This window comes from Aotus nancymaae, unplaced genomic scaffold, assembly GCF_030222135.1.
Source record: "Aotus nancymaae isolate 86718 unplaced genomic scaffold, 86718_ANA_hifiasm-v0.15.2.pri h1tg000002l, whole genome shotgun sequence".
NCBI lineage: Eukaryota > Metazoa > Chordata > Mammalia > Primates > Aotidae > Aotus > Aotus nancymaae.
In genome coordinates, this window is record NW_026988413.1 from 8902897 (window position 1) to 8974268 (window position 71372).

The window sequence follows — 71372 nt, forward strand, 5'->3', positions numbered from 1 at the left end:
TGTTAACTATTACTCTTATTTCCCTGGCATTCATCGATTATTCTTCCACATTGAAGGCTTGTTAGAGGCCTCCAGGCCTTAAGTCTGTAACTCCTGCCCCCACCCAGCCCCAGTCCATCCTTCATACTGACCCAGGGGGGCCTTTTTAACTGGGATTCTGTTCACTAGGCTCCCTGATCTAAAGTACTCCAGTGGCTCCTCATCATCTGCTGGCTAAAATCCCACTTCAGCACAGCACATCCAGCCCTCATGAGGGCACTCCTTCCTTGTTCACATCTCCTGCTCCTCTGCTTGTGTCTCACCCTCTACACAAACTGACTGCCAGCCTTTCCCTGACACCATGCTGCTCCCACTGCTTATCATGTCCTCCTTCCCCTCCTTCTCGGCCACTTGGTGTGCTCCCACTTTCCCCCAGGTCTTGGCCCAAAGCATCACCCAGCATTCCTGGATGTCTGCAGGTGAACTGATACCTCCCCTGTTTTTCCACAGACCCCTGCTCAGACTCCCTCTGTCACCTTATGAGACCATCTCTTGCTTTGTGTGTAAACGTGTTTGTTTAAAAATGAGGCAGGCTGGGCACGGTGGCTCATGCCTGTAATTCTAGCACTTTGGGAGGCCAAAGCGGGAGAATCTCCTGAGGTTGAGAGTTTGAGACCAGCCTGATCAACATGGAGAAACCCTGTCTCTACTGAAAATACAAAATTAGCCCAGTGTGGTGGTGCATACCTGTAATCCCAACTACTCAGGAGGCTGAGGCAGGAGAATCCCTTGAATCCGGGAGGCGGAGGCTACAGTGAGCCAAGAAGGCGCCATTGCCTTCCAGCCTGGGCAACAAGAGTGAAACTCTGTCTCAAAAAATAAAAATTTAAAAAATTAAATTTAAAAATGAGTCAAGAAACTTAGAAGAAATAAGGAGGCCTTTATTCCCTGACAACTATAAAATGAAGTTTCTAATTTTGTTATAATTGTCAGGTTTCTTTTAACCCAGAGTTGTACAATTTGTACCTGATTATTTAGAAACATTAATAACACAGTTTAGACATGAAATATATAACTTAAATAATTTATGTTTTAAAAAAATGTGGTCAAAGAGTAATAAATGCAAATATTGTGGATCGTATGACCCAAATACACTGAAGTTATAAACATCTGGAAGTTCCAGATAGGACCTAATAAATATAACTTTAAATATAGATCTAAGATAGAATGAAATAAAAGGAAACTCCAGTATGCCCCAAATGAAGGCAAAACTATACCCAAGTTGTCAGCACGTGGGTCGCTGCTGGGCCTACCTGGAGTGGGGTGAAGAGAAGGATATGTAGGCACCTCCACATGAAGCCCCTTGAAGACCTCATTTTCAAGGGCCTCATCTTCATCAAATACATGATTCAGAAAAAAATGCATCCCAACACCAAAGGATGATGTGTTAGTTGGATCTCTGGGAAGCAGACACCGAGACATGGTTTGGAGTTCAGGAAGTCTACTGGAGAATAATGCCCATAGAAAATAAACGGAGGAGGAAGCAGGGTCTTTCAGGCAAGTCGCAGCCCACAAGGCAGGGCAAACACCTGTGAAAGCAAAGAGGCAAGGAAGCAGGAACTGAGCGGGATGTGGATCTGACTTTCAGCCAATCTGATGATGGGCTCTAGAGCAAATATTGCCTATCAGAGGAATCCTGTGTTGGGCAGAAATAACCAGGCCCTAGGACCCTACCTGCTCAGGCATGGGCTGGGACTGCCTAAGAAAAGCATGAAAACCAAGGCATTTCCTGAAGGGGTTCACTACTTGAGCTGTCAGTTAGCAGGGCTGCTTGTGGCTGAATGGAGATGTGAGTGGCATAGCTCCACAGCTGTCACAGATGACAGAGAGCTTATCTGTTTCAGGTTGGACTTTGGGTTATAGCACCAGAGCGGGGGCTGTATCTTCCTTGAGAATTCAAAACCACAGCTAGTACCTCATACAGGTTTGTGATTCAAATGTACATTATCCACTGGGCTGATAAATTAACGTAAAAATTGGCCCTAGCCCAATGATAGCACTTGAGGTTTCTGGCTGAAGCAAAATCAAAAACAGGAGGAACCATCCCATGATCCAGACCACAATCCCTGCTCAGTGTAAGCACATAGTCACATGTTGCAAAGACCACAAGGAAACAATCCACCATCAGTGAGTACACAAGCAGTGGATTAAAATCCAAGAGCTTGAATTCATGTAAAGATAATCCAGAAGAGAATATAACATGAGTATTTTTGTAATATATAAGACTAATAGAGGGCACAAAGTAGAAAAAGCAGAGTAGGAAAAGCATAGAAATAGAAATCACCAAACCCTAAGATAAATCAAGATACTAGGAGTGTAAAAGTCTCTAATTTTTTAAAAAATCAAGATATTATAAAAAAGAAATATTTGAAAAAGAAACCAACAGAATTTTTAGAAATAAATATATATGCATTGAAAGTGTTTAAATGAACTGGTGAACCTGCAGAATTAGATACAGCTGAAAAGAATTAGTTAAATCAAAGATAGACGAGAAAAGTACCCAGAATGAATGACACAGAGAGAAAATGGACAGAAACATGATATGTTAAGAACATAGGCTAGGAATATTTACCATACTTCTATCTAATCAGATGCTCTCATCTAAAAAGCAATTATTAGGACATTTGGAGAAAAGAAACTTTTTTAAAAAATAGCTAACAATTTTTAAAAACTGATGAAAGAAATCCTCAAATTTAAGAGGCATAAGTCCTAAATAAGGTACATAAAATGTAAATCAAAAATAAAGTTCTAAGCTCCCGAACTGACTGATGGACCCTTCTCTCGGCCAAGGGCATTCCAAAGCTAACCTGAAAAACTAGTTCAGGCCATGATGGGAAATGGGGGTTACACATGCCTCATTATACCCTCCTCCCTTTGGAATTCAGGCACAGCTGACCAGCATTAACATTAAAACAGAGATCTTAAGACTGCCAGAAAAGACTTTTTATAGCAATAAGTCACCAAATTCTAGCCTGACTCTAGTATTTTATCCCAAAACATATTTCTCTGACATATTTTGAAATGGTCCTGCCAAGCTATCTCTTCGGGGGAATATCTACATTCTATAGAAAATCCATGTTTCTTTCCAGGTCTTTTCCCTGACTCCAGAAGACAATTAACTAAGAGTCTGGCATCTTTTTAGGTCTGATAAGAGCTCTGAAGCCTGCTACCTGGAGGTTTCATCTGCATGACAAAACCTTGGTCTCCACAACCCCTTATCTTAACCCAGACATTCCTTCTTATTGAGTCCAGGTCTTTAGATAATAACTCTTTCAGCGAATTGCCAATCAGAAAATCTTTGAATCCACCTATGTCCTGGAAGGACCTGCTTCCAGTTTTCCTGCCTTTCCAGACCAAACCAATGTATATCTTACATGTATTGATTGATTTCTTGTGTCTCCCTATATAAAAAACCAAGCTGTAGCCCAGCCACTTTGAATTCCCTGGGGCTGTGTTATGGGCCCCTGGTCACTTTTTTTTTTCTTGGTCACTCATATTTGGCTTAGAAAAAAATCTCTTCAAATATTTTATAGTTTGACTATTTTCATCAACAAAAGGTAAAGTCGCATGTAAAAATATTGTGATAAAACTATCAAACACCAAAAACAAAGAGGAAATCCTGAAAACAACCAGAGGGAAAAACCAGATTGGCTTCCAAGGAAAACTATTAGATTGACAATAGACTATTCTATTGTAAAAATGGAAGTCAGAAGACAATGGACTAACTCTATAAAGCGGTAAGGGAAAATAACTGTCAATGAAGATTTTATACCCTGATCAACTATCATACAACAGCAAAACCAAATAAAGATGTTTTCAGAAAATAAAAACTGAGATATTCCATTCATATTCCCTCACTGAAGAAAAAAAAACTATTAAGGACTATCTTTTGGGAAGAAGAAACTTGAACCCCGTAGGTAAATTCAGTAAGAGAAGGATATAAGAAGAAACAATGGTGAGAAAAAAGCATCAGTAAATGTGGGTAAATCTTAACATGAATTGACTTTATAAAACAAGACAAATTTGAGGGATACAAAAACAATTTATAGGAACTAAACTACTAGAAAACAATCACATGTAAGGTGGATGGAGTATGATTAAAATGAAAGCATTCTATGGTCCTTGTGATTTCAAGAAAAAGGCAGAGATATCAATTACATATAGACTTTGTGAGTCAAACATACATGTTTAAAATGTTCATTAAAACTGCTAGGTGAATAGAAGTAGAATGGTGCCTAGCAGAGGGAGAAGATTTTGATGAAGAGAGCCTTATTAATCTAATAGAAAGTAAGGAAAGGGGGAAAGAAGTGATGAAAAGGTCACAAAATAAAATGATGAAAAAAATCCAAATATATCTACATTCACTACAAATGTAAACAAAATAAACTTTCTAGTTTAAAAATAAGTTGTCAAATGATAAAAGAAAACAGAAGTCCAGCTCTATGCTTTTAAGTTTTATTAGAAGTATTAATTCATCAGAGCATAACCATAAAATAGTTTTCCTTTTTCCAATGACTACCCTGTAATTGTGCTACATCAACCCTTCCTTGCTTTCCAGCTATTTGGTACCATATCACATCTTGTCGAAATTCTAATACTATATTTCATCACTTTCTGTTATAGGAAAAGTCTCATTTCAGTCTTAGTGTGAGGCACATTTGAACTTCGAGTGAAACTCAACACAGAACTCAGGTCCCCTCAACTCCAGTTCAGGCTAAATCTACCTGGAGCACTAACAGCTTGGGGTGAAAAGAACATGTGGCCCACTCTTCAGATCCTGTCATGCTTCCTTCACACAGACACCAGCCTAGGCCTTCACAAAGCTTCACTTTTGGCTTTATGAGGTCAAAAAAGAGGTAGAGGAGAACGTGCTTACATCTGTTGATGGAGAACCTTCATTCAGCTTGGTTCCACCTGTGACTGCAGGCATCTGCTGGTATAGTGGTGTCCAGGTAAGTGGGGTCATGCTCAATTTCACCCTCACCCCCTCTGACACTGAGAACCACTCCCAAGAGAGGGATCTGGAAACTATTTCCCCTAACTCTCAGGGGCAGGCATCTCATCCTGTGGCCTGTGGCTCACAGCAGTGCAGAATCCCTGCCTCTCACAATCATCTCTGTGCTCTGTCCCAGTGGGGCAAGGAAGCTGATAAGGTCTCATCACACCATCGGGTTAAGAGGAACTGGGATGGACTGGGAGTAGCCCCACCTGTCCTCTATGATGCTTTAAGCCCTACTCTGATGAGTTACTTCTTCAGAAATCAACGTAAAATACTATTTCCATGATTCAGTACATCTACACGCTTCAGGATACATATACCAAAGGCCTCCTCTTCTTCCCTATGGTGGAAGATGGAGACTGAAAAGTATCATGAGTCAAGTCCTGGGGTCCCACAAAAGGAGACCGAGACTCTTTCATGTGGTGGAAAAGGGAAGGAACAGACAAGAATTTCCCTCTCGTGAAGTGTTCTTTTTCTGTGTATTCGGGGAGGGGTGTCAAGTTGTGGGCCAATCCTGAGGTGGTACCTCCTGGTCAGCTCTGTAAGTGACTGTCTCAACTCCTTTTGGCCACATGAAGTTAGAATATGGGGTCCCTTACATCTTTTGTCCTTAGTTCTGAGCCTTACCCTCAATCCCCAGGCACAGGCAAAATGATGCTTGACATCCTGTCACATGATGTTTGCAAGCCATATACCTAAAACATAAGGACACAAAATAGTTCAAAGTAACTCACTGGACAGAAAAAGACATATCAGCCAACAGTAACCCCAAAAAAGCTGGAGAATTAATATTACTGGACAAAACAGACTTTAATGCAAAAGCATTACTAGGATAAATAAGATCACAGTATTATGAAAAAGACATAAGGTTCAATGTTCCTAATGACATGGCCTCAAAATACATAAATCAAAAAATGACAGAATTACAACGAAAAATGGAAAAATCACAATGGGAGATTTCTACATACCTCTCTGTAATTGATAAACAAAAATTAGTAAGGATATAGAAAATTTGAAAAGCATATTCAACTAGTCTTATCCAAACAATTAGAGATTTTGTTCTTTTCAAGTATACATGGATTATTTACAAAAATAGGTTGCAAAGCAAATCACAACAAATTCCAAATAACCTATTTTATTCAGGCTACTCTTTAAAACCACAATGCAGTAAATAGAAAGAAATAATAAAATAATATACAAAATGTTTTTTAAAAAGAAGAACCATTTACTGAAGAAAATACAAAACATGTTTTGCTAACAATTTAATACTGTTTTTGAAACAATTCCTTTTGTGAAAAATTCATAAAAATTTGCAGCTGATGATACAATATTTATTATCAATGTGCAAATATACAGCTGGTAATCGTTGGGGGAAATAAACCAAGAGTAAACACAATTATAGGAATCAATTCACATTAAGTATGTCATCTTAAGAAATGAAATATGTACTACTGAGAAACACAAAGGACTGAACTACAGAAAATGTGTAACAGTATGACTGAATCTCAAAGAGTATGCTGACTAAAGGAACTCACACACGGAAGAGTGTATATGTATGATTCCATTTATGTGAACAGGCAAAAGTAATCTACCATGGCAGAACACAGACGCATGGATTCATCAGAACTCAAAGACTGGAAAAGAACATGAGGGAACTTTCTTCAGTAATGAAATTATATGTGTAGAGTTTTTGCTCTGTTGCCCAGGCCAGAGTGCAGTGGTGAGATCTCAGCTCACTGCAACCTCCGCCTCCTGGAATCAAGTGATTCTCCTGCCTCAGCCTCCCAAGTAGCTGGGACTATAGGCACACACCACCATGCCCTGCTAATTTTTGTATTTTTAGTAAGATAGGGTTTCATCATGTTGACCAGTCTGGTCTCGAACTCCTGACCTCAGGTGATCCACCTGCCTCAGCCTCCCAAAGTGCTAGGATTACAGGCGTGAGCCACCATGCCTGGCTGAAATGTTTTACATCTTGATGGGAGGTATGGAGTACATAAGTCTTTGTATTTGTCAAAGTCAGACAAACCATAAATTTGAAATCTGTGCATTACACTGCATATAAATAATACTTTAAAATTTTTTAATGTTTGTGCAACACTTACCATGAAACATGTTAAAAGACAGGCTGGGAGAAGTTATTTGCCATCTGCACATCTAACAAGGTATCGTGGAGATTATAACATACATAAACATGAAATGTATGCTAACAACAGTATGAAAGATGGTAGGGATAACCTGTTGTAAGGTTATCGCACCATATGTGAAGTGGTATAATGTATGTTGACTGTTAAAAAGTTAAAGATGTGTATTGTGAAACTGAGGACAACCATTTAAAATGATGTGTAACTAGTAAGAAAATGGTGGAAAATAGAAATTACTAAAAAATAGAATACTAATACAAAAATGGAATTTAACAAAAAACCTCAACCCCAAAGCTGGCAAAAACACACACACACACACACACACACACACACACACACACACACAGAGAGAGAGAGAGAGAGAGAGAGAGAGAGAGAGGGGTATCACTGAACACCTGGAGCACATAGAAAATAACTAGTAAGATGGTAGATTTAAATGCAATCGTATTAGTAATTATATTAAATGGTGATATGATTAGGATCCAGAATAGATTTTTAATGAAATATCATAAGCCAATAAGAAAAAGACCTCACAACAAAAACATTGGGAAAGGATATGAAGAGGAAATTCATAGAGAAAGAAACCAAATGTCTAGTAAACATCAAAAGATGCCCAACTTCATTAATCAGGGAAATACAAATACAAATTAAAATAATGAGCTGCCATTTCACACTCATCATGTCAGCAAATGTTCTGAGTCCATTATCAGTAAGTATGAGCCAGGATGGGGAAAGAGAAAATTACACGATGGTGGGTAAGTGGGCACCATCTCTTTGGTGAGCAGTTCAGGAAGCCAGGGAAAGATGAAGGTGCTCTTGCCATCCAGTGTCCCATGTCCAGGCGTCTCTACAGACGCACTTTAGCAGTGCACAATGAGACACTCATGCAGATGTCACTGGCAGCAGGTTTGTTCTCATTCCTCTAGGAGGAATGGAACGTTAAACAGGAGTTTATGTATTCAACGAAATACTATATTGTGGGTAAAATGAATGAACCAGATATTCTTGTTTAAACATGTCTGTATCTCAAAAACGTAATGGCCCATGGAAAAAAGCAAGTGGCAACAGGATCGGGACTGGATAACATCATTTGCATAAAATGTAAAAATGCCAAAACCAGTAGTGTGCATTGTTTACGAATGCAGGCAGGGTAGGAAATAAAGACCTGGGTGAGAACTCTAGCCTCCGGGAAGGGAGGGGACAGGATGCATAGCTCTGGCCTTACCTCTATCCATAACTTTCCATTTTTAAAGAGAGATTGGAGCTGCCAGCATACTGAGTCCTGCTGCCTTCCAAGACCAGCTCCACTCCTTGGGGTTCCATTAGGTGAACACAATGTCCTCTGCTCCCCTCCCCCCTTAAGTTAGTTCCAGTTGGGCTTCATCGCTAGTAACCAGGACGCCTGCCTCTAATTTCTTCTTTTTTTCCTTTCCAATTGATCCCCAGTTCTCGCCACCTCGTAGGTATCGAGTTAATACATGTTTAAGTGGACCTGCCCAGGAAGGGGAGTCCTCAACTCTAGGCTCCCGCATTTCTTTTGGGATTTCTCCTGGTTACAAAGAGCATTCATTCATACTGTGACTGAGGGTAAACAAGTCGCTGCCCACTCGGCCTCAGTTTCCTCCTAAATGACCGGTCTGGCCCCTTCCAGCCCCAGCAGGGTCTGATTCCAGGAATTCTGTCCTTTCATGTCGAAAACAACACTCGGGCATTTCACAAAAGCACCCAACCCCCTGGCTCCCCTTGGAAGCACAGCCCGCGTCCCTGGAACCCGGACTGCACTGAGCTGGTCACATGAACTCCGGGCTTTCTCTGGTGTGACGGGTTTCTTAGATCCCTTTGTGAGCGCAGGTTTTGAAAGGGAACGACCCCGGGTTCTGGGTGTGAGAGGCGCAGGGGATCGGCGGGAGGAAGGCTGTCGGAGCCAATCAAGCCGCCTCCAGACCCCAGCACGTCGCCTGGGCTGCGCGCTCCGACTTCGCCTCCGCCCGCGCGCCTCCCGGCCTCGCCCGAGGGTGCCCGGGCAGGCGAGGACCCCAGGTGAGAGGCCGGAGGGTCCCGGAGGGTGGGAGGCCCCGGCGGTTCGGCCCGGGCTCCACGACGGGCTGGCCCGGGCTCAGGGCGTGTCCGTCGCCGCCGGGCGGCTCGCTCGACACTGTTCGCTCCTACCGGCTGTAGATGGAGCTGTCTGGGTTCCGGCAGCCTCCGACGAGCCTCGGAGTGTTTCTCTTTAAACGGCCTGAGAGGGACATGCCTCCCAGGATGCAGTTTGTAGCAACATGGCAGCTGCTGTGCAGCTCCCCTGCTGAAGAGGCGCCGGGACGGCAGCGCAGCTCGCAGCCCGGGCCGGGGCCGGAGCCGGGGTCCCAGCCGCGGCCGCAGAGGGGCGGCGCGCGGGCCGGGGGCCGCCGTTGAGGGCCGGGGCCCAGCTCGCGGCCGGGACGCAGCCGGCCGGGCCGCCCGCACAGCCGCGCGCCCCGCTCCGACGCCGCCGCCCGGGCTCCGCGGCCCCGCGCCCGCTCCCCCCGCGCGCCCCGAGCAGGCCGGGGCCCGACGGCCGCGCGCGAGCCCCGGCGGGGGAGACAGGGCCGGGCCGGCGCCGCCTGCGGAGAGCGCCGGGCGGCCGGGCCTGCGTGGGGAGGCGCGCAGCGGCGGCGGCGGCGGCGGCGACTCCGGGGGCGCGGGCCGGACAGCGCAGGGCCATGGCCGAGGCGGCCCCGGCTCCGGTGAGGGCGGCCCGCGCGCGCACGGACGCGCGGCCTCGGGGCCCCGGGGACGGCCTGCGTGTCCCGGGCTCGGCGGCCCGGCCTGGGATCTCGGTAAGGGACAGAAACGCTGCGACGTTGGCGCGGGGGGTGGGGGCGCCCTGAAGGTGTTCGCGCGCCTGGACCGTGGCGGTGTGGGGGGGGGTGGCTGCGGGCCCCGCCGCCGTCCGTGCGAGGCTGCGCGGACGCCCGGCCCGGCACACACGCGGCCCCGAGGTGGGGCGCCCGGAGGCGCGCTCTCTCTCTGCGGGGCCCGCGCTGCGTCCGTCGGGGTGGCCGCCGGCACGTTTTCCGCAGAGCTCGGCCCCGCGGAGCCTTCCCCGGCCCGGGCGCGGCGCTGACGCGGCTCTCCCATTTCGCAGAGCGGAGACACTGAGGCACAGACACCTGGCGGTGATCCACCCTGCCGGCCCCAAGGTCACGTAGCGAGGCATCCGTGGCACGGTGCGGCGGCCACAGAAAGGCCTGTCCAGCGGGCTGCGGCCCTGGACGGGGAGGGGGTGGCTCTGGCGGCGGCCACCCCTGGGTGAGGGGCCTGGGCTGGCAGGGCGGCAGACGCGGCCCGTCGGGGGCGGCGGGGGAGGCCGGGCATCGCCCAGCCGGGCGTCTCCGCGATGGGAGCAGGTGACCCTCTGGGCTCCAGCCTCGGCCTCCGGCCTCTGCGTTTGGAAGGCCGCGGGCTAAACTTTGGGTGTCCTGACAGATGGTGTCTGGGGAGTGAGCTTCTCGGGGATTGGAGGCTGATGTTCCTCTTCCGGGAGCCACTCTGAAAAATCAGCCCTCAGAGCCCCCCGCAGTCCTGCTCTTTGAGACGCCCTGGCCATGCTAGTGAGAGGATTACTGCATGGGAGTCAGTGCCTTTGAGCCTCAGTTTCCTATTGTGTACACAGGAAGGAGGCAGGATATATGGCTTTCTAAAAAGCCCCCCAATTCTTTAATTAAAAAAAAAAAACTCCTGAGAAAATAAAATAAAATGAAGATTTTTTCATGCCTTTCTCTGGGCTCAGGCCTTCGGGGCCCTTGAATGGCATATACTGCTGGGTGAACCACACTGGGTCATTCAAAAAAATGGCACGACTTTCTTAATAAGTCAGATACTGTGGTTATGGATGCTTCTGCTAATGTGGCATGAATCCTGGAGACTCAGTCCACTCCTGATCCTCGGGGGAGGGAGGGACGGTTAAATCCTATGAATGTGGTTTAGAAGAATTCTCCCTCTAACCCCCTACCAGCCTTTTGAGAATTTGAACTTATTACTTTTAGATATATTTACAGTTCCTCTCTCTCTTTGGCCATTTCTTTCTGCTTAGGGTAAGATAAGCAGGTTTACCTGGATGGATGAAATTATAGCAAAGGGCTTTTATTTGGGGGTCGAGGGAGGGAAAGCGCTCCTGTGGCCCCTCTACAGTCCTCTAAATCCGGAAATGGAGAGAGACAGTCTATTAATAGGAAAGAAATAGTATTTTCCTTTGAGCTCTGATTTGTCTAGCTGGTAAAGATGCCTTGGTCTGCTGGCTCTGTTTGATATACTGGAGGGTTTTTTTTTTTTTTTTTTCATTGTTTCAGTTAAACCCCTGCCTTACTCAGAGAGACTGACTTGCCCCCCAGGGATTTTTTTCCCTTCTTTCTAGTGCTAGGCAGATACCCTAATCTCCCTCTGAGGCAATGGCTGGAATGTGCCTATTGTGTTGCGTTAGGAAGCCGCTTTTCCTGAGAGCCGGGTGCCTAGCCTAGAGGGCCCCCTGCCCTGCCTTCCCCCTAGTGAAGAGTTGAGAGTTGGCTTAGCTGTTGATGAGCCTGCAGGGGTCTGTGAGTTCCTTGGAGACGTTTGCTTTTGCCCTTGTGTCTGTTTTGAGGACAAGAACCCAAAACTTTCATTAGATTTTCAAAGAGGTCCCTGACCCCAACTTAAATGATAATATCTTTAAAAGCAAAGCCTTCCTCCCCACCCCTCCCCACCCTATCAAACCTCCCACAGGTCTTTGTGTATTAATAATATCCAGGCCTCGGGATTTTCGAGGTAAAAAGATTCAGAGCACGCACCTGCCTGGCCAGCTGCTTCAGTTGACAGTGAAGGCCTCGAGGTCACCTGCAGGCTGTGGAACCAGACCACTGTGGGACCTGGGGCAGCTTGCTCAGCCTCTCCTGTCCCCAGTGTCTTCCTGTACTAAGTATGGATAGTAACTCTAGTACCTGTTTCATAGATTTTGTGAGGATTAAATGAGATAATCCTTTAAAATGTTTAACACAGCTCATGGCACATAATAAATGCTGGATAATTGTTAGCCATTCCCAGCTGATTAGTGCTCATATCTGGTTAGTGGCAGAGGCTGTTAAACGATGCTACCTCAAAAACCTTTTGTGAATAGGGTCTTGAATCTTCAATCCTTGGCTTAAAAGTGCGATGCTGTCATAGTTGTCACCTATGAATGAACCAATAAAAGAAAAAAAGCTGTAGAAGATATGGAATAGCTTTAGATAAGTCTCTGATGGGTGACTAAAGGAACTTCATGATTTATCCTAATAATTCTTTCGTAACTTCAGCAGGCATTTATTGAACACATACTATATGTCAGACTGAACACTGGGGATATGCTAATTTTCAAATGAAGAAAATTGAAATTTTAATTAAAGGCCACTTGGATATAGAGCACAGTTGAGCAGATTCACTGGAGGAAGAGGATGAGGGAGTGGACAAAAATTGTTACAGGAGAAATTGTGTTCGGTTCCAATAAGGATATTGATGATCTAGGTAGGTAAGTACAGAACTAGGCACTCACAGAAGATTGTGGCTTCACCTCCCCAGTGATTCAAGAATTCTCTCAATGTGAGTATGGCAGGGTGGGGAACAAGGAGAGCGTGGGTCATGGAAATCCCAGAAGTACTCCAAGTCTTTATGGTGGTCTGGTCCTCCCAAATCTGGCTACAGGTCACCAGTCCGGCTGACTTCTGCTCTGCTTTCCGTCCTTCCAGGCCTTACTGCTTATTCACTCCCCACCTCGGAAACCCCAGGGTGGAACCCAGACCACCTGAGCACACCTACTGCAGTGAACGGCTGCCCACTCCTAGGAGTGGCTGAATTGCCTGCCTTGATGTCTCTCTCTGCTTATAGCAGAAGCCAGGCCAGAATGCCCAGAAGCCCATTCAGCCTCTACAGCAGGGGCTGGGCACGTAAAAGGTGTTTCCAAGTCAAACATATACCATACTGACTCATTGAGATGAATCTGCAGTGCAACTGGTATCAAAGAGTAAGAGTCTGGGAAACGTCAGATAATGTTGTGTCCTTACTCTTGGACCGAGCGAAGGAAGGAACCCAGGGCACCACACAGGCCTAATGCTGGTAGAAGTGGTGGGGGCTGGATGCCAAGTCCGCCTTTGAGTCAAGAATGTTAACAGTACCGGCCCCTGCTGGTGAGCTCCCACCCCCACCCCCACTGGGAGACGTGGGATAGTAGGTGCTTGGCTTTTACAAAATTCTGCTCTTTTGTTTCTTCAAGTTTTATGTGCAGTGCTCCAACAACTCGGTGAGTGAGTGTGTGCGTCAGATATTGTTATCCTTGTTTTATGGATGACGACACAGGACACTAAGAACAGCGAGGTCAAATGACCGATCCAGAGTGACACAGGTGGGAGTAGGTGTAGACAGGGCCAAAATCCAAGTGTTCTCACAGGAGTCCAGCAGCCTTTCCCCTCTCCCACACTGCTGCTCATAAGGTACCTGTGCCAGGTCTGTTGTGTAAAAGGAGATGCTCTGTAAGAAACAAAAGGTGGTATAATCATCTTTTATTTGCTGTTCATAATAGTGTCATAATTGATATCCAAATTGGTGCTATGGTCTCCAGAAGAGAGTCACATTTGAGGGGTACATGTCATTGCTCCCCAAATGGAAGCACTTTGTATGTGTATGCTTGTCTTTGGGATTTATTTTGCTAGCTGGAGATGGTGGCCTTCAATCCTCTTCTCCTTCCTTCCCTGAACACAGGTTCAGCAGCTGGACATGGAGAACCAACGCTCATCACCTCTGTCGTTCCCCAGTGTTCCGCAAGAAGAAACCTTACGTCAGGCCCCTGCTGGACTCCCCCGAGAAACTCTGCTCCAATCCCGCGTTCTTCCTCCCAAAGAAATTCCTTCTTTGTCTCCCACCATTCCCCGACAAGGCTCCCTGCCCCAAACTTCCAGTGCTCCCAAGCAAGAGACTTCTGGCCGGATGCCTCATGTACTCCAGAAGGGACCCTCACTCCTGTGTTCTGCCGCTTCTGAGCAAGAGACTCCTCTCCAGGGCCCCCTGGCTTCCCAGGAAGGGACCCAGTATCCACTCCCAGCTGCTGCTGAACAAGAAATCTCCCTTCTCTCCCACTCTCCCCACCACCAAGAAGCCCCCGTTCACTCCCCTGAAGCTCCTGAGAAAGACTCTTTGACCCTTTCCCCAACAGTTCCTGAGACCGACATGGACCCCCTGCTCCAGAGCCCAGTTTCCCAAAAGGACACCCCCTTCCAGATCTCTTCTGCAGTCCAGAAGGAACAGCCGCTCCCCACGGCGGAGATCACCCGCTTGGCCGTGTGGGCTGCTGTCCAGGCAGTGGAAAGGAAGCTGGAGGCCCAGGCCATGAGGCTACTGACCCTGGAAGGCAGGACCGGGACAAATGAAAAGAAGATAGCCGACTGCGAGAAGACAGCCGTGGAGTTCGCGAACCATCTGGAGAGCAAGTGGGTCGTGCTGGGAACCCTGCTGCAGGAGTACGGGCTGCTGCAAAGGCGGCTGGAGAACATGGAGAACCTGCTGAAAAACAGAAATTTCTGGATCCTGCGGCTGCCCCCTGGCAGCAACGGAGAAGTTCCCAAGGTAAGCACATCCCAACTGGGGCTTCCCAAGGAAGGGATCCGAATTGGAGTGTGGTTTAGGAATGTGGTGTAATATGAAAGAAAGGGTGGTTGAGAGGAGGAAAAAAATACAGTGATCCCAGTTGCCAGGATGTGCCAAAATCAAATTATTTCTCCTGTTGATGAGGGTATAGGCTAGTACAGAAATGCCCCTGGGATCGGGGGTTGTCAGTTTAGAAGGGTGTTCAGCAGAGCTGTCCATCGTGTGAGAGGATAAGAAGGCAAAGCAAAGGCCGGTGAGAGCCATGGAGAGGCTTTACCATCAGTCACTGAGGGTGCGTTCGCTTCACAATCGCAGCAGAGGAAGGAACTTGGGTTAAACATCACAAGGATCTGTCCTGCTCCACATTTTTATCAGTTCATTTATAAGCCATGTTAGTGCCAGGAAAACTGATTTCAAGAGGTTTCCTTTAAAAAGCTAGAGAAGTTAGGATTGTATATTATTTTCCAGAAGGTTCTGAAAGAGCTTCGGTGTGGACTGACTTGCTTTGTCTTCTTCAGTGCTGCTGCCCCCTTTCACAGCCATATGTAGAGAGAAAACAGACTCAGTTCTCTAGGCCAGCATGCCTCAAAGTTTACTGTGCACGTGGATCTTCTGGGGATCTTACTGAATGCAAAAGCTGATTTAGTAGGTCTAAGGTGAGGTCTGAGGGTCCGAATTTCTAGCAAGTTTCCTGGTAGCACCATTGGTGCTGGTCCACAGACCATACTTTAGAGCTGCAAGAATTATATCCTGAAGTGGAAGAAAAGCATCAAACAAGACAGGCCCCTCACTCTGGGGCCAGGACAGTGGCCAGACTTCTAGAGAAGTCCTAGGTGAGGACCCAGAGCCAGGGGTTTGGGACTTGGGATTGGCCAGCCATGGGCCTGTGACTGCTTCCGGTGGGTCCGAGCCGAGTCTGTTGTGTGGTTTCAGGTCCCTGTCACGTTTGATGATGTCGCTGTCCACTTCTCGGAGCAGGAGTGGGGAAACCTGTCTGAGTGGCAGAAGGAGCTCTACAAGAATGTGATGAGAGGCAACTACGAGTCCCTGGTTTCCATGGGTAAGGAGAAGGCTTCACCCATGGGGGGCTGCCTGGACGCAAGCTCGAGGTGCACTCATAACCTTAAGGAGTTCCGAACCCCAGCAGAGCCAATAGTCGCAAGCAAGAAAAATGGAATTTTAGAGAGTGCAACAGATTAAAACCAACGCCCTCATATACCCACACACATCAGTGCGGCCCAGGCCAGAACAGTTTGTAGATTGAGACACCACTTGGAGAAGCTGCTGGGCAAGAAGGAGGAGAAAGATCTAGGTATCAATGGTCTCTCACCGTCATCATATTTTACCCCACAGACTCCTTTTTTAATAAATTAAGTTGTCCAGCAAACTATAATTAAGGAAAAAAGAATGAAAGAAGTGTGCTGAGTGCCTACTGTGTACCAGCCACATTTGAAGTGCTGTACAAGAATCACCTCTTTGGACCCCCACAGCCAAGCTGTTGGGGTGGCAACACAGGTGTTCACACTCCTGCTTGATGAGTCAAGTGCCTGAACACTGAGGCTGTGATCAGGGAGGTTAAATGCTTGTTTCATGGAGATCTATCTTACCCCAGAGTCTGTGGATTCTTATGATTTTCATTAAAACTATTTAAGGATGAAAACCTGGCAAAATGTACTTTAATTTTATATATCTGTTTCTGTGATATGGAGAATTCCTTGGGCATATACAAAAAACGTTATCTTAAAAGAAATATTTAAATGTGTTGTCACATAGAAACTTTGATTTCAGCCAGAATTGATAATTTTATACATACCTTCCCATGGGATATATTCTCTTGCTTTTAATTTTTTGGCTGGGTGGGGTGGCTCATGCCTGTAATCCCAGCATTTTGGGAGACCGAGGCAGGCAGATCACAAGGTCAGGAGTTTGAGACCAGCCTGGGCAACATGGTGAAACCCCTTCTCTACTAAAATACAAAAAATTAGCTGTTCATGGTGGTGGACGCCTGTAATCCCAGCTGCTCAGGAGGCTGAGGCAGGAGAATCTATTGAACCTGGGAGGCAGAGGTGGCAGTGAACCGAGATCATGCCACTGTACTCCAGCCTGGGTGACAGAGCGAGACTCCATCTCCAAAAAAAAAAAAAAATTCTTCTTTTTTTAATTGTGAAAATTCAACACTTTAAATAATTTCTACAATTAAAAGCAACGACCACCCATTCACCAGCCCCACTCCCCAGAGGTAACCACCGTGAACCCTTTGGTCCATGTTTTCTCTCATCTTTTTTTACATGTGCAGATATAAGCATGATACATTCACTGATGCACATGCAGTTTGGGGTTTGCACGGAGGGGCCTGTTCGCTGATTTTACCTGATGTGGGGATGTAGAGAGTGTTCCACATAGGCCTCCTTGGAAAGACGGTGCAGTGTTCCAGGTGAACGTCTAGGGCTTTTGACCTTTCTGCTGTTGCTGAACAGTAGGTTGATTCTGTTTTTCTCACTGTTACAAAGTGTTGTGATAAACATCTGTGTATTTGTGCACTTCTGTGTGTTTCAGTAGGACAGATACTAAGAATTGGGATTGTCAAGTAAACAGGATGCATGTTTACAGTTTTATGGCTACTGCCTGGTGCTCTCCAGCAGGCTGAGCCACTTGATATTTCTGCAAGGGTGTGTGGAAATGCCATTTCATACCCTGGCCTGAGCTGATGTTCTTCTATTTTAAATATTAGCCTTTTTTACAGGTAAAAAATGATACCTAATTTATCTAAATATGTATTCTTTGATGATTAGTTAACTTGTGCATCTTTTTATATATTTATTGACCATTCATACTTTTTCTATGAATTACCTATTTATAGCTTTGCAATTTTACTAGTTATAAAAGTTCTTTATGTGATAAATAAAGTTTTATTGGAACACACACACACACAAATAAAAAATAAAACTTCTTTATGTATAACTATGGATAGTAACCCTTTGCCATATGACAAACATATATATATATGTATATATATATATGTATGTATATAATATTTCCTCCAAGTTTCTTTTTTCTTTTTTTTGAGACAGAGTTTCGCTCTTATTGCCCAGGCTGGAGTGCAATGGCATGATCTCAGCTCACTGCAACCTCCGCCTCCTGGGTTCAAGCAATTCTCCTGCCTCAGCCTCCCAAGTAGCTGGGACTACAGGCATGCACCACCACGCCCAGCTAATTTTTGTATTTTTAGTAGAGATGGGGTTTCACCATGTTGACCAGGATGGTCTCGATCTCTTGACCTTGTGATCCACCCGCCTTGGCCTCCCAAAGTGCTGGGATTATAGGCGTGAGCCACCGCGCCCTGCTTCCTCCAAGTTTCTTAATCTTTTAACTTTATTTCCAAAGAACTGTGAACTTATTTTATATAAGAAAATCTATCAGTATTTTATTTTATGTCTTTTAGATTTTAATCAGGATTAGTTTTTTGTTTTTTTCTTTTTTGAGATGGAGTTTCACTCTTACTGTCCAGGCTGGAGTGCAGTGGCGTGATCTCGGCTCACTGCAACCTCTACCTCCCAGGTTCAAGAGATTCTCCTGCCTCAGCCTCCCAAGTAGCTGGGATTACAGGCATCCACCATCACGCCTGGCTAGTTTTTTATATTTTTAGTAGAGATGGGGTTTCACCATGTTGGCCAGGCTGGTCTCGAACTCCTGACCTCAGGTGATCCACCCACCTTGGCCTCCCAGTGTGCTGGAGTTACAGGTGTGAGCCACTGCGCACAGCCAGAATTACTATTTTACTTTACAAAATTTCAAATACCTTCTGCCTTTGTCATGAAAACCTGGGCAGGTTTTGAGCACCTCTGAACAACATGATCCCCCTACACCCCTGCGCCACACGCACACTCACACACAGACACACACCCACAGTGGACTCTCAGGAAAAGGGGAGGAGGCTTGGCGGTTTTCTGTTACTGGCCCCCAGTGGAGGAGCCGCTCCTGGAATCACGTGCCCACAGATGATACCTTAACAGCATCCAGTGCAACCTCATCCCAGAGCATATTTTTTTCCTTTCTTCTGCCCAGACTATGCAATTTCCAAACCAGACCTCATGTCACAGATGGAGCGCGGGGAGCGGCCCACCATGCAGGAGCAGGAAGACTCTGAGGAGGGCGAGACGCCGACAGATCCCAGTGCTGGTGAGTGGTTGAGGGTGGTCCGCAGCTCTGCATCCTAGATCATTCAGTACTCAGGAAGCCCGAGCATGAAGCAGCACAATCCAAGGTAGGCCCTGCCAGGAGATGTCAGCAGGAAGGAGGCCTGCAGGTGCTAGGACCGGCTGTGGAGTGCCATGATCACCAGCGACCCAACTTGTTGATTAATGAGAATCACGTTGGGTTCACTGTCTCAGGAATTTTTTGACATGGCCAAGTGTCACCTCACTTGCTGTAGGAAATAAAGCAAGAAACTCAAAAAAAGGCAATCGCTTGTCCAGCAGTCACTAGTGCTTGAAATTCCTGGAGCTTTCGAGAGAAGGGCCACACCCTGAGTCCTGCAGGTGGTCGGTGGAGGAATAAGGGGCAGACATGGACGTTACTGGGAATAGGCTATACGCACAACTTCAGCAGGACAGCGTGTAGGTGGACTCTGCAGATACGCGCCCAGTGAGGCCGACCAGAGGCCATGTGGTTCACGTGCAGATTCTGGTGTGAGAAGGCCTAAATCTGAGGACAGTTTTTCTGCTTACTGGTGGTGGGATTTCAGTTGCTTGATCGTTTTAGAATCTCAGTTTCCTCATCTGTAAAATAGAACTGGCACTAATATTTAACTGTAGGGCCTTGCATGGTGATTGGCACGTAGCAGTGGCTCAGTAAACGCCAGCTGCAATCAGTGTGCCCGGAGGGTCACCCCATTCACAGCGGCCGGGTCAGTGGCCCACACACTCACACTGCAGGTGCTCCCGTGGTGTGTGGTTGCTCTTTGAAGCCCCTTCTTTGGAACTGCCCTTGGACTTGCATCACTTACCTCGATGGTCATCATCGGAAGCTGATCCTTGAACTTTGTGGGCAGGCATGGCGTGTGAACATAGCTGAGTGTCACTGGCGATCATGTCTGCTGAAAGAGGGTGATCTACCTGGAGAACTCTGTTTGGAGCAACAGCCAGGTCTTGTTAGGAATTAATGTCATTGATTTGGGGACCTATCAGCTGGCTCCAAACAGATATTCTAGGAACATGAAGTAATGTCAGCTCCATGTACTGAGTGAGAAGGTGACTTCTGGGAGAGGCAGATCCTGTGAAAATACAAGTGCTGGCATGTCCCAGAGAAATCCAGCAGCACCACTTTCTACACATTTGACTAAAATTTAACTTGAGGGGAAGGGCTAACCCTGAGTTCATTCTGGAAGACAGAAAAGAGGAATTTAAAAGTCGATGAGGATGAGAGGTTGGTGACAGTGTGGCACATGGCAGGGTGAACTGTTGGTTGAGAAAAATCAGAGATCCAAAGATGATGCAGATGTCAACCCTCCAAATACGCAGAAAAGAGGCTCCCATTCATTCGTGGCTGTGGAGAAGCCAGGCACCATCTTCACCTAGCAAATTAGCAAAGAGTAAAGCAAGCCAGAAAGCATGGCTGAAATCTGTGTGCTCAGACATTGCCACTCAGAGGGCTCATCATTTCAGTCTCTCAAGACAGCAATTTGAGGCTTTCTAGTCTTAAAATATATATGAAGTTTTTATTTTTTAATTATATGTGTGTGTGTGTATGTGTATACATATACATATATATATATATGACATGATCCCAGCTCACTCGTGTATATATTTTGTTTTCTTTTGTTTTATTTTTGAGATGGAGTCTTACTTTGTTACCCAGGCTGGAGTGCAGTGGCATGATCTCGGCTCACTGCAACCTCCACCTCCCGGTTCAAATGATTCTCTTGCCTCAGCCTCCTGAGTAACTGGGATTACGGGCATGCACCACCACACCCAGCTTATTTTTGTGTTTTTAGTAGAGACAGGGTTTCACCATGTTGGCCAGGCTAGTCTCGAACTCCTAACCTCAAGTAAGCCACCCACCTCAGCCTCCCAAAGTGTTGGGATTACAGGGGTGAGCCACCACACCTGGCTTATTTTTAAATATATTTTAAATATTTTAAATGTTCATACATTGGACCTAATAATTTACTTCCTGAGAGTCTAACATGAAAAAGAAACCAAAATATAGATTAAGATGTATAAATACAAATCACAGTATGATAGACTGTTACACACTAAAATCACATTTAGGGAACGTTTTGAAACCATAAGTTTCACTCGTATGTTTATTTAGTTCATCAGATCTCTTTGGTAGCAGGTACTATGTCAAGAACTACATTAACCCTGAGGCCGTTGCCCTCAGACTTAACTCCCGTGGAGAGACTGACGTTAACAACCAAAACACCTCACATGGGTGAAAGCACAGGCACCAGCTGTGACAGAGCTGGGAGGCAGAGCATCCAGGACTGCGAGACACACGACAGGAAAGGTGCCCTTGAGTCTGGGAGGTCGGAAAGGCCTCTTTGAGGACGTGGAATTTCTAGTGGAAACCTGAAGACCGAGTAGGGTTCTGGCTGCTCCGTGGAGAACTAACTGGAGTGAGGAAGGTCTGGGAGCTAAGAGACCACTTGGAGGTTCTTTTTGTTTTCCAGGTGGGAGACCTTGGCATCGCCCTGAGAGAGAAGTGGCTGTTGGCAAGATATATTTTGGCCAAGGGCTAGGAAGGACTTAGGGATTGGTGGGAGCTAAGGATGGCTCCCAGGCTTCTGGCTTAAGTAAGAGTAGAGGGAGGGCAATGTGAGGTTCAGATTTGGAGAAACACTGAGAATTCCATTTTGAACACATTAGGTTTGAGATCCCTATGAGACATCAAAGAGAAGGTGTTGAGAAAGCAGCTGAATAAAGGAGTCTGGAGTTGAGAACAGAGGTCTGAGGTAGAGATATCTGGCCTTGGCACATTTGGACAGTTGGGTGTCGGCAGCAGAGACAGGTTGCTCAGTCTGTAGAGCAGGAGGAGAGGAGAGCACCGGCCATGCCCTGCAAAACCCTGGCTTTTGGGGCAGTTTCAGGGATTTGGAATGTGTTGTTCATCATGGGGCCCAAGTGTTAGTATTTTTTATCTTCCAAGGTGATTTTCATATGCAGCCAGGATTGAAAACCAGTCGCAGGATTTGGAAAAAGAAGGAGGAGCCAGAGGAATCAAAGGAAACAGAAAGAGTGGCCAGAAAGGTAGCAGGAAAATTAGGATAGTGCCTTGTTGGGTATTTCTAGAGAAGAATGCTTCCAGAAGGAGGGAGTATGCCCAATAGTGTTGTATTCTGCCGTGGCGTTTAGGAACAGGAAGACTGAAAAGTGTCCATTGGATTGCAAGCTGAAAATCATCAGTGACCCTAGGAAGACAAACAGTGGTAGCTTAGTGGAGGTGGCAGCCTGATAGTCAGTGGGTGAGGAGCGGATGGGAGGCAAAGAAGTAGAGATGGCACGTGCTGACAGTCATTTCAAGAAGTTTAGCTGTGGGGGAGTGGAAATACGGGGCAGTTGGGGGAATTCTTGTTTACCTGAGATGGGGATTGCTAAAGCCTGTTTGAAATGTTGATGGAATGATCCAATTGATAGGAGGATTAAGGGTGTAGAAGCGGGAAATGTAAGTATAGTGAGGTCAATGATGTAAGAAAAGGAGATAGAAAAAAACTGGGTGGAAACATTCCAAAGCCATATTTTTCTGTTTTATAAAATGTTCTGATGTGAGCATATATTACTTCTTATTCAGTAAAAAGATATTTTTTAAAACAGTGCATAGTAAAAGACTTTGAGTTGAGCAGGGCAGATTGAACATGTATTTATTTCTACCACCCCGAATCCTTCTAAAACAAGAGTGAAGGATCTTTTTTTTTTTTTTTTTTTTTTTTTTTTTTTTTTTTGAGACGGAGTTTCACTCTCGTTACCCAGGCTGGAGTGCAATGGCACGATCTCGGCTCACCGCAACCTCCGCCTCCTGGGTTCAGGCGATTCTCCTACCTCAGCTTCCTGAGTAGCTGGGATTACAGGCACGCGCCACCATGCCCAGCTAATTTTTTTGTATTAGTAGAGACGGGGTTTCACAATGTTGACCAGGATGGTCTCGATCTCTTGACCTCGTGATCCACCCGCCTCGGCCTCCCAAAGTGCTGGGATTACAGGCTTGAGCCACCGCGCCCGGCCTGAAGGATCTTTTAAAAGGAAAGGAGAAACAGCAACAAAGTTTTTCAGCCCTGAAGCAGGTGATAGATGCGGTGAGCTGAATCTGAAATTGGTACTGGGGAAAGCTGAGAAGGAACCCAGTTTGCACCCCGACACCTGCTCGGGACTCAAGAGTTAATAGTACCAGAGACTCTAGGGCTCCCTGGAAATAGGGATGAAGTGAGGCTAAACACAGAGAACTGGCTGAACATCTTTTAAGGAGGCCACTTAACACTCCCTCAGCTCCCACTGCCTCCCTCAGTCCCGTCTGCAGGCATCTGCCTCTCCCTAGCACTGGTATGTGACAGGCTTATTCTCTAGAGAGGGTGAAAAGGAGGCTCTCTGGACGTAGGCACCAGGCACAGTCGAGGGTGGGGCACCATGTTGAAAACGGGAAGAAGGAGACTTGAAGTGCAGATACTGAGATCTCCAGACTTCCTCCCTAACTCGACTCCCAAAATGTTGCCGATACCCAAGATTAAACCCTTTGGGCAGGATATTGGGAGAGTCTTATCTGGATGCTTTTGGGACCAACCCAAGAGCTTTCTGAGTAAAATGACTTGGGCAAAGCACCCTGCTGGGAAACAGAGACCCATAGTTAGCAAGCCCCACCCTAATGCACTCAGCTTTCTGTTCTCTTGAGTGTCCACTTTTAAGACTCTGTGGACAACCAAGAACCAGGAGACATTTGGAAAAAGCCTGTGGTATACAGAGACAAATAAGTAAGGAAATCAGAAAAATATATTTAGAGGAGCAGAGACCATGCGGAGAGGAAAAAGTATATATACAAATGCTTACATATAAAATCCTTAGATAAAATAAGTGAATGCATTCATGACACAAAAGTGTAATTAAAAGAAAAGAATAGAAAGGAACTCTCGGAAATTAAAAATGTAATCGTACAAATTAAAGACTCAGTAGCAGTGTTGGAAGATAAGCACACATCCCAGAAAATAAAGCTAAAAGAAAATAAAATAGGGAAATGGAAGGAAATAGGGAAAGAATTAGAAAACCGAAGGATGGAAGTCCAACATCCAGATAATAGGAATATCTAGAAAAAAAGAGTAGCAAAAACCGGTGGGAATTGTCAACAAAATAGTTCAAGAAAAATTCCCACCAATTAAAGACATAATTTTCCAGATTGAAAGAGCCCACCAACTGCCCAGAGGCTGGAAGAAAATAGACCTACACTTTCAGCATGAAATTTCAGAGCAACTGAGAGCAAAGGAAACCCTACAAGCTTCCAGAGAAGAGAAGCAGATTCATGCACAGAAACAAGAATTAGAATGGCCTCAGACGTTTTTAACCACATTGGGAGCTAGAAGACAATAGAGCAATGCCTTTCAAATTCCAAAGGAAAATATTTTCCAACTTACAATTTAATATCTAGCCAAACTATTTTGATTAAATATGACTGAAACTGAGACATTTTGAGATGTTCAAGTCTCCACAAATCCTTTACCTCCCCAAATCCTTTATCAAACTGGGGGAGGTGCTTTGCCGAAATGAGGAAGTAAACCAAGAAGGAGGCATTAGAAACCCCAGCTTGAGAGAGAGGCGGATGCTCTCCCAGGGGCATGGCACAGGGGCATTCTGAGAGGTCAGCAGTGCACCTAGGGGCAGCCAGTCGAGTAGGGCACCTCCGCAGGTCCCAGAAATTTGTCTTCAAGTAGATGAAATGGATAAATACCCAACATATTTGAATGTTTTGAGAGGAAAGTTACACACAAGGTTGGGGGACTTTGGAGCTGAGTTCATGATAATTAGTAGTAAGCTGGGCAAAAGAAAAAAGTGTCAGATCTAGGGAAGGCAAGAAGGTTTACAGGCACAGGAAGCACTCAGTGTATATTACAGAGTTTAGTATGAATAACATTGATATAATCTAGTGATGGAAACACCCAGTATTGATCCAACTAAAATTTTAACAAAACTATATTGGCAGGATCAATTCAGACGAGATGGTCCTGACCTTTATCTCTTGGAAGTCAATGGATGATACTTAAAACTGAAAACTCAAGGAGTAGCAATATAATCGTTACTTAGAGTTATGGAGGTAAACGCCAAAAGAGTCAGCTGAAATCATTGACGTGATTCCCAAGGGGGAGCAGAAAATGGGGCAGAGGAGTGGAAAATAACTTTTGAAAAATAAGTTTTGGGCTGGGTGTGGTGGCTCAGGCCTCTAATCTCAACACTTTGGGAGGCCGAGGCAGGTGGATCACTTGAGGTCAAGAGTTCTAGACCAGCCTGGCCAACATGGTGAAACTCCATCTCTACTAAAAATACAAAAAAAAAAAAAAAAATTAGTTGGTTATAGTGGAGCATGCCTGTAATCCCAGCTACTCAGGAGGCTAAGGCAGGAGAATCACTTGAACCCAAGAGACGGAGGTTGCAGCCCTGTCTCAAAAAAAAAACAACAAAGTTGTGAAGAACTGTTTACACTGTGTAACTTAAAAAAAAAACACCTTTTAAAATCACATATCAAATTTTTAAAAACCTAACAGAAAGTATAGCCATGAGAAGATCGGAAAGTCAGTGTCAACCAATATTTACTTGCTTTGAGCTAGTAGAGAAAGTTAATGTGACAATACTGGTTTTTAATTTCAAAAAGAAAAAATACAGAGAGAAAGTCCCCCATAATTTTATCTCAAGAGTCAGCACTTTATTCCTTCAAATTTTATGTGCATATGATTACATACACACACATAGCCTTAATCATATAAGCAATACATAGACACGCTATCATTGTAAAAAATTCAGACAATATAGAAGTATTGGCAAGTTTCTTTTTCAATAATATATCATTGACATTTTTACGTGTCAGAATATATAAAGTTGCCATGTTCTTTTTCATAGAGAGTAGCATTCTGTGTATTGATTTCATAATTTATTGGAATACTCTCCCATTGATGTGCATTTAGGCTGTTCACAAGTTTCAGTGCTTCAGTAAAGATGATTATAAATAGATCTTCATGCGCTTGTCTGGAACTTATTTAGAAATGGATTTTCTGGGTCAAAGGATACACCCACTTAAAAGTTTAATGGATCCTGGCAAATCCTTCACATCACTTGTGCCAGTTTACACGCCTTCGTTCGTCTAAGCATGAAAATGTTTGTTTCTACACACTGTTGCCAGTAGTAGGTATTATTTATCTTTTTCTCGTTTGCCAAAGTAATGGGTAGAAAAAACAGAGTATCTTGATGTTTTTATTTGACTTTCTATAAGGGTGATGTTGAGCATATTTTCATAGCTTTATGATTACTAGTATGTCTTACTACTCTGGGAATAATCTTTTTTGTTATTCTTTTGGATTACTCATCTTTTTATTATTGATTAGTAAAAAGCTTTTAAAATAATTAAGGATATTAGCTCTTGTCTAGCAGCATGTATGTGAATACTTCTCCCGGTTTGTGGTTTACTTTTTTTTTTTTAAGACAGAGTCTCACTCTGTTGCCCAGGTTGGAGTGCAGTGGCGCTATCTCAGCGCACTGCAACCTCCGCCTCCTGGGTTCAAGTGATTCTCTTGCCTCAGCCTCCTGAGTAGTGGGGATTACAGGCGCCTGCCACCATGTAGGGCTAATTTTTTTGTATTTTTAGTAGAGACTGGGTTTCACCATGTTGACCAGGCTGGTTTCAAAACTCCACCTACCTTGGCCTCCCAAAGTGCTAGGATTACAGGCATGAGCCACCATGCCTGGCTTGTGGTTTACTTTTATATTGTGTGTGTGCGTGTGTGTGTGTGTGTGTGTGTGTATGTGTGTATGTGTAGTAGCAGTTTTTAACTTTTTTGTGTTCAAATTTATCAGTAATTTTCTTTTTTTTTTTGAAACAGAGTCTCACTCTGTTGCCCAGACTGGAGTGTAGTGGCACATCTCAGCTCACAATCTCTGCAACCTCCACCTCCTGGGTTCAAGTGATTCTCTTGCCTCAGCCTCCCGAGTAGCTGGGATTACAGGCATGTGCTACAACACCAGCTAATTTTTGTATTTTTAGTAGAGAGAGATGGAGTTTCACCATGTCGGCCAGGCTGGTCTCGAACTCTTGACCTCAAGTGACCCACCTGCCTCGGCCTCCCAAAGTGCTGGGATTACAGGGGTGAACCACCATGCATGGGCCTCACTTATTTTCTTTATGGTATCTGGGTTTTATATCAAGTGCAGAAATATTTACTCAAGCTATTTTATTCAGTAAACACTATGATCACAGATCTTAGGTCTGTTAGGATCTCAAAAAAACCTATAAAAATATTTGAAACCCAAAATTTTTCTCCCTAGAAAACAAAAAGAAAATTGCTAAGTAATTAAATGCTTATTTTAAAAAGCGTCTTAAAATATAGCATTATATCAGTTCCATTAACTAATAAATTAGGTCTTCACAAATGTTTAATACATTTGAAAACAATTTATAGGATTTACCTCACCTCATAGGAGTTCTTATGAACATGCATGATTACAAAGATTAAAAACCAATCACAGATTAAATGTTTCTTATAGCCAAAGCTACAAAAATCCTTTCAAAATAATTTATAGCAAAATTTATAGTTGATATGAGTTGGGCACATTTCATATGTTTGGCATGAATAGCCAAACATCCTCCAGAATGAGTATCTGAAGTCTCATATGGCTACGAATAGCCTGTTCCTCAGCTTCAAGTTGTAAACTTAGGTACCTGGGCTTTTTTCTAATACTAGTATGAATTCATTATTTATACATAAATGTTTTGTTCATCAGGAGTTCGATGTGAACTATGTGAAGGTAGCTTTTTTCCCCTTCTAGTCAGGAAGCCAGTTGCCCCCATTCCTTTTAAACTTTTCCCCACTGGATTGAAATGTTACCTTTTTCATAAACTATATCTTCACAATGTATGTGTCTTTGATTACTTTTTTAAATGGAAGAACGAATTCCTGCTTATAAATAAATGCAGCTTGGTTGTCAGTACTCTCAAAAGTTGTTTGGGGTCGGGAGATGTTTTTGGTGGAAAACACTGGCGTTCCCTGCTCTCTAGCAAGTGGAGGGGAGGGTGAAAGTGCATACATACTGCTTGTTTCGAGAGAGAGATCGAGTACATGCCACAGAGAGGAGCAGGCAAGTGCCTGGAGCTCAGGGAGGAGCACAGCTACGTCCAGCTGAGAGCACTGAAGAGGCTTGATGGAGTGGTAGACACTCGAGTTGAGTCTTGAAGTAGGGACAGGTGTTGGAGGCATTTGTCTTCAAGCTGCAGAAGTGTTGTGAGTGAGCTGCAGTGAGCCATGATCTCACCACCGCACTGCAGTCTGGGCAACAGAGCAAGACCCCATCTCTTAAAAAATAAAATAAAACAGGGACTTCCTGCCCATCTCTGTCTTACTATAAAGCATTTCTCAGAGGCACAAAGCCCCCAGGTCACCAAAGAGAGAGAATATTCAGAACTTTGGGATACATGTCCTGAAGCACATCACTCTGGGGCCTGGATGGGAAGTTCTCTTGCAGCTTAGGTTCTTTGCAATATTTTGGCTTTAACAAAATTGAAAAAGAACCTAACCAAGTTTTGAGCTGATAGGTCATTAGAAACAATTTTTCATGATATGTTGGCCATGTGATCTTTGTCACTTATAATTCAGAAGTTCAGAATTGACAGTTCCATAAAAAAGCTTCTTCCAGCTCATCTACATATTTATGTAAATGAGAATTTCCAATGTAAATGAGGTTTCATTTATAAAAATGAAAAACAGACTAAAATTGATTCTGAACTGTGCGTTCTACAATAAGAATATTTATTTCCAGATAAGTAAACTAATTGGAAAAAATTTATATTCATCCTTATAAGAGACACGTTTCCCAAAGTTTCTTTATTTTCTGTCTTGGATAATTATTTATCATTTTATAGTGATAATCACTGAGGATAACTTAAGCCAGGAAAAAAAAAATGAACACTTTAAGACCTGTGGTTATTGGAAACGAAAGCAAAATTAAACTTTCAATTTACATACACATTTCTGTGGCAGAATGGTAGATGAAGTGATGAGTAAAAGGCTTCTAAGCATACAAATATGTTCTATTAGGATAAAATTCTGTGGACAAAGTGGGAATAGAAATAGAAGTTCAAGGTGAAAAGGAATGATATAAAAATTCCAACTATCAAAGAAGAACTTGTTCATGATTTTTTAAGTGAATAATGGTGGGTTTAAAATTGCTGGGGTTCTTAGATTCCATTGGCAACATTAAAGGGTGATGGAAGAATTTATTTCAAAGTATCAATATTTACAATACTCCAGAAATTACATATTTTGCAGTTACTGATGCACTTCATATATTTATTCAAAAGGGTGCAAAGGAGTACATAGTTTTAAAAATTATTTTAAGGTGTTAGCAAGCAAAATAGATATATATATTTTTGAGACAGAGTCTTGCTCTGTCTCCCAAACTGGAGTGCAGTGGTGTGATCTTGGCTCACTGCAAACTGAGTAGCTGTGATTACAGGCGTGAGCCACCACGCCTGGCTAATTATTGTATTTTTTAGTAGAGACAAGGTTTCACCATGTTGGTCAGGCTGGTCTTGAACTCGTGACCTCGTGATCCACCCACCTCGGCCTCCCAAAATGTTGGGATTACAGGCATAAGCCACCGCACCTGGCCTAGCAAGCAAATATTTTAAGTAGTTTGTGAAGTCAGGGAGGAAGTTTTCCTGATGTGAGAGTCATGGTCATGTGTGTGGAGGGATCATAACGATTTAGCACAGAGACAAGGACTGAAGACAGAGGAGAAAAGGCCCACAAAAAAATGCAGCAAAACTCCAGGGAGAAAGAAATGGGCAGGGCTGAGGAAACAAGCCGAGGATTTCAGTGACAGGAGGAAGGAAGAGAGACATGACTTTCCCCGAGATTGGAGAGAAAAGGGAGGTGAAGATGGTGACATTCAGCCACTGCAGGAAGAAGTCGGGGATGGAAGTATGGATGACTTTTTCTTTTCCTTTTTTTTTTTTAAGACAAGGTTTCACCATGTTGGTCAGGCTGGTCTTGAACTCCCAACCTCAGATGATCCGCCCGCCTTGGCCTCCAAAATGCTTGGATGACAGGCGTGAGCCACCACGCCTGGCCTCCTTTTCCTTTTAATAGAGAATAGGACACAGACATCTTTGGAGAGAGTGGGAGCTCCCACAGTTCTGAGGGAGTGTAGCAGAGGTCTTCATTTAAGGCTGTGAGGGGTAAATGAGAACATTAGAGCTGCTGTATATTCCATCTGCTCCCAAACCAGTTGAGCTGGTGAATCAGAGAGGCATTAAAGGAGTGCCACGCATTCGAAGAAATCCAGCGTAGGTCGTTTAGCACCCATTTTTAACCTGATGAGTTTGATTTCTTAGTAAGGGAATGAGTGGATTTGGGAGAGGAGCACGAGAGCCTCAGAAGGGCACGACTGAGGCTGCTTGGTTCATTTGTCTCCTCGTTTCTTTTCTCTTCTTCTCACAGCACTTGTCACCTTCTAACATACAATGTAACTTATTTATTGCATCTGCCACCTTATGTAAGGTCTGTTTCTTTCACTGATACATCAAAAGCCATTAGACCACATGAGATGTAGTTGGTGCTCAGTAAATATCTGCTAGTAAACATTGAATGAATGAATGAATATGTTTGTATATGACATATTCTACTGTTACTGCAGTAAACATTTGTTCACCACAGCAAAAGTCTGGGAACAAAAAGTGAACGTTCTTCCTTAAGGAAAAAATGAATAAGCTAGGGTTTTATCCTGAGCAAGGAATATATACAGCATTGTTAACAATGTGTTAGCACTATAGACATTGGTTTGAGGCCGGGTGTGGTAGTTCATGCCTGTAATTCCAGCACTTTAGGAGGCTGAGGCGGGCAGATTACTTGAGGCCAGGAATTTAAGACCAGCCTGGCTAACATAGTGAAACCCTGTCACTACTAAAAATACAAAATATTAGCTGGGTGTGGTGGTGCATGCCTGTAATCCCAGCTATTCAGGAGGCTGAGGCACAAGAATCACCTGAATCTGGGAGGCAGAGGTTACAGTGAGCTGAGATTGCACCACTGCACTTTAGCCTGGGCAATAGAGGGAAACTGTCTCACAAAAAAAAAAAAAAAAAAAAAAAAAGCTGGGCTCAGTGACTCACCTGTAATCCCAGTGCTTTGGGAGGCTGAAGCAGGTGGATCATAAGGTCAGGAGTTCAAGACCAGCCTGGCCAACATGGTGAAACCCTGTCTCTACTAAAAACACAAAAAATTAGGCAGGCATGGTGGCAGGTACCTGTAATCACAGCTACTCAGGAGGCTGAGGCAGGAGAATCACTTGAACCTGGGAGGCGGAGGTTGCAGTGAGCCGAGACCACACCACTGCACTCCAGCCTGGGCAACAGAGTAAGATTCCATCTCAAAAAGAAAGAGAGAAAAAAAAGAAGAAAGAAATTGGTTTGAAGGGATTTCTACAAGATATTTCAGTAGAGGAACACAGAGGAGGACCACAAGGCAATTTTCCTTTTTAACACCAATAGTGATCAAAAAAACCATATAAATGTATATTTATATGTGTTGTTAAGAATAACAACATAAACACAGAGAAAAAGCCAAGCTAATTAAAGGAGTTACCTGGGAAGTCATTGGTGAAATGGGAAGTGAGAGAAGGGGAAGGCAAATTAGAAGGAAAAAAATACTGTACTTAAAAAACAAAAATGTGTTATGATCCCATTTATGTAAAATGACACCTAATGTATCTAATGATACATTTGAAATTAGTCTACAGACCTATAGGCAAGTTTAAAAACATAAATTTCAGGGCAGTGTGTAATAGGATACTGTTTAACTAAAAACAAACTCAAATGCCTGTTGTACATGCATACATGCTGAGGAATGTGAATCTGTCTTTTGAGCACCTGAGGGTATGGGGCTGAAGGGTGGGAGTGGTCAGGAGGTGGTTGGCCTTTTCTTCATCACCCTGATTGGGAGGGAGTAGATGAGAGAAACTGTGGTAACTGTACCCCTTGGCTGGTCTGAGAAAGGGAATGAGCATCTCTTTAAAATAAACCCGGCTGGGCACAGTGGCCCATTCATGCCTGTCATCCCAGCATTTTAGGAGGCTGAGGTGGGAGGATCACTTGAGCCCAGGAGTTCAAGGCTGCAGTGAGCTATGATCACACCACTGCTCTTGAGCTTGGGTGATAGAGTGAGACCTTTCTCTATTGAAAAAATAAGAGTAATAATAAACCCTGACAATGCCGAATATATTTTTTAATTATGGAGTTCATGGAAAATAAACTTTGAATCTATTTTAACTTGACTACAGTTTGTATTGGTATTCAAAGCTACAAGGTCTCCAGAAAATTCCGTGTCTACTCATTTCCAACTCAATATTACATTTTTTTCATGGTCTCCAAGATAAGACTTAGTGAGATGTAAATCGTAGGGCTGCAGAAACCTGGGCAGCTGGCATGAATGTGTTCTGGGTTCTTTTCTCCTCCTCCCCTCTCTCAGCACATGACGGGATCGTGATTAAGATCGAGGTACAGACCAACGACGAGGGCTCAGAAAGTTTGGAGACACCAGAGCCCCTGATGGGACAGGTGGAAGAGCACGGCTTTCAGGACTCAGAGCTGGGTGACCCCTGTGGGGAACAGCCAGACCTGGACATGCAGGAGCCAGAGAACACGCTGGAGGAGTCCACGGAAGGCTCCAGTGAGTTCAGCGAACTGAAGCAGATGCTGGTGCAGCAGAGGAACTGCACGGGTGAGTGCTGGACGGGGAGAGCTGGGGAGGTGTTGCCATGAGGCCTCCCCGAGGGCCCCTGCCCCCTGGGAAAGCTGTGGTTTCTCCAGAGAGGTAGCTCAACACTGATGGGTCAGCAGGTGTGAAAGAATTACCAAGCACAGCCTCAGGTATAGGCTTCCTGACTCGGGACTTAATAAGAATCCATCTCCGACCTAGGAAAGAAGTGGTTACATCTAAAGACTGGTTCAGGCAAGGAATGAAAGGGATCTCAGAGATCACCTATCCCACCTCTCATTTTACAGGCAGAGGTCAAATAGATGGGCAGGGCCACACAGAGAGTGGCAAAGCTAGACCTCTCCCAACATGTCCTTGATCGTCTTATGCCACCCTAGAAGCCTCAACTACCTTGAAGATTGCAGCCTTGGAGAGCATGGTTTTAAAATAACGATGGCACTGGCATTCTCTGGTCAAACCTAGTCTTCATTTTGTTTAATTGTAAAACAAAATGAGCATCATCACTGTGCTGCTCACTCTTGCTCCTTGTGAGTTCACGAACAGTAAGGTGCTGGGGCTCACGGTGGCCTGATCCTAGGATGTCTTTCGTGATGGGTTTTCTGATGCTGAGCCATCCTGGCGGGCCCGGGAAAAGCCCTACTTGATCATCATGATGTATTTTTTGAATTCACTATTGGACTTAGGTAATTAATATTTTACTCAAGTTAGACAACTGTATTCATAAAGGAAATGAACCTTTTCTTGAATCATTCTTATCTAGTTTTGGAAACAGTATTCTACTGGATGTATCAGATGAACCGGGCAGCTTTTGCCCTTGTTCTGTATTCTTAAACAAAATAGGAATTGTGTTCCTTGAAAAACTGGTAGAACCCACATGGACCTTTGTTTTTGTTTGGATGTTTTGTTTTTGTGAGTCATTCACCATTACATGTTCGTATAATAATTTTATATTTAGAAATATATCCACATCCATTTATTTATGTTTTTAAAAGTATTATATTGATTTAAAATGTTTAAAAATTATCTGTTGATAATTCCTCTATAATTTGCCTTTTTGCATCTAATAAAACACCATGGACATCCCTCTTGGTCAAAAGATATGAATCTAGGCTGAGAGCAGTGGCTCATACCTGTAACCCCAGCACTTCGGGAAACAAAAGCAAGAGGACTGCTTGAGCCCAGGAGTTCACGGCCAGCGCAGGCAACGTAGGGGGATGTGATCTCTACAAGAAATTAGAAAATTAGCCAGGCATGGTGGCGCATGCCTGTAGTCCCACCTCTTCAGGAGGCTGAGGTGGGAGGATTGGTTGAAGCTGGGAGGCTGAGGTGGGAGGATTGGTTGAAGCTGGGAGGCTGAGGTGGGAGGATTGGTTGAAGCTGGGAGGCTGAGGTGAGAGGATTGGTTGAAGCTGGGAGGCTGAGGCTGCAGTGAGCCATGATTGCATTACTGCACTCCAGACTGGGAGACAGAGCAAGACCCTGTCTCAAAAATATGGACACATATGGATCTAACACCTTATTTTTAAGTAACTGCATGGTATTTCAGAAATATTTTTGACATAACTATGTTGTCTTTTATAAAAGAATAGTGAAAAGATATAAGGCAAATTCTGAGTTTGTGCTAAATTGGGACCGTCATTGTATAAACTTGATTTCCTTTTTCACAGCCCCCATTAATTCTAGTAGAACTTTAGAAAACTACTAAACAGTAGTTTGTGGAATTTTGAGTCTTGAGTTTTAGGGTCAAATGTTTGGTGTTTATCATTCCATTAAGAAAAAAGCACCTTTGGCCAGGCGCAGTGGCTCACATCTATAATCCAAGCACTTTGGGAGGCTGAGGTGGGTGGATCACTTGGTCAGGAATTCAAGACCAGCCTGGCCAACATAGTGAAACCCCATCTCTACTAAAAATACACAAATTTGCTGGGCATGGTGGCGGATGCCTAATCCCAGCTACTCAGGAGGCTGAGACACAAGAATCACTTGAACCTGGGAGGCAGAGGTTGCAGTGAGCCAAGATTGCACCACTGCACTCCAGCCTGGGCAATAGATCCAGACTCTGTCTCAAAAATAAATAAATAAAAAAGAAGAAAATAGAAAAAAGCACTTCTGATGCTCAAGGGGAGTTTAGCTCTTCTCAGGATCTATTTTCTCCTCTGCCTTTCAGACATACTCTATATTTTCGGGATAAACACCAGGGCAACTAGTTACCACACGCTGCAGCTGCCTGCTCCTTGATCTTTACGGCATTGTGCTCCAAGGGTGTTCTGGGTCGCTTCCTGCTGAGAATCCTAACACTACTGAGGCAGCCTTGACTTAGCACACCTGTGTCCTAATTGTCCCACTGTAGTTCACTGGCTGTAGAGGAGGCCAAGGAAGTGCTAAGGACAAGGAGTCACTAGTAACCTTACAAGACGTTGGCTGGGCTATGAACATTGCTAGCTTCAGTCCATGTCACTTGAGGCGGTGGACCAGGTGGGTCCCAACCTGCAAGCTCTGGAGAGGACTAGGACTTCATTTTCTGTTTGGAAACATCACTTGATATCTGGGCTTGGATGACCCATCTGTGAAATGGGGAGAATTCTTGCTTGACTCGCCCTATAGTAAGATACTGCGCTCATGAAAAGAGACGGCAGGTATGAGTGCTCTGAAAAGATCTTTTTGGTTTGTTTTTAACTATTCTGCCTTCTGTGTCTTCTGTCACAGATGGGTCCAGAGAAGTGAGTGACTTTCTCATATCACACAAAGTTGGTGACCAAAAATAGAACTCCCCAGTTAGTGCCAAATAAATACAAGGACACTTGAGAAAACTCAAACAGGAGTCAGGGGCCACTTCTTTTCTCTAAAACTTACATTCTCAAAAAGGGCCAGGCTAGAGAGTCGAGGGGGCATCTCCGGGTGGGGCACGCATTGCCTGCACCTGATCCAGTTTCAAGGGTGGTGGAGTCTTCTGACTGTGCTGGTACATCTTCCTCCCATGAGAGGCTGCAGAAGGCTGGGTTCCTGATTCCTGGGGTGGGTACCAGTGAGTACAATGGGTTCCGAGGAGGGGTGGAGTGCTGTAGGTTGTGAAAACAGATGTGGAGAGGAGAGGAAAATTTCTGGAGGAAGGTGAGGAAAGGCACCAAGAGGAGAAATCTCCAAGTGGGCTCAGGAAAGAAGTGGGTCGATTTGAGCAGTGTTCAGGCAGAGATGTCCTCAGAGGGGCAAGATGTCCTGAGACGTCTCAGATGTCCTGAGAACCTTAGGAGTGGAGACCCTTTGGTACAGCTGGTAGAAACCCAACCTTTAAGCAGCCTAAGGGAAAAAGGGGCATGTATCACTCATATAATTAGAGAATTGTAAGTAGGCCCGCATCAGGCATGGCTGGATCCAGGTGCTCCCACACCGCCTCTGTGTACTGGTTTACGTCTTTCCTGCCAGGTCCAGCTCTGCCAGCAGTTTCCCATCATGACCAACAGGAAGCAATCTCCCCTGCATCCTCCCTATAAAATCCCAAGAGGACTCTGATTAGCCCATTTTAAGTCCTGACTCATTTCTGAACCAAACAGCAAGGCCAGCCTGGGTTACTCATCCACCCCGTTGGGAGAAGGGAGTGGACCAGGGGCCGCAGGGAGAGGAGAATTTTCTCAAAAGAAGGAATTTGAGCCAATAATGCAATGTTTTGGTTAGGGCGAAGCGATGCTGTACCTCCATCCAGGTAGGTTAGGGGCACCAGGCAACAGCTAATGACTTTCTGTCTCTCTCTGTCCCTGGAGCAGAGGGGATCGTGATCAAGACAGAGGAACAAGATGAGGAGGAAGAGGAGGAGGAGGAGGATGAGCTGCCACAGCACTTGCAGTCCCTCGGACAGCTGTCCGGGAGATACGAGGCCAGTATGTACCAGACCCCGCTGCCCGGGGAGATGTCCCCCGAAGGCGAAGAGAGCCCCCCGCCCCTGCAGCTGGGAAACCCCGTGGTGAAGAGGCTGGCGCCCTCTGTGCATGGTGAGCGGCACCTGAGCGAGAACCGTGGGTCCTCGAGCCAGCAGCAGCGGAACCGGCGCGGCGAGCGGCCCTTTACCTGCATGGAGTGCGGCAAGAGCTTCCGCCTGAAGATCAACCTCATCATCCACCAGCGCAACCACATCAAGGAGGGGCCCTACGAGTGCGCCGAGTGCGAGATCAGCTTCCGGCACAAGCAGCAGCTCACGCTGCACCAGCGCATCCACCGCGTGCGCGGCGGCTGCGTCTCCCCCGAACGCGGGCCCGCGTTCAACCCCAAACATGCGCTCAAGCCGCGCCCCAAGTCACCCAGCTCGGGCAGCGGTGGCGGCGGCCCCAAGCCCTACAAGTGCCCCGAGTGCGACAGTAGCTTCAGCCACAAGTCCAGCCTGACCAAGCACCAGATCACGCACACGGGCGAGCGGCCCTACACGTGCCCCGAGTGCAAGAAGAGCTTCCGCCTGCACATCAGCCTGGTGATCCACCAGCGCGTGCACGCGGGCAAGCATGAGGTCTCCTTCATCTGCAGCCTGTGCGGCAAGAGCTTCAGCCGCCCCTCGCACCTGCTGCGCCACCAGCGGACTCACACCGGCGAGCGGCCCTTCAAGTGCCCCGAATGCGAGAAGAGCTTCAGTGAGAAGTCCAAGCTCACCAACCACTGCCGCGTGCACTCGCGCGAGCGGCCGCACGCCTGCCCCGAGTGCGGCAAGAGCTTTATCCGCAAACACCACCTCCTGGAGCACCGGCGCATCCACACCGGCGAGCGGCCCTACCACTGCGCAGAGTGCGGCAAGCGCTTCACGCAGAAGCACCACCTGCTGGAGCACCAGCGCGCGCACACCGGCGAGCGGCCCTACCCCTGCACGCACTGCGCCAAGTGCTTCCGCTACAAGCAGTCGCTCAAGTACCACCTGCGGACCCACACGGGCGAGTGAGCGCACGCCCCGCCGCCGCCGCCCAGCAAGGTGCGGGCTGAACCCCCTTCGGACACCGCCAGGCCCGAGCCCAGCGGGCAGGGGCGGGGCGCCCCCCAGCCCCTTTACTGTGAGCTCCCCTCTCCTTTCGTCCCTCCTCCCAAGGACATGGGGGCTGTGAGACCAGGTCCCTTGCTGGCGCGTTTCCCTGGTGCCCCAGGGGGGGAGGGCGCGGACGTGGGGAACCCTTTCGGGCTGTTAATTTCCTTAACAATAAAATGGATGAAACCAATCAGCACGGGGGGCGTGATTTGGCCGCCGGCCACTCAGAGGGGCGGTGCAGGGCCATCTAGCTGGGGATAGAACTTTATAATTACCTTTTGGATACTGTGGTTCTATTTGATAATAATAGAGTAATTTTTAAAAGACGAGCGTTTCCTGTTTGCCGTTTTTGTTTGGTTTAAAGGGGCGGGGTTGAGAAGGCCCGAGGGACATGTGCTAGTGTCAGTTGACAGGTTCTGTTGGATCCTTTTTTGTGTGTCCATTCTCCATTTGGGTGGTGGAGTCGCTGATCCTGCCGGTTCTGAAATGGAGGAGAGGCAAGACTGACCAGCCTGAGGCTGTAGAGAAGTCTAAGGGATCTTGGGAGCCCCTGGACCATTGCCTGTGCCCTGGAGTCCGCGAGGATCCTGGGAATTCAGGACGGAATAGGTCCCACTTGACTAGCACGGTCAGGGAGAGTGACGGTCAAGTTTGGAATGAACTGGAAAGAAGTTCCTGTAGCAAAAGCTGGACGCTTCCCTCAGGGCCCAGGCGTTCCTGCCCAGCTGGAAATGCAGCTGGCTGAGGAGTAGCGTGGCAGGAGAGAGGCCTGGGGAAGAGGTACAGAGGCCCCTGGTGCCAGTCTTTGGGGAAGCCACAAAAGGCACCAGTCAGAACATTTTTTATTTGAATGTTGTACCAAAGCCACTCTGGACTTGCTGAATGCACTAACGAGCCCTGGTTTCTCTAGGTATTCATTCATTTCCCATCTCCCTCCAGCTCTCTCTTACAGAAATGGAAACTGCAGGCATATTACATTACCCACAGAGCGATTTACTCTGCTAATGGCAGTGGCCCAGAGAGAATTCAGGCCACTCGAAGGGACAATTCATGGAAGCTAGTAGAGTGCCCAGCTCAGCCCCACACACTGGGGAAGCTGGGCTTCTGCTGAAAGCAGAGACTAGCCTGAGAGGAGGGCGCTGCTGAAGCCAGGCCTGTCAAGTTGTGACAGGATACTTGAAGGGTGTTCAGAAAAGGGGATTTGGAGGAAGAAGGTGATACACTCTTGACTTTCAGGGGACCATAGAGACCATCAACTCCCTCTCCTTTGTATGAAGAATTAGTGAGCTAAGCACAGAAAGGGGAAGTGATGGCACCAGATCTCACATGTGGAGCTTCTCCATTTACTCTGAATTTCTAACTCAATGGTAGGATATTAGAGATGGTGGCCAGAGGGGAGAGCAGAAGTCGAGGCTGGTGTGAAGGACTGAGGGGCAGTTTCCACCAAGACCTCAAGCGTCAGCTGGGGGGCTGGTGCAGATGCATGGGCAGGTAGTCCCAGCAGGGTGCATGCAGCCAGCTTCACCAGGTGCCAGGCAGAGGAGGCCTGCAGGACAGCTTCCCCCAGAAGGTGGAATCGAGCTGGGCCTTCGGGATGGGGAGGATTTCCATAGATGAGAAAAATGAGGAAAGCTTTCTTGGTGCGGGTGGTCATAAAAGGAAAAGTGAGGAGAGCTGGCTGCATGTAAGATCGGGAACAGTGATAGATTAAATCCACTGAGCTGGAGGAAAGGGCCTGTCTAGGAAAAACAGAGCCAAACGTTGGCTTAGAGTAGACTAGGGGTGCAGAGAGGATCTAAGGCTTCAGGGCTGCAGATTTTGACTTGGACCTTGTAGGAAAAACCATTGAAGATTGCTGAGTAGGGGAGAGATGTAATGCAAATAGCTATCCAGGGGCTGAATCTGACAGAAGGCAAAGAACCCTAACAGTCAGATGTGGGAAAACCAGCTCTGTGCCACGGAGAGGTTGCAGGTAACAGAACCAGTGGGTGGAGATTGAAAGGATGGCAGGGGAAATGGCCCTTTTGAACGTGAGGATATTTGAAGTGTCAAAGAGTTGTTGGTGGAGGAATTTGGGGAAGGTATTTGGTAGAGGGCTGTTGCTGCCCAAATTTTTACTAGCTCTGGAATTGGAGAACCAAAGAGTGCGGGAAATGTCCAGCTTGAGTGGAGATGGGGTAGAATCCGTATGGGGACTCAGGAGCTTCATTTGTTACATGAAGTTAGTATGGGGTCAAGTGAGAATGGTGCTTGAGAAGCTTTCTTTTTCTAGGAAATCTGTGTGGTTTTGTTTTGTTTTGCTTGTTTTCTGAGACAGGGTCTTGCACTGTCACCTATTAGGACAATCATGGCTCATTCTAACCTCAAACTCTGGGGCTTACACAGTCCTCCTGCCTCAGCCTCTTGGGTAGCTGGGGGATTACAGGTGTGCACCACCACACCTGGCTAATTTTTGGTTTTGGTTTTTTTTTTTTTTTTACTTTTTTGGAGATGAAGGAGTCTTTCTATGTTGCCCAGGCTAGTCTCAAACTCCTGTCCTCAAGCCATCTTCCCACCACAGCCTCCCAAAGTGCTGGGATTACAAGCATGGGCCATTGCTCCCATCTGGAATTTTTTTTTTTAAAGGATAAAACCAAATGTAGTCAAAGATTGGTATTTCTTTTTCTTTTAACGGACTGAATTCATTGCATCAATTAGAACTCCCTGGTTCATGCACCCTTACGTCTCTGTCTATTGTAATTCCATTTAAAGTCTTTCAAGACACACTATAGTATGTCAAGATTGGTGCATCTTACCGGTAGCTGGGCTGCGGTGACTTCCCTGACTTCTACCTCCCCCTCCTAGGCTCTGACCCCCTCCTCATGCCTTTTCCTCCTAAGTGCCCGGCACCCTGTGCCCCAAATCATCTCTCCCCTTGTCCTGACTTCCTGCCACCATCTTGAATCTCACTTTCCATTTGCCCTCTGCTATTGGTCAGAGACCAACATCAAATAGAGGTCGGTTCCTAAAGTGTAGATAGCCTTTGGTGTCAAAAAGACGCGACTTTAAACTTCATAGTTGTATGGCCTTGGACAAGTTAATCAACAAAACATCAATTTCCTTATCTGTTAAATGGGGATAATAAAGGTTTCGTTGTTCTGAGGCTTAAATAACAATAAATACATAGCAAAGACACTGGCGGACACTAAGGTGTCATAAGAGTTTACTAATTTCAAACAAGTTCAAGTTGGTAGTGGGCTAGTGTTACATCCTTAAAGAATGAATCTCTGAGAAAGAAACTTCAACAGGCAGATGTAGATTATTTTGATGTAAGAAAGTGCAAATTGAACCACAACTGTATCATGGTCCTGATGTAGGAGTGGACAGGATTTCAGTTCACCCCTTGGCCTTGCTCCAGAGTCTGCAGAAGGTAGTACCCCACCTCGTAGGGTTTTCTGGGCCTCTTTCCCAGTGCTTTTCTTGAGTGCCCTTAATTTAATTAGAAAGTCAGACTTTCGAACTCCTAAGTTGCCTGTTGCCATTGGCCCCATAAAGCTGTGTAGCAGAAGGAATAACTACCATTTATTGAGAGCTTCTTACTTTTGAAGACTTTACATACATCTTTTTTTTTTTTTTTTTTTTTTTTTTGAGACGGAGTTTTTTGCTCTTGTTACCCAGGCTGGAGTGCAATGGCGCGATCTCGGCTCACTGCAACCTCTGCCTCCTGGGTTCAGGCAATTCTCCTGCCTCAGCCTCCTGAGTAGCTGGGATTACAGGCACGCGCCACTGTGCCCAGCTAATTTTTTGTATTTTTAGTAGAGATGGGGTTTCACCATGTTGATCAGGATGGTCTCGATCTCTTGACCTCGTGATCCACCCGCCTCGGCCTCCCAAAGTGCTGGGATTACAGGCGTGAGCCACCGTGCCCGGCCATACATCTCTTTATAACTATTATGTACGTTTCATTACTCCCATTCTATAGGTGAAGAGCTCCAGGCTCAGGGAGGTTAAGTGGGCCCAAAGTTACACAGCAACCAAATGGTAGAGCCAGGGTTTGAACTCAGTTCTTTGACTCCAAAGCCCATGTGCTTGGCCAAAAAGTTCTTCTCCTGAGGCCAGTATGGTTGTTGAAAAAAGAAAAGCTGGCCGGGCGCGGTGGCTCACATCTGTAATCCCAGCACTTTGGGAGGCTGAGGCAGGTGGATCACGAGGTCAAGAGATCAAGACTATCCTGGCCAAGATGGTGAAACCTCATCTCTACTAAAAATACAAAAATTAACCGGGCATGGTGACGCACGCCTGTAGTCCCAACTACTCGGGAAGCTGAGGCAGGAGAATCGCTTGAATCCAGGAGGCGGAGGTGCAGTGAGCCGAGATCCTGCCATTGCACTCCAGCCTGGTGACAAAGTGAGACTCTGTCTCAAAAAAAAAAAGAACAAAAGAAAAAAGAAAAGTCAGCACCTCCTTTAAATTATTCCATTTTGCCTCCAGATTTTTTGACTGAAGATAAAATTGAGGGAAACAGAATTATTAAACAGAACATGCTCTGTGCATTTGCCAAAATGATGAATGCAGTAAGCGGATAAAAAAGAACCTTCGAGGCAGGAAAAACCCCTTAGCGCCGAGCCCTAGCATTTTACAGCTCAGAAATGAAGAGGGGAGGAGTTGCGTCCTCCAAGGTCACAGACAGGACAGGAAGGGCTGGTAGCGGGGGAATACTCACTGTCTTACAGCCCCCCAGTATTTATTAAGCACCACTTGTGTGCAAAGCATTGTGCTGGGCTCCATGGAGAAGCACGAGAGAATTAGGAATCCATGGCTGCCTTGACAGCACTTAGCATCTGGTGGAGACTGGCAGCCTGGTTCTCTAAACTAAGCCTCTGGGGAATCTGGAAGGCTGGGACCATCAGAGAGGCCTGTAGGCGGCTGTCTCCACAAAGACTCACATCCCAGCTTTTCTTCATCCCTCTTCGGTAGATATAGCCTGACCCAGCCAGGTGTCTGTGGGAGACCTTTCCTGAAGCACTGTGGTGGCAGCTCCTCAGATTAAGGGATCAGGGACAGAGGCCCGCCAGGCCCTACTGTTGCCAGGGCAACGTTGAGTCAGGCCAGGGCCTCTTCTCCAGCGTTCTGGAAAGCGTTGCTGCTGCCGAAGCCTCCTGTTGCTTCCCAGTCATGGTGGCAACTTCTAGATTACAATTTGTAAGAAGTCCATTTTACATCTACCATTTCGAGTTGATTTCCTTAAAATGAAGGATTTTAGTTAAAATATAGACTCTAGCCCTTTTATTTCTGTTTTCTACAAAGGACAGCTCCAGGTTAAATGATTTTTTTCTAAAAAAAAAAAAAGATAAGGAAGGTGAAAGGAAGGAAAAAAGGGAAAAAGAGAAACCAGGATAGAAAGAAAGGAAAGAAAACATTAAACATAGTACTGTTGATCGCAACCTTACATGAAAACGTCTGTTCAGAAGTCAGAACTAGCCATGAGTTTATTAAGGATAATAACTAAAATCACTACAATTCATTGAGTTTTACCATGATGCAGGCACTATCCCAGATCGTAAATGCTTTCCTTTCATTTTATCTTGCATCAGCAGCCAAGGTCACACGACCAGAATTTAAACCTAAGTGCGCGGAGACCCCAGTTGTGTGCTGCTAACCGCTGTTACATACTGCCTCCCAATTTCAACATGGATCCTTAAAAAAGAGCAAAACGTAACGATTTCTCTCTGATTTGCAGCTCTCACTATCTGTGGGCACAACATGTGAGTCTGGACCTGTCTGAGAGCACTGTTCCCTGGCTGCCTGGCCAGCTGAGTCCGGGCAACATCGGGATAGACACTGAGGTTCACCTGACCAGCTTAGAATAGGTGTTGCCAGGCACATTGGTGGTTAGAACGCCAATCCAGCCCCCGTCTTAGACTGAGCCCTTTATACCTTAGGGACTTTGGGAAGAGCACTGTTATGGCAAGAGACCACCTTTCTCTGTTTATTTCTGATGTTGGGACCTAAGAAGCCATTTGTTTATCAGAGGAGTAGTTGCATGAAGGAGATTATTATAAGGAAGACATACCTGCTCCCCAATAGCATAAAATACACCTTGGCTCTAATCCTGCTGGCTCAGTGTTACCTCTAGGTTCTCACTATTCCCTCCCCGCCACTACCACTTGAATGAAACTCACTGCTTCTCTTTGTAAAATAATATCCAGGTTCTCAAAATAACTCGAGTATTATAAGACAGGAGCATCTCTGCTGTCTATTAATTTACGTAATGGAAAGTTGAATTTTAATGACAAAATGTACCAATGAAAATTTCTATCCCTGCTATAATTTTATGTAACGAATGATTATCAGGACAACAGACTGTTCTTAAAATCAGTATAGTCTAATAAGTATAAAACCTTTTTAAACATTAAATGCAATCAGTTCTTCATTTACAGGATACACAAATAATAAAATTATGCCCTCAAAGAGTTGAAATAGCTTGGATTTAAGCTAAACTCATTAAGAAAAATAAGTATGAAAGGTGAAATTTGCCATTTTCCCACAGAAGGTACTAGCCAAGAACTACATGGTTCCATGATCAAATTTGCCACAGGTAAATTTTTTTTTTTATCAACTTAATTTTTTTTAATTTTTTTTTATTTTTTTGAGACAGAGTCTTGCTCTGTCGCCAGGCACCAGGCTAGAGTGTAGTGGCACGATCTCGGCTCACTGCAACCTCCGCCTCCTGGTTTCAAGCAATTCTCCTGCCTCAGCCTCCCGAGTAGCTGGGACTACAGGCACACGCCACCACGCCCAGCTAATTTTTTGCATTTTTAGTAGAGATGGGGTTTCACCATGTTGGCCAGGATGGTCTTGATCTCTTGACCTCGTGATCCGCCCACCTCGGCCTCCCAAAGTGCTGGGATTACAGGCGTGAGCCACCGCGCCCGGCCTGCTGCAGGTAAATTATTTATACAAATTCTAAAATTTGGCCGGGCTCAGTGGCTCACGCCTGTAATCCCAGCACTTTGGGAGGCCAATGCGGGAGGATCACGAGGTCAGGAGTTTGAGACCAGCCTGACCAATATGGTGAAACCCCATCTTAAAAAACAAAAAAACAAATTCTAGAATTTAAGATTAAAAATATTTATTTATTTCTGAGACAGGGTCTTGCTCTGTCTCAGGCTGGAGTGCGTTGTCACGATCATGACTCACTGCAGCCTGAACCTCCCACATTCAAGTGATCCTTCTGCCTTAGCCTCCTGAGTAGCTGGGACCACAGGCGTGAGCCACCATGCCTGGCTAATTTTCTTATATTTAGTAGAGACGGGGTCTCACTACGTTATCTAGGCTGGTCCCAAACTCCTGGGCTCAAATGATCCTCCTCTGTAGGGCTCCCAAAGTGATGGGATTACAGGTGTGAACCACCACGCCTGGTCTATACAAAAAATTTCTGCTGGATGTGGTGGTCCACGCCTGTAATCCCAGCACTTTGGGAGGTCTAAGGAAGAGGATCACTTGAGCCCAGGAATTTGAGACCAGCCTGGGCAATGTAGTGAGACCCTGTCTCTTAAATTTATGTACGTATTTTTCTACTTGGATGACAGTCACCACTATAAATCACATTAATTATTTAAAACTCTTTGCCCCTAAATGAAAATAGGATTTTTTTCTGATTGTAGAGGAATTTCTATGTTCTAAACAATGAAAACTTAAAATCGAACGAGTCCCTTATTTCTCCAAGAGAAGGTATCCAGTCTCTTCCATCACTATAAATCACAAAAATAAAGACACTAAGCTGGTTCCCATAGTTACCCCCTAAACAATTTAACAATAATGACTGGCCAACTCAAATTGGCATTATTTTTTTCCCACTTTAACCCAGTGGTTCCTTATCTTATCTTGAATTAATCAATGCCTTACCAAGCCAATTTCTCCAGTGATACATTCTGAAATAGGTTTGAGGAAAGAAAAAAAACCTCAAATGTTTTAGAGTGTTGCTAAAAAGGAAGTCAATATTCAGACCAATTTAAGTCAATCTCCCATGTATTTAATTCATACAGTAGATAAATTGAGAGAAATAGACACATTTTCCTTGCCCAAATTGGTGCCAACTCTTCAGAGTCTTGGAATAAACGTTAATTGCATACAAACATGCTTGGGTGTTCATTTTACCAAAAACATGCTTGGGTGTTCATTTTACCAAAAAGATTAACGCTCATTAATATGTAATAATCACAAAACAGAATTCCAGAATCTTATTTCAAACTCTTCACCACAAATGAAAATAGCATTTTTTTTCTGATTATAGAAGAAATTTCTACATTCTAAACAATAAAAACTTGAATGAGTTCCTTATTTCTCCAAGAGAAGGTTTCCAGTCTCTTCCATCACTATAGAAGAAATCAATTTTATTTACCACCCAGTATGGGGACTTTTAACCATCTCTACACCTGTGAAATTACCTGGAAGAGTTCATCCCTTCTCTGTAGAACTAAATCTGTAATATATTTTAGAATCTCTTTCAGATTCAGGACATGAAATCTTTATCAAATTTATAATGATGAGCCAAATTTTTTGAGCTTCATCTGTCAGTGTTTTCAAGCTTTTGTTTGTAGCCCCCAGAATCCCTTGTTTAAATAAAACAATTTTCAGAAGCTAAATATGTAAAATAACTCGTGCCTTAGATGCTGGATAGGAGCCAAGCCTACCCGCTCTGAGGCCCACCCCACCCCAGCCCCGTCTTCCCAAACTCCCCCTGTACTGAGGGATCTCCAAGGAGGAAGCTCCCTTCCAAAACCTCTCTGCCCTGGGCAAGTCAGGGTTCCTTTTCTCTTGCTTCAACTTTTTCTAGCCTCAATCCAAACTCTGTATGTTTAATTTATCCAGTGACACACTCCATGCTTACTTAATTCTTCGATAGAACACAGTTTCTTAGGTTTATTTTTTTCCTTGTGGGATATGCATGCTTTTCTATTCTCCATAACCACTACATTACTTGGCAGATTTCTTATCAGAAAATGGTACGTCGCTATAACCTTGCCAGTGAAATCCAGAGAGCTAACACCCACCGAGAATCACTGGAAGGCCGAGGAAGACAGCAGGACAGATGTCTTAAGCCCTGTAAGAAAGCTACAATGACGTCCCCCGCACCCCAACCCCATGTTATTTTTACAGCAAACGCTTCCACAGTGAAGATACAGGTGCCAGGTGCAGCCTCGCAAGGCCCCTAGCCACACACGCATCACTGCGAGAACCTGGAGGGCCCCCTCCGCCGGGCTTTCCGGAGCTTGGCGCGTGCTCTGAGCGTGCACTCAGCGGCCATTGTGTGTTTGATTTTCCCCAAGGGCAGGGCCGACTTTTGTTTATGTCGCGCTTGCTCCAGAGTCTGGCGCACAGGAGGTTCTCAGTGAAAGCGAAATGAACGGATGAACGAGCCACAGGTGACGACGTGCGGGAAGAAACACGGGCACAATCCCAAATCTCTGCCCAGCTGGGATGGAGATGATTTTTCCTCGTTAAAACGGATCCACCACCTTTAAAAGCTATCACTTAGAAATTGACTTTATCATTCCTTCTGATATTTCAGCCCCAATCTTCGGTAGAGTCCCCGGATCACTGCCAGATCCGTTGCAAGTGGCTGGTGTGAGGCAGAAATCCTCTCCTCCGCGGCCCTGCTTTGCAGCAAGGTCACCCAACTAATTGCCTGATAAGGAGTCCAGGGACCCGCCGCGAGTGGGACTGCGGGGGACAGCGCCGGGCACGCCTCGTGGCGCCCCAGGCCCGCCCGCCCTTCCTAGCTGGGTAAGAACGCCAGACGCGCCAGCGCGCGGCGACCCCGTGCTTCCTCGCGTTCAGTCGCCTGCGCGCCCGTGCCTTCCTGCTCCCCTACGGCAGCGGCACGCTGGGCCTAGAGGACCCGGAAAGGGGCCCTCCCCGCCGAGCCAGGCCTTCAGCCCTGTCCAGGTCCCCTCGAGTCCCCCCGGCTCGCCCAGAGCTCAGCGGGTCCCGTCCCCGGTCTCCCCGCCGGCCTCGCGGCTCCATCGCTGCCGTCCGAGAGGCCCTACGCGAGCCCCTGAAATCCTGCGCCCCCCATTCGGCGCCTGTGGGATGGGGCACAACCGTGTCCGTCTCACCCGTGCCGTGAGTGCCGCTGCGAGCGAATGGGGCAAGGACTTAACACAAACTATTATATTTTTATTTTAAAGATGTATTTATGGGTCTCTATCCATATTTTAAATATACACATTTTGTCGATTAAATTAATTCTGATGGCTTGACCTTTAGACGTTGCTCTGCCTGGGCGTTTTTTCCCCGTCTGAGGAGACCGGGAGTGCGCGGCTGGGTGCGCAGCAGGGCGCGCCGGCAACCCACCGGCTGGCTCTGGGGCCCGCGCCACGTCGGGCCTAGCTAGACCGCGCGCTGCCCCCTGCCGGCCAGAGCCGGGGAGGCCCCGGAGGCCGCGGCGCCCGCACCTGGCCTCTGGCGGCCGCTCTAGGAACGCGCGCGGGCTTCTCGGTGGTGGCGCGGGGCTGCCTAGCGCCAGGGACCCGCTCGCCACAGTCCCGCCTGCCAGCGCGGGCCCTTCCTCCGCCGCAGTGCAGGAGCCGCCCGGCGGCAGCCCCGAGCCAGCCCTGGTTAGCAGGAGCCGCTCTCAGGTTGGTTTCTTGCCCTCTCAGGCCAGCCGGCTCAAGGCCCCGGCAAACCCCGTGCAAACACAGTTGGTGCAAACAAAGGTGCGGCCGCAGGTATCTGAGAGCACAGGAAAAATGAGACCTGTCCCGCCCCGAAGGCTCAGCCCACGGCACGGGAGAGCGCAGAAGGCCCGGAGGGCCGCGGGGTCCCAGAAGGAGAGGGGACTCCGAGAATTGACCCCGAGCTTCAGGGTTGATGAAGCTCCTTCCCGGGCAGCATGCATTCCACCCACTTTTCTCGCTGCGCAGATGAGGAAGCCGAGGCCCAGGCCCAGCTCCTGGCCGCTCGTTTGTCGCATGCGGAGGTGGGCCTGGAGGCGCCCTCTGATAATAGGCTGCACTGTTTTTCCTTGATATATTTTCAAACGTTTGCCTAGATATTTCCGAAGACTAAATTCTTTAGCCCAGGCTGCAGTGGCCCCCAAATAAAGAAAACAAACAAATGCCATGTAAAGACCAACCTAGAGCGGAACTGCCTGGCTCAAGGGCACGGGCGTTTTCTAAGGCGTTGGGGGCAACAGCGCCGGACGATTCTCTCGCAGGTCGGCCGTCTCCCCTGGTTCTGTGTGGGGAGCAGGCAGGGAAGCCCCGCTCCGTGAGCCGGCAGGAAGGCTGCAAGCTCGGGTGCATTTGAGGGTCGCGTGCCTCCGTGTGAGTGACGCGCAGGCAGCGTGGGCTCTGCCCTATTGTGGGGCCTCACTCTTAACAGGTTGGAAGGCTGTGGGAGCACTGGGCAGCCTGGGGATCTTTTGAAAAGGTAAATTTGATCATCGTCTTCTTTTGCTTGGGCGGTTTCCCACTGCTCTTAAAGTCCAAAATCTCCTCAGGGCCCACGAGGCCCTGCCTGCCTCCTTGGCCCTGTCCTGGGTCCTGTGACAAAGTGCCACAGACTGGGTGGCTTTAAACAACAGAAATGGATTCTCACAGTTCTGGAGGCCAGAGGTCCAAGATCAAGGTGTGGTCTGGCTCGGTTCTTACCGGAGGCTCTGAAGGACACCTGTTCCAAGCCACTGTCCCATGACCCTCTCCTGGCTTCGCAGTGGATGCAGCGTGGCTGCGTCACTTGGCCTGCTCCCTGTGTCTCTTCTCTTCTGATGAGGGTTAGCAGTCATATTGGACCGACGGCCCTGCCTGCTCCAGGATGACCTCGTTTTAATACGATGACCCTATTTCCAAATAAGATCACCTTCTGAGGTTCTTGGAATGACATGAACTTTGGGGAGACCCTGCTCAGTCCACGCAGGCTGCCTCCCAGACTCCAACACCCTGTCCTTCTCTCTGCTCTTGGCACCCACTGCCTCAGGCTTCACCCATGCCGCCCAGCTTCCCGCGCCACTCATCTCCCAGCTAACGTTCCTTCCTCCTGCGCGGTGCTGTGGAAACATCACTCCCTCAGAGGAGGCCTCTGGAACACCCCAGCTTAGGGTAACTAAGGCCTCCGGAACTCCCCAACTTAGGGTGACTAAGGCCTCCGGAACACCCCAATTTAGGGTGACTAAGGCCTCCGGAACACCCCAGCTTAGGGTAACTAAGGCCTCTGGAACACCCCAGCTTAGGGTAACTAAGGCCTCCGGAACATTCCAGCTTAGGGTAACTAAGGCCTCTGGAACACCCCAGCTTAAAGTAACTAAGGCCTCTGGAACTCCCCAACTTAGGGTAACTAAGCCCTCTGGAACATTCCAGCTTAGGGTAACTAAGGCCTCCGGAACACCCCAGCTTCGGGTAACTAAGCCCTCTGGAACATTCCAGCTTAGGGTAACTGTGGTGCCTACTCTCTGCTTCCCTTTCTGGGCTCACAGCGCTTAAGACAGTTACCATTCAAGTGACACCGAGCGACAATGGATGTTCATGTGTGCCTCCTCCACTCATCTCTGCTCCTCAAGGGCAGAAACCAGGTCGACTGGATGAACAATAACCTTAAATGCATGGCCAAAGGGGCTTACAGACTGACCCAGGAAGCCCGTCTCCACAGGACAGACCAGTGATGACGAAGACCTGTGCCAAGCCCTCTACAGAGTCTCCTGAAGCACTCAGAGACGTGCCCCTGCCCATGGGAGGGAGATCCTAATCCAGACTCCACTCTCCCTGAGATGGCACAGGAAACAAATGCCACCTCCTGACCCGGCTCATAGGGCCCTCCATGGCCTGACCCCACCCCACCTCCCTCACCTCGAAGTGGAATCGCTGTCCTGCTCTGCCCCCTCTGCTGTCCTTGTTCTTGCTTCATCCTGCTAAGCCACCCCAAGTGGGTCATTCTATCCAAGGCCTGAGATCCTCTGCATCCAGAATTTTAGTTATTTTTATCTACTTATTTTTTGAAACAGGATCTGATTCTGTCACCTAGAATGGAGTGCAGTGGCATGATCATAGCTCACTGCAGCCTCAACTCCTCAGGCTCAACTGATCCTCCAGCCTCAGCCTCCAGAGTAGCTGAGACTATAGGTGCGTGATACCATGCCTGGCTAATTAAAAAAAAAAAATCTTTTGTACAGATGAGGTTTCACCATGTTACCCAGGCTGGTCTCGAACTCCTGTGTTCAAGTGATCTGCCCACCTCAGCCTCCCATAGTGCTGGGATTGTAGGTGTGAGCCCCCACAGGCATCCAGATTTTTATTCACTGGCTTCTTATCATTCAGATTTCCACTCTAATCATTGTTTCCTGACCATCCCTCCTGTCTTCCATCAGAATACCCTGCTTTATTTTCCTGTAGTGTTTTTAATATCTGTGATGATTTCATTCATTCATTATTTCGCTTGTCTGTCACCCTGCACCTCTGGGAATGTAGCCCCATGGGGGCAGGGCCTTGTTACTTTGCCTCATTCACTGCTGAGTCCTCTGTGTGTAGACTAGACCCTGGAACATAGTGTATTTGTTGAATGACTGAATGAGTCACTTAGTCCCCCTGAATCTGTTTCTTCAGCTATAAAATGGAGCCAATCTTAATTACTTCCTAGGATATAACAATTGCATCTGCCTCAGAGAGCTATGAGGATTCTGTGGGATAGTGTATATGAGCCTCAACATAAACACTCAGCACACTTGAGCCACCATTCCTAGCTCAGATTCACCCATCCGCACAGGGAGAGGGCAGGACTGGGAATGAGGTGGTAACTCTGTCAAATCCCAGTGATCAACTCTCTATTCCTCCAGTTATCCAACCATTACTAGAAAAGATGGAAGAAGTGCAGTATTGTGGGAAAAGCCCTGGACTTGGACAGAGAGGTCTTGTAATTGAATTCCTTGGAAATTTTCTGAGGCTGCGTCCTCCTATGCAAAATGGAAATATTCCTATAAAAGCATAAAGGAGGCCAGGCATGGTGGCTCATACTTGTAATCCTAGCACTTTAGGATACTGAGGCAGGAGGACTGCTTGAGCCCAGGAGTTCAAGACCAGCCTGGTCAACAGAGCGAGACCTTGTCTCTACCAAAAAAAAAAAAAAAAAAAAAATTAGTCCTAGCTACTTGGGAGGCTGAGATGGGAGGATCGCTTAAGGGCAGGAGTTTGAGGTTACAGTGAGCCATGACTGTGCCACTGCACTCCTGAGCAACAGAGCAAGCCTTGGTTAAAAAAAAAACTTGACTGACTACATTGTGTGTAAATTATAAAGCACTTATTTCCCAAATTAGCATTCCTTGGATTCTTTTTTTGTCTTAATTAAGCAATTATGTATTAATTATGTCAAAAGGAAATGATATTGCTTCTAATTACTAGAAGAGATATGCTTAAATTTGTAATATTTATGGGTTTTTCTGATTTTCAAAGTGATACATTTTATTGCAGAAAATGTGAATATAGAGGAATATAAAGAAAAACGTTCTAAAATCACACATAACCCTTGTATCTGTGTTTTAGTCCTCACACGTGTGCCCTGGAGCAAACAGTGCAAGTGAAAGGCATCCTCATGGAACTGAGATGCGCTCGGGTGGATGATCCAGGAAACTGACAGGTAGGTGGCTTCCTGGAAGGCCATGGAAAGGACCTGCGCCTGTTCCATGCGCTGACGCTTGTTTGACTGAGTCCTGGGAGTGGCTTGGATGGGAGGGAGGGCACAAGAAGGGGCTATGGACCTATATACGGCATTTAACTATTGATTAAGAGCTTCCAGTTTGAATTGAGGTGCTTCTGGGGGCCCTTAAACTTAAAAAATAATTTCAGCTGGGTGCAGCGGCTCACACAGTGGCTCACGTAGTGGCCCAGCACTTTGGGAGACCAAGACAGGTGGATCACGAGGTCAGGTGATTGAGACCATCCTGGCCAACATGGAGAAACCCCATCTCTACTAAAAATAAATTTTAAAAACATTAGCTGGGCATGGTGGCACACGCCTGTAATCCCAGCTACTCGGGAGGCTGAGGCAGGAGAATCGCTTGAACCCGGGAGGGGGAAATTGCAGTGAGCTGAGATTGTGCGCCACTGCACTCCAGCCTGGCAACGGAGCAAGAATCTGTCTCAAATAATAATAACAATAATAATTTTGTAGTGGTTTAGGAAAATAGAACAATTACTGAAAATACCAAAAAGTATAAAGAAGAAGTAGTCACTAACAGTCTCACCATAGAACTCTTATTAGTTCAGAATATTTCCGTTTGGCTTTTTGTTTGGTTGACTCTATTTATTTTTACCTTTGAGATAATTCCCCCTCTCATTTAACATCGTGATTCCCAACCATAGCTGCACACAGGAATCCCCTGACAGTGCAAACTATCAGTATCTGATATCACCCTAGATATTCTGATTCAACTGATCTGCCCCCTCCTACCTGCATTAGTAGTTTTACAACCTCCCTAGGCAATTCTTAGGTAGAGTCAGAATTGAGAATCACTGACTTAACATGTAATTCACATTTTCTTGTGAATTATATCAAACATTTTAAATAACTGCATAGTTTTCTATCATGCAGATAGGCCATAGTTTCTTAACTACCTCTCTAATATTAGGCATTTAATTTTCTTTCTTTCTTCTTTTTTTTTTTTTAGACAGGGTCTCACTCTGTGGCCCAGGCTAGAGTGCTGTGGTGCGATCTTGGCTCACTGCAACCTCTGCCTCCTGGGTTCAAGCGATTCTACTGCCTCAGCCTCCTGAGTAGCTGGGATTACAGGCACACACCACCACAGGCCAGCTAATTTTTGTATTTTTAGTAGAGACAGGGATTCAACATATTGGTCAGGCTAGTCTCAAATTTCCAACCTTAGGTGATCTACCCCCTCAGCCTCCCAAAGTGCTGGGATTACAGGTGTGAGCCACTGCACCCTGCTATCTATTTGCTTAAATTTTTAAATAACACTTCAGAGCACTTAAATATCTTTGAGCCAACATTTTTCATATTTCAGGCTTTTTCTGGGCTGGGTTCATAAAAATAAAATTACTACTAGGTCAAAGGGAATTGTTTTAACTTATCTCTTATTTTATACTGCCTTTCCTCTCGAGAAAGACTGTACCAAGGCCAGGTGCAGTGGCTCAGGCTTGTAATCCCAGGACTTTGGGAGGCTGAGATGGGTGGATTGCTTGAGGTCAGGAGTTGGAGACCAGCCTGGCCAACATGGTGAAATCCTTTCTCTACTAAAATACAAAAAAATTGCCAGATGTGGTGGTGAGCATCTGTAATCCTAGCTACTTTGGGAGGCTGAGGCTGAGGATCTCGGCTCACTGCAACCCAGATGGTGGAGGTTGCAGTGAGCCAAGATTGCTGTACTCCAGCATGGGCAACAGAGCAAGACTCCATCTCAAAAAAATTAAATAAATAAATAAATAATTGTACCAGTTTGCAGGCCTAAAATAGTACTGGTCTTACCATACCCTTTGCCAGTATGAGGATTCTATTTTAATTTTTGTCCATTTCAATACAGGAAAAAAATGTTAAATGGCTTTATTTTCATTTGAACATCTTTGGTTTTACTAAGATTTATTTTGACTTACTGAGATAATATTTATCCTTGTCTACCAACTACTATTTCCTTTTGTGAATTGTCTTTTGATGGCCTTTGCTAATATACGTGGTAAGGACATTAACTTGTAATATTTTGACTGTCATACATGATATAAATATTTTCCCAACTTGGTGTTAATATTTTGGTTTTGTGTTAGAGATAGAATGCTTGTTCCTAGGTACTGTGAGGAAAAATTTGCATTCAGACAAAAAGTTTCTCAGCAAGGCAATTTTACTTTCTGCAGAAAGGATGCTGTCTGTCAGCAATCTTGCCACAAAAGCACAATGAACAAAAGAAAGGCAGGCATATTTATTCTTTTTTTTTTTTTTGAAACAGAGTTTTGCTCCTCTTGCCCAGGCTGGAGTGCAGTGGCGAAATCGGCTTACTGCAGCCTCTGCCTCGCAGGTTCAAGTGATTCTCCTGCCTCAGCCTCCTGAGTAGTTGGGATTACAGGCATACACCACCACACCCAAATAATTTTTTGTATTTTGAGTAAAGATGAGGTTTCACCATGCTGGTCAGGCTGGTCTCGAACTCCTGACCTCGGGTGATCTGCCCGCCTCAGCCGACATATTTATTCTTTATGAATTGGGTCTACTGCTGTGTCTGATCTCTGTTGGTTGGAGATGGACCTCATAACCTAATCTAAACTTGATTGGCTAACAACTTAAAACTTTTCTAAATAGATAAAGGCAATGGAGAATAAAGGAAAAGAGGAAGTTTAAATAAGGAAGGGAGAGGAAGTTGCTTGCGAAAGGACTTAGAAAAGTAATAACATAAATATCTTGGTTAAAGTACAAGGACATAGAATGTACTTGTTCTTTTATATCTAACAGTTAACATAGGATAGAGCTTAACAAAGACTTACTAGTAAAAAGCAAGAAGGCCTTGAAGAAACTTAGTCTTTAAAAGAGACTATTATTTTTAACATTTGTTATTATTATTTTTAACAAGAAGGGAAACTTTGAAGAGGAACTTTTTACTTTCTAATTTTGTTTACATATCTGAACCTAACCTTTAACACGTATGTAGCCGAATCTATTGGTATTTTCTGTTGGGATTTGTTCCAGTGTGTATTAGAAAGTCCAGAAATCAGTTAGATGTAATTTATACTTTCTTATGCTTTTATTTATGTTTGATATTTTGTGTGTAATAATTTAATCCACTTGGACTTCATTTTGGTCTATAACATGAAGTTTAGTTGCCACTTTAATTATTTTTCCCAAATGGCCAACTAGGTCTCCCAGTAAAACGTCTGTAAATAACTCTTCCTTTCCCCTATGAATCTGTGATGTGTGGGTTGAGTGTTCGAACTTTGGCGCCAGACCGCTTGACTCTGCATTTCCACTTACAAGCATTTGACGTTGGGCAGCTTATTTAACGTCTCCGTGCCTCGGCTTTCTCATCTGTAAAGTTGGGACCGCAATTTTAGACATCGCTGCTCTGTAAACGTGAGCTGCTCTTTCATTCAATTCGTGCGTGCACTGTGGGGTGCCCCCAGGTCCGCGTTCCAGGTGTTCGGTCCCCGCGCCGAGCCCATGCTTGTGTCCTGGCAGACGCTGATGTTTAGTGGGGCAGGCTGTCTCCCGCTGCTGTCGCTGTTTGGTTCCCTTGGCCTCCGTCGCCTATTTTATTTTAGGAAATAAATGGTCTACCTCTTCTTCACTGCCCCAGGCCCTCTGTTTTCATCGCAGATAAGCAGTTAGTTGAAAGAGACAATGTACCATCATCAGATAAAGGCCTAGGAAGGTCTTCGTGGTTTGCAGGGAGGAGAATGGGTGTGGGGGAGGGCCCAGAGTGACGTCAGAAGATCGTGGGACGAGGACAGAGATGGAGAATAAACATGAGGAAAGCAAAGAGAGAAAGCGCCCGAAAGGGACGGATAAAGAAAAGGTTCGAGGTGAGGACGGCCGACGGAGTAAGCGCGGTGGGCCGGGGCTGGCACCCCGCGAGCTCGGCGGGGCTCCGGGTGGCCTGCGCTTTCTTGTTTAGGTAATGAGAGGGTTCCTGAACTTCTGCTGTGGGCAGAGACAGTGACCGAGGCAATCGATCCCCCAAACTCGGGGAAGAAAGTGCGTTGGAGTGTGATGGGAAGAGCGCAAAGGCCGGAACTGGGCGCCGGTGGAAAGCACCGCCCAGAGCGCGGACGCTGCAGCGCTGTACCCAGCCTGCGTGCGGTGACTACAAAGGTGTGAATCACGCTTTCCTTCCAACGGGAGGGGGTATAGCTCAGGGGTAGAGCATTTGACTGCAGATCAAGAGGTCCCCGGTTCAAATCCGGGTGCCCCCTGTGCCGTGACTTTTAGAGGTAACGCTACAGACCTTCTGGAGCTGTAACATGGGACCTCCTTTACCCTCACACTCCCAGAGTGTGGTTGTTGGAGTTTCCCATCCTACATTTCTTGTGACCCACACAGGGGTCAGCCAGGGGCTCTTGGATGAGGCAGGATCTCTAGCGGCTCTGGGAAAGGTGCAGAAAAGCCCCGCGGGTTTCCTGCCTTTGGTAGTGCCTCGCATCTCACGCACCTGCACCCCTGGAGCCACAGTCAGGTTCCCAGCCACCTGTATTGTTCAAGCAAGGATGATTTGGAGAGGACACTGGGATGCTAAATTATATGCTTTTTGGAAATTTTTATTTTTTGACTAACAAATTTGTTTTAATATTTAGTGTTAGTATTTTGGTAGACAAAATACTGAATAGCTATTCTATTCACTAGCAATTTTCAAAAACGCTCGTGGAAAGTGCATACTAACATAATGAAATATTTTATTATACCAAATCAGCTCTGTCACAAAATAATTGTTTGTTTTCATATATATGACGTAAAAAAAAAAAAAAAAAAACCCTCATGCTTTATCTGAATTGGTAGACTATCCCAGCCTGTCTGGATGGATTTGTGACTTGTGTGTACACCACATCTGGTTCCAACTACATCCTGCTGAATTTTCTTAGCATTTACTAAAGACTTCCTTGCCAAGAACATTGTTTTTATCACAGTTCTGTGCTCCCTAAATTGCACCCTTTTATTGTTGCTGCACAAAGAGTTCTACCTTCAATACTGCACTTTTAAACCGAGTACACTAGCATTCACAATAATGGCAACAGCTTCACCTTTTATAAAATGAACTTCCGGCCGGGCACGGGTCTCACGCCTGTAATCCCTGTCCTTTGGGAGGCTGAGGTTAGTGGATCATCTGAGGTTGGGAGTTCGAGACCAGCCTAACCAATATGGAGAAACCCCCATCTCTACTAAAAATACCAAATTGGCCAGGTGTGGTGGTGCATGCCAGTAATCCTAGCTACTCAGGAGGCTGAGGCAGGAGAAGTGCTTGAATCTGGGAGGCAGAGGTTGCAGTGAGCCTCACCATTGCACTCCAGCCTGGAAAACAGGAGTGAAACTCCATCTCAAAAAAAATAAGAAAGAAAAAAAAGAATGAACTTCTAAAAGCTTTAGTTCCATTAATTAGATGCCGGGACTACAGACCTGAAAGGGGATTGTCCTCAATAACAGACTTGTTCACCTTTTTAATGATGGCCTTGTAGTTCTTCAACTTCATGAATCACCAGCTTACCGACTCATTATTTTGCAGGATGTTTTCCTCAGAAAGGTTTATCTCCACTGGCTGGTGGTGAGGGTGCACAGGAAGGAGAAAAAGTCAAAGGAGGGTATTCCGTGCTCCTCCTGAGGTGTGAGGTTGAGATTCTGGAGCAGAAACCAAAACTTTGGAGTCACGGTCTTTTTTTTTTTTTTTTTTTTTCCAGACAGGGTCTTGCTCTGTTGCCTAGGCAGGAGTGTCACAGCATGATCATGGCTCGCTGCAGCCTCGACCATCTGGACTCAAGCAGTCCTCCCACCTCAGTTTCCAGAGGACCTGAGACTACAGGTGATTTCTTTTTATTTTTCAAGGATTTTAAAAAAATTTTTATTTTAGGTTTGGGTGTACATGTGAAGGTTTGTTACATACATAAACCACTTCACAGGGGTTTGTTGGACATATTAGTACATCACCCACATATTAAGCTCAGTACTCATTAGTGATCTTTTCTGCTCTTCTTCCTCCTCCCACCCTCTCCGCCTTAGGTAGACCCCAGTGTCTGTTGTTATTTCTTCTTTGTGTTCATAAGTTCTTATCATTTAGCCCCTACTTATAAGTGAGAACATGCAGTATTTGGTGTAATATTCCTGCCTTAGTTTGCTAAGGATGATGGCCTCCAGCTCCATCCATGTTCCTGCAAAAGACATATTCTTTTTATGGCTGCATGATATTCCATGGTGTGCGTGTACCACATTTTCTTTATCCACTCTATCATTGATGGGCATTTAGGTTGTTTCCATGTCTTTGCTATTGTGAGCAGTGCTACCATAATCATTTGTGTGCATGTGTCTTTATGGTAGAATGCTTTACTGTCAATAATGGGATCAAGCGGTAGTTCTGCTTTTGGCTCTTTGAGGAATCACCATACTTCATTCTACAATCGTTGAACTAATTTACACTCCCACTAACAGTGTATAAGGGTTCCTTTTTTCTCTGCAACCTCGCCAGCATGTGTTATTCTTTGACTTTTTAATAATAACCATTCTGATTGGTGTGAGATGGTGTCTCATTGTGGTTTTGATTCTGTCACTTAACACTGATTTGGGGCAAGTTGCTACAATTCCATATGTCCTTGTCATTGATGATGATGGTGGTAGTGGTGATAGTACTACCACAAATAATTTTTTAAATTATATATATGAAGTTCTTACAATCTATTTAGAACATTATAAGTGTTCAAAAACATTAGGTATTATAGTAAATGTTGTGTCTTGGGTGTGGCTACACAGGTGAAATATGTTAAGGAGGAGTGTCCCTTAGGCAAGCAGGCATAGCTGAGGGGTAGATCATTTGGCTGCAGACCAAGTGGTCCCTGGTTCAAATCTGGGTGCCCTCTACTCCCACGTTTCCTTCCCTTTTTCCTATTGGGTTTTGTGGTAATGTTCCCCTTCCCATTAATGTCACTACAAATTTCAGCTGGAAAACTTACCCCTATGACACCATTAAAGGAACCTGGAGTCTACAAAATTAAATTAGGTAGAAAAAAAAAGATGCATATGCTATGCTATCATCATTTGTGTTTACAAAAAGGGCAGGAGAAAATATGCACTAGTCACACATACAAATGATCTATGGAAGAATATGTAAGAAACACCAAACGTGGGCTTCCCCCGGTGAGTGGAGTTTTGGTAGATAAACAAGAGGGAGAATTTTCACTGCTCACTTTTTCATTCCTATAGAATATTGTATTGTGTGAATTCTGTGAATTTGGCATTTATTTTTAAAATATACATTTTTTATTTGTTTTTATTTTTTTATTTTTTATTTTTAAGAGATGCGGCTTCCACGCTGTTGCCCAGGCTGGAGTGCAATGGTGCTGATGGTGGCAGGAGGCAGGCAGGTTTCTAGACAGGAAGGGATCCCAGATGAAACCCCACCTTCAAGCCAAGATGGACTGAAGCCTGGGGGCCAGGCTGCCAGTTCCCAGTGAAGTCTGCTACCCGGAGTGAAAAAATTTCCTTGATGCCTTTTGGCCAGTCAAGTGGTGCTTTTTCCAAGCCCACCCATGGACCAATCAGCACGCACTTCTTCCATTCGGAGCCCATAAAAATCCCTGGACTCAGCCAGACTCACACACTCTGGGATTACCTGCCTATGGATAGGAGCTACCTACTTTGGGTTTCCTCTCTGCTGAGAGCTGTTTAGTTGCCCAATAAATCTTATCTCTTTCTTGCTCACCCTCCAGTTGTCCAAGTAGCCATATTATTCCGGGACACAGGATAAGAACTTGGGACCCACCACATAGTGGTGCAAAAGGAGCTGTAACACTTTCCTGGCCAGCTCACCAAGCTGTGGGCAGTGATACACTTCCGGACTGTGGGAGTGAAGAGTGGCAACCCTTCTGCGGCCCAGACCTTGGGAATCCCTAAGCCAGAGCTGTAACACTATAGCCCTCCCACCCTCTGTCCGCAGCGACAGGAGGCAGGGCCAGGCCAGCACAGGAGCCGCAGGCCAGAGCTGGGCAACGAGACCAAAAGAGCTATGACACAAACAGGCTGAAATGCTCCCCCAAAACACCCCCACTCCACTTGCCATGCTGTAGGTGATGAGGAGGAGAGAAGAGCTTCAGGCCTCCCCAAGCCAGGACTGTGACATACTGTAACACCCTTTGGGGCTGTATGGTTCCTGGCATCTCTGAGCTTTTGGGCACCAATGCGTTCCCCTCCTCCCATTGCAGATGCCTGCGGTGGAAGCTGCTTGCAGTACCTCTGGTCCAGCTACAGCCTCACACAGAGCCGGCACCTATGCTAGTGCGAGGCAGGGGATCTGGGCTGGTAGCATGAGCTGAGTGGGTGGAATGAGCTCAGCAGGCACGAGCAAAACTCAAGCAGAGGTGCTGCTGGCCCCAGAAGTTTCTGACTGGTAAAGCCATACCAAAGTCAACACTGAAGGATCCTGTGACAGCATGATTAGGGCTCACTGCGAAAGATCCAGTGATAGTGCCATCAGGGCTCACTTCGAAGGGTCCTGTGACAGACGGCATGATCGGGGCTCACCGCGAAGGATCCTGTGACAGCGGGATCGGGGCTCACCGCGAAGGATCCTATGACAGTGGGATTGGGACTCACCGCGAAGGATCCTGTGACAGCGGGATCGGGACTCACCGTGAAGGATCCTGTGACGGGGATCGGGGCTCACTGCGAAGGATCCTGTGACGGGGATCGGGACTCACCGCGAAGGATCCTGTGACAGGGGGATCGGGACTCACCGTGAAGGATCCTGTGACAGGGGGATCGGGACTCACCGTGAAGGATCCTGTGACAGGGGGATCGGGACTCACCGCGAAGGATCCTGTGACGGGGATAGGGGCTCACCGCGAAGGATCCTGTGACAGTACGATTGGGACTCACTGTGAAGGATCCTGTGACAGTGCAATCGGGACTCACTGTGAAGGATCCTGTGACAGCGCGATCGGGACTCACTGTGAAGGATCCTGTGACAGTGTGATCGGGACTCACTGTGAAGGATCCTGTGACAGTGCGATTGGGGCTCACTGTGAAGGATCCTGTGTCAGTGCGATTGGGGCTCACTGCAAAGGATCCTGTGACAGCACAATCGGGGCTCTCTGCCACCTCAAAATCCTGGGCTCAAGGGACCCTCTGCCTCAGCTTGACCAGTATCTGGGACTACAGCTACTGCCACTATGCCCAGCTAAATTTTTTTTTTTTAATTAATTTTTTGTAGATACTGGGGTCTTGTTTTGAAACTCCTGGCTTCAAGCAATCCTCCCACCTTGGCCTCCCAAAGTTCTGAGATTACAGGCATGAGCCACTGTGCCCAGCCTAAAATATACATTTTAAATTTTAAAATAAATCTAATTAAATTAGGTCTCACCCACCAGGACTGCTGGATCTAGATGGAACACACTGCTATTTTTGTTTATATTTGAAATTTTCCATAATGAGGCTCTGATTTTGAGGTTCTGATTTAGTTTTCTATCTTATATTAATAGAGTTCCCATTGGTGCATGTGGAGAGAGCTTCTTTCCTTACTTTTCTTAGCACCATGGAGACAGGCTGACATTTCCAGTAGTAACTCTGCTGAAAAATAAGGAGAAGCAAAGAAAGAAGGCACACGCAGAACCAGTCACCATGGTTTCTAGTTCACTAGCGTCACTAGCAACACAGGGCTAGGTGACAAATGTCCTTAGATACCTTAGCTGCTCTGCAGGTAGGTTCCTGCCTGAGGGATGGGCTTTATGGTTCATCTTGCCCAGAGATTTTTAAAACAGAAAAGTGCTTACCTCCAGTTTCTCCAAGGACCTCCTGACTTTTGTTCTGGGATGGTGATACTCCTGGAACCTGAAGATAAGTCACTTGAATATAACATCAGCCCATGAAAATGAAACTAGAATCAGCAGGCACTGGGTAGGATTGGAGTCAGCAGAAGTGACCCAGAGAGACGTGTTTATGCAAAGGAACAACCAAAGTGACTTCTTCAAACTGAAGAAGAAATTCTTCTTCAAACAAGAATTTTCCCCAATACATCCTTTATGACTTAAGTTCAATGACAGCTTACGTTTGATGGTAAAGGATTTTCTCCATGACCTGAATTGAGACTATTGGAAAGCACCAGGCAGTGGGAGCAGTGACCGTCTGATGGCTGCTCTGGTGCATCCCGTGTCCAGGCACATGGGGTGGCGTGCCTCATCTGTGTCAGAGAGGGGAATGGATGTGTTTGACGCTGCATGGGACCCCGAGGCAGCAGGAAACCAGAATGTTCCACACTCACATGTAGTCGAGATGATGTGGAGAGCCTAAAACCTATCCCATCTCCAATGCTGTGGCACTCCGAAAGCCACTGCAGAATTTAGGGACAACACGGGGGAAATATTGGGGGGATTTATAGTTGAGTCATTACCTTTCTGTTGCCCAGCAGGACAGGACACAAAATGGAAATCAAGTTGTATCTGTAAAAGAACAAAGTCACAGATCCTCTACTGCTCAATTTGTGGACTGAGATTTGGACACACATAGCAGATCACAGAGCCAAGACACTGTTAGTGACAACAGGTGCGTAGGTCCAGGAGACTGAGCGACAGGACTCAGTGACCTGCTAGGGATGAGCAAGGAGTCACTGAGGGTCTCAGTTTGGTGGATGCCAGATTTTGCCCTCTAGAGAAGGGACGATACTTTGGAACAAGAATCACTCATAATAATTTTCTATGACCTGAGAAAATCCCCTCAAGAGCCTTCAGTTACATCTGCTGTGATTGCAGCTTCACTGAGCAACCTTCTGATGGCTCTTAGTTTCCCAGGTAACCTGAAGGGCATTCTGGCTTATTATCTATCAGTCTTCAAGAGTCTAATTAGGGCTGCCTTGAGAGCCTGGTCAAATTAGGTTGTAACTACAAGTTCAGGGGTCTGGTGCTGCAAACCTGAGGCCCAAGCTCCATACTGACAACCACACTGAGGTTCTGCCAGTCCAGGGTTTCTGGACGCCTTTCTGAAGCCAATCATTAGCACCCCAGTAAGGAGCAGATTGACTGCTGTAACCCAGCAAGTACCACGGTGGGGAAGGATAGGGAGAGAGCCTATCGGAGCCACTGGAGGTGGAGTTACTGTTGGGATTCACCGTTGTGAGCCACTCCACTGAGCTCCTGGGCTCTGAGACTTTCACTTTGAGGAGTCAATCCTGGGGACGTCCCTCTCTGGAGACATCTCACAAGTTTTGATGATAATATTTGTTATTATTTGCTTCTAAGTATTTCTAATTTTTATTGTTATTTTTTCTTTGATCCACAAGGAATTTAGAAGTGGTTCAATTTTTATCAAAGCAGACAGGATTATTTACAAGCTATTTGTTACAAATTTCTGCCTTTACTACATTTTGTCGGAGAATCAGGTTTGTATTATGCTAATTCTTTATAATGTGTTAAAATTAGACTTGTAATATGGTCAATTTATATAAATGTTCTATTTGTGCCTGAAAAGTGTACATTTATTATTGTTTCTGTTTTCGTTTTTGTTTAAGATGGAGTTTTGCTCTTTTTGTCCAGGCTGGAATGCAACGGCACGATCTCGGCTCACTGCAACTTCTGCCTCCCAGGTTCAAGTGACTCTCATGCCTCAGCCTCCCAAGTAGCTGAGATTACAGGCACCCGCCACCATGCCTCGCTAATTATATATTTTTAGTAGAGACAAGGTTTCACCATAGTGGCCAGGCTGGTCTCAAACTCCTGACCTTGGGTGATCTGCCCGCCTTGGCCTCCCTAACTGCTGGGATTACAGGCATAAGCCACCGTACCCAATGTCATTATTGCTGAGTGCAACATTTTATGTATATATTATGTTATAGATGTGTCTATTGAATTAAGGTTATAATTTACATTATTTAAGTCTTTAAAATCCTCATTTTTGTCTGCTTAAATTATCAATTAATGAGAAAGTTATATTAAAACCTCTCTGTATGATTTGTTTATTTATTTTTAGACATGGTCTTACTCTGTCTCCCAGGGTGGAGTGCAGTGGCACAATCCTGGCTCACTGCAGCCTCAACCTCCTGGGCTCAAGCGATTCTCATGCCTCAGCCTCCCAAGTAGCTAGGACTACAGGGACGCATCACCATGCCCAGCCAATTTTTAAATTTTTTTGTAGAGACAGGGTCTTGTCATGTTGCCCAGGCTGGTCTGGAACTGCTGGTCTCAAATGATCCTCCCACCTCGGTCTCCCAAAGTGCTGGAATTACAGGCATGAGCCACTGCACCCAGCCGATTTATTGTTAAAGCAAGTATTTGGCTTCACCTTGTTTTCTTAATGCCCAGATATCTGCATGATGATTAAGTTTAAAATAAATGAATAATTATTGTATTATTAGTCTTCTGTTCCATTAATGTTTATTAGATTAGCCAGATTTTTAAATTTCTTTGCTTACTTTCTTATTTCCTGTCAGTCATTCATTCCTTCTGCATACAGTTGTCTTCTTCCTGAAAAAACATCCTTTAAAACTTACTTTAGATTGGGCACAGTGGCTCACATCTATAATCCTAGCACTTTGGTAGACTGAGGCAGGAGGATCACTTGAGCCCAGGAGTTTGAGACCAGCCTGGGCAACATAGTGAAACTGTCTCTACAAAAAAACACACACAAAAAAAATTAGCTGGGCATGGTGGCACACCCTTGTAGTCCCAGCTACTCAAGAGGCTGAGATGGGAGGCTCACTGGGAGGTCAAGGCTGCAGTGAGCCACGATCATGCCACTGCACTCCAGCCTGAGTAACAGAGTGAGATCCTGTCTCAAAATAAAATAAAATTTACTTTACTGAGAGTTTGCTGATGGCAAATTCTCTCAATTTTTATCAATGAAAGTTTCTCATCTTTTCATTATTATTGAACAGGGATTTAGCTGGTATCATAGTCAGGGTTCTTCAGAGAAACAGAACGAACAGGATGTAGGTGGATACATAGATAGATATAGATATAGATATAGACAGACTGACACAGATAGGTAGATCTGTCTATCTGTCTCTATCTATCTATCTATCTGTCTGTCTAGAGATCAATTTTAAGGAGTTGATTCACGAACTTACAGAGTCTGGCAAGTCCCACTGTCTTTGGTCTTCGGTATGGCAATCAGGGAATAAGAATCCGCGTAGAGGAGGGGCAGGGAATGCTAACACCAGGACAATAGCAACTGCAGAGAGAAGAGGGTCAGGCTGATGAGGGAAGGGAGGAGAACGGGTGTCCGGGACAGGTTCTCCTGGAGTCCTAGTCATGATCCCAGTAGAGGCAGGGCGAGGCCTTGTGCTCCCTGGGCCCAGTGTCCCAGGCCTGAGGCAAGCTGAGAGCTACAGTGATGCAGAGCTCTCCAGGCCTCGCTCTGACAGCCCTCGCCCCAGGAACAACAAAGCAGGAGCTAGAGGGAGGTGGACCCAGAGAGAGATTCCATAAAGGGAGCAGCACTGGGCAGGTGGGTGATGCTGGTAATGAGTAGGAGGGAATCTGTGAGTGCATCGTGGCGGCGGCAAGGAGCCATGTTGCCAGTACCGGTTCCCTGAAGGTCAGAGCCCAGGAATAGCCAGAGATCAGAAGAGGCGTGGGACTGAGGCCTTAAAAGACACCAACGAGAGAAGCCTGACACTGTAGAGGGTTTAGCTCAGTTGAAGAGCATCAAGAGGTCCCTGCTTCAAATCCAGGTGTCACCTACAGTTTACTGGTTTTTATCCAGCAAAAGTATCTTGCTTCCTTCTTCTCCCACCCCTCAAAAGCCAGCCTCTAGGACTGTAATGTCTTATTTGTCTGTGACAGAGAAATAGGATGCAGCAGACAAGCTTTGCTAGCCTCAGGATGACCTTTCTAGAAGGTTTTCTGCAGAAACCCTGTGGGGCGTTTAAGTAGGTTTGAATCCTGATTCTGTCTCCTGCCACCTGTGTCATTGTTAGCAAGTCACTGAGTCTCAGGATCCTCACAACCAGGACAACTGGGGAACTGGGGTCCTCACAAGGCAGCCACATGTGTACAAACCTGTATGTTATGCGACCCAGGAGCTCAACTTCCGCCGGTTTGCAGCTGCGACAAGGCCTCCGCCCACCTCATACGCAGGACTTGCTTCTGCTCCCTCTGGCCTCTCACTTGCCGCTCTGGTTGCTGCCTGGGCCCTACCCGCCTGCCTTGGCTGCTTCCATTTCTGCTTGTGGACAGAGAGCAGTGCATCCAGGAAATGTCCCAATGCGGAAATGCGGCCCTCACCACCCAACACAAACGAAACACATTCTTTCCAGAGAGCTTCCCTTCCCCCTGAACACAATAACCTAAGGGGAACAATTACCCAACCTGACTCCGGGCACCCCGCAGTGACTGCCCAGAGACTCCCTATCCTTTCCCACACTCCGTGCAGCCCACCCCCACCACCCCTCATCCAGCATCCTCAAGAGGGAGGGGAGGAGAAAGGAGGGGGGCCTGGAACTTTCTTTCCACATGTACATGGGTGGAGGCAAATGGGTGCATCTGGAGGGATGGTCCCACTCCACGAGCAAAGCCTTCCTCCAGATATCAGTTCAAACTGCCTAGGGCAATCGCTGGAACAAAATCATCTCCGGTGCAAAGTCCTATTACTTTTCCTCCCACTCCCCTTATTTTCTGATCGCAATTTCATCTGCAGCTGGGATCTATTTAAACTTCTAACTTCCAGGCATACCTAACTTTTTGCCTTTGATGGGGAGAAACCTGACTACATAGAATAATTAATAAAATAATTTATTTCTAAAAATAAATTTTCAAAATAAAAATATTAATAGTAAGAACATTGCAAGCCCTCAAGGTGTCCAAGCTGGGGTCCGCTGTATCTTACCTCCCCTGCTTCCATCTCACCTCACCTTTCAGTCCAAAAAGTTACCACATCCACTCTGTTGCCCAGACTGGAGTGCAGAGGCCTGATTATAGCCCACTGCAGCCTCAAACTCTTGGGCTCAAGAAATACTTCCAACTCAGCCTCCTGAGTAGCTGGGACTACAGGCATGTACCACCACACCAGGCTGATTTTTAAATTTTCTGTGGAGATGGGGTCTCACTACAATGCCCAGGCTGGTCTTGAGCTCCTGGGCTCAAGTTATCCTTCCACTTTGGCCTCCCAAAGTGCTGGGATTGCAGGCATGAGCCACTGCACCTCGCCAAAATCTTACAGATTTTTATTCCAAATTTTCATCCACTGTCTACCCCAACTGCCACGGCTTCATGTTCTCTTTCTTGAATCACTGTAACTCTAAAGTCAGGTCCCTGTAACTCCTTCCACTGGACTATCCTATCCAATGTGGTCACCACCATGAGATTCCTGAACAATCTGAGCAGATTATTTTCATCTCCTGAATAAAACCCTTTGTGGATCCTCAGTCTTCACAGGACAAAACATAAACTTCATCCCATGGAACTCGTGGCGCATGGCAATTTAGACTTTGCTGCCTTCTCTAGCCATTGTGCCCTCAATGCCCTCCCATGGCCCACACTACACTTCCCACTGCTCCCCTGACACACGATTCCTTGCCAAGCCTTTGTTTATACTGCATCCTCTACCCAAAATGCCCTTTTCTACTCACCTTCTTCACCTGGAATTTTGATTAGCTAATGCTGCAAAACAAATCACAGCAAATCTTAGAGCCTCAAACACTAATCATGTCTCACTTCCATGGTTTCTATTGGCCAGAAATTCAGGATGGGCTCAGATAAGCAGTTCTCATTTAGAGATCTCTCCTGCAGTTGTAGTTGTATGTCAGCTGGGGCTGTGTCATCTGAAGGCTTGACTGAGGCTGGAGGGGCTACTTTCAACGTGGCTCTCTCCCATGGCTGGCAAGCTGATGCAGACCATGAGCTGAGGGCTTCAGTCCCTCTCCACATCAGCCTCCACAGGGTTGCTTGAGCATCCTCACAGCATGGAGGCTGGCTTCCCCCAGAGTGATAAATCTAAAAGACCAGGGTGGAAGCTGCTATGCTTTTATTGTCTAGCTTCAAAAGTCACATAGTGTCACTTCCATGGTATTTGTTTCTTTCTTCGTACCAAGCACTTTCTGACCTTCAGTCAAATTCTCTACCTCTGGACCATCCTCTTGACCTGCTGTGACTTCACAACTGCCACCTTTTTACTTGTGAGGACACGCCCAGGACTTCAAGCTTGCTTTCAGGAGCTGGCAGCACCAATTCTAAATAGCAGTCTTTTTTACTGCCATGAACCACTCCTTTCTTGCCTTCACAACCTTTCAGCCTACTCTTTCTCAGTTCCAAGGCAAAACATGCATTAATAGCCTTGTTGAAATTTAAGAACAGAAAGGCCAATCAACCCTCCTTGGTTAAACTCAACTGACATTTTTTATGAGTATCTACTGAGTACCAATGCTCCAGACATATGCAGATGAGGAATATTTGAACATTTCTCCTGCCTAAGACATGCTCAGAGCCAGATGGAAATAATGACAACATAATAATATGTGCAACAGTTCCAAACAAAATCTTAAACTAAGGAAAAAAAAAAAAAACAGAAAAGAGAAAAAGCAACTCAACCTGGGGCCAGGGAAAGAGAGAAAAGTCTTCAAAAACATGCCCAGTGCAGTGGCTAATGCGTGTAATCCCAGCACTTTGGGAAACTGAGGCGGGTGGATCACTTGAGGCCAGGACTTCAAGACCAGCCTAGCCAACACAGTAAAATCTCATCTCTACTAAAAATACAGATTAGCCGGTCATGGTGATATGTGCTAGTAATCCCAGCTACTCAGGAGGCTGAGGCATGGGAATCACTTAAACCCAGGAGGTGGAAGTTGAAGTGAGCCGAGATCATGCCACTGCACTCCAGCCTGGGTGACCGAGCAAGACTTCGTCTCAAGAAAACAAAACAAAACATAAAAACTAGCTGAGAGGTCACCTCTACTGCGAGGGATGAATGTCTGTCCAGACAGTTGGATTGGGAGGTGCGTTGGATGGCACATTAAAAGATGTGCTGGACCATGGAGAGCACACGGTGGCTGGAGGGCACATGTGTGCCTGTGAGGGTCTGTGGGGGGTGGTATGGTGGGGAGCAAGAGGAACAGGGAGGTAGGAGAGAGAGGTGACCACAGTGGAAAAGTAGATTGACACAGGTTGTGGGGAGCCTTGTATATTGACTGTGCTTTGAAGCTTTGACGTTTTAGACATCTTGGAGTTTGCTGAGGATTTGAAGCAAAGGAACCACAGGTTCATTTTGTTTTGCAGGCAGATGGTGTCAGCAGGCAGAGGCTGTGTGGCAGGAAAGGGAGACAAGGGCGACTTACTAGTATTTGTTCTATTGTTGAGGCTGCTGCTGATGCTGTTGTGAGGTTGGGAATGGGCTTTTAATTTTTTTCCTTTAGGAACTGTTTTATTCATTTTAACTGAAAGCATAAGATGTGGCCCTGGGAATACTGCCTTCCAGAGAGGTGGGGTCCTAGCAGCAGCCTCAGGGATGCTCTGGCCCCCAAGCTCCTGTGCTGCTGTTGCAGTGCCTGAGCAGGACCTGGAAGTGCCTGGACAAGATCTGGCAGCACCTGCGCAGGACCTGGGAAGCACCTGGGCAGGACCTGGGCAGAACCTGCTACCAACACAAGCCCAGAGTGGGTCAATTCAGCTGATGAGGTCACAGTCATTGCTACAGTCTCTGACCCTGATGGTTTCTTTCCATGGCTAGTTTTTTCCTTTTCCTTTGGAAAATTAAAGCATAACACAGAGAAGAGTGCACAAAACCTCATGTACAGCTCAATGAATTAAAACAAAGTGAACATGCTTGGTAACCACTCCACCAGCTGAGAAAATAACACAGCAGAAACTCAGAAACCTCCTGCAGGACCCACCTAGGCACTGGCCTCTCCTCCCAAAAAGAATCAAGCTATTCTGGCTTCTCTCACCATGCATTAATTTTACCTGTTCATTAACTTTATTTAAATGGAACCATAAAATATATGTTCCTTTCTGTCTAGCCGTTCTTCTCTCAATATTCTATTTGTGAGTGCTATGGTGTAAATGTCTGTGTTCTCCCAAAATTCTAATCCCCAAGGTGATGGTATTAGAAGGTGAGGTCTTTGGAAAGTGATTAGGTTGTGAGGGTGGAGCCTTCATGAATGGAATTAGTGACCTTACAAAAGTGGCTGGATAGAGAGACCCCTCACCCTTCCACCATGTAAGCATACAACAAGAATGCACCATCTATGAGCCAGAAATGGAGCTCCCACCAGTTACTGCATCTGCCTTGATCTTGAACTTCCCAGCCTCCAGAGCTGTGGGAAATAAATTTCTATTGTGTATAAGCTCTCCAGTATATGGCATTTTGTTAGAGGGGCTGGAATGGACTAAGAGAGTGAGATTCATTCATGCTATTCCATGAAGCTATAGCACATTCATTTTAATGCTGTATAAGATTATATTGGGCTAATAGTACAATGTATTTATCCATTCTATTCTTTATAAACATTTGGGTCATTTTCAATTTGAATCTATTATGAATAAAGCTGCTATGAATATTCATGTATGTGTCTTTCAGTGCACATTTCTTTTTTTGTGATTTAGTTTTTATTTCATAATCATAAACTTTACCCAACTCTACAATCCAGCTAGGTATGGAAGGGAACAAGGAAAACATGGAACCCAAAGGGAACTGCAGCGAGAGCACGAAGATTCTAGGATTCTGCGAGCAAATGGGGTGGAGGGGGGCTCTCCTGAGCTACAGAAGGAATGGTCTGATGGTTAAGATAAAACACAAGTCGATCTTATTAGAGTTGTCCACAGTCAGCAGTGGTGATCTTCTTGCTGGTCTTGCCATTCCTGGACCCAAAGTGCTTCATGACCTCCACAATATCCATGCCTTCTTTCAGCTTGCCAAAGACTGCATGCTCACCATCCAACCACTCAGTCTTGGCAGTACACATGAAAAACAGGGAACCGTTTGTGTTGGGTCCAGCATTTGCCATGGACAAGATGCCAGGGCCTGTATGTT

The 71372-nt window shown here is 46.0% G+C and overlaps 1 protein-coding gene, 1 long non-coding RNA gene, 1 other non-coding gene and 1 pseudogene across 6 annotated transcripts; 3 read left to right on the plus strand and 1 right to left on the minus strand.

Annotated features, from left to right (window-relative positions):
* Positions 1-9958: 9958 nt before the first annotated feature.
* On the plus strand, positions 9959-38089 carry ZNF777 (zinc finger protein 777). Its single transcript, XM_021665237.2, has 6 exons — positions 9959-10001; positions 13930-14790; positions 15745-15871; positions 18877-18990; positions 32516-32767; positions 36526-38089. The coding sequence occupies exons 2-6, from the start codon at positions 13945-13947 to the stop codon at positions 37680-37682; spliced, it is 2496 nt and encodes an 831-aa protein (XP_021520912.1). The 5' UTR covers positions 9959-10001; positions 13930-13944; the 3' UTR covers positions 37683-38089.
* Positions 38090-50162: 12073 nt separating this feature from the next.
* Positions 50163-64351, plus strand: LOC135273401 (uncharacterized). Of its 4 annotated transcripts, XR_010341184.1 has the most exons (4): positions 50163-50863; positions 52277-52370; positions 58115-58236; positions 59721-64351. It is a non-coding gene; the product is annotated as an uncharacterized LOC135273401 (long non-coding RNA). The 4 variants fall into 4 exon arrangements; XR_010341183.1 differs by lacking the exon at positions 50163-50863 and having other exon boundaries at positions 52124-52370; XR_010341185.1 differs by lacking the exons at positions 50163-50863; positions 52277-52370 and adding an exon at positions 52787-56251.
* Positions 56570-56641, plus strand: TRNAC-GCA (transfer RNA cysteine (anticodon GCA)). Its single transcript has one exon. It is a non-coding gene; the product is annotated as a tRNA-Cys (tRNA).
* Positions 64352-71148: 6797 nt separating the features above from the next.
* Positions 71149-71372, minus strand: part of LOC135276650 (peptidyl-prolyl cis-trans isomerase A-like) — a 611-nt pseudogene continuing 387 nt past the window's right edge.

Bases quoted from the DNA above. Each gene is read 5' to 3' on its own strand.
- ZNF777 (XM_021665237.2), top strand. From the start codon at position 13,945: ATGGAGAACCAACGCTCATCACCTCTGTCGTTCCCCAGTGTTCCGCAA. The intron at 14,791-15,744 runs GTAAGCACATCC...GTGTGGTTTCAG, and splicing joins GCAACGGAGAAGTTCCCAAG to GTCCCTGTCACGTTTGATGA. The intron at 15,872-18,876 runs GTAAGGAGAAGG...TCTTCTGCCCAG, and splicing joins CGAGTCCCTGGTTTCCATGG to ACTATGCAATTTCCAAACCA.